This window comes from Pelmatolapia mariae, linkage group LG5 (genome assembly GCF_036321145.2).
Source record: "Pelmatolapia mariae isolate MD_Pm_ZW linkage group LG5, Pm_UMD_F_2, whole genome shotgun sequence".
Taxonomy (NCBI): domain Eukaryota; kingdom Metazoa; phylum Chordata; class Actinopteri; order Cichliformes; family Cichlidae; genus Pelmatolapia; species Pelmatolapia mariae.
The window spans coordinates 11,940,788-11,991,852 of NC_086231.1; the positions used below are offsets into that span (position 1 = coordinate 11,940,788).

At 41.0% G+C, this 51,065-nt stretch overlaps 2 protein-coding genes across 2 annotated transcripts; both read left to right on the top strand.

Moving 5' to 3' along the window:
- Positions 1-20,490: 20,490 nt before the first annotated feature.
- podxl2 (podocalyxin-like 2) lies at positions 20,491-44,904 on the top strand. Its single transcript, XM_063473688.1, has 13 exons — positions 20,491-20,782; positions 30,149-30,489; positions 31,059-31,401; positions 32,136-32,245; positions 32,404-32,596; positions 33,946-34,095; positions 34,250-34,506; positions 34,613-34,687; positions 37,692-37,848; positions 39,114-39,175; positions 40,335-40,514; positions 41,392-41,574; positions 41,743-44,904. Exons 1-13 carry the CDS (start codon positions 20,494-20,496, stop codon positions 41,800-41,802), a joined length of 2,400 nt encoding a protein of 799 aa, XP_063329758.1. The 5' UTR covers positions 20,491-20,493; the 3' UTR covers positions 41,803-44,904.
- Positions 44,905-45,955: 1,051 nt separating this feature from the next.
- Positions 45,956-49,963, top strand: blcap (bladder cancer associated protein). Its single transcript, XM_063473689.1, has 2 exons — positions 45,956-46,080; positions 47,767-49,963. Exon 2 carries the CDS (start codon positions 47,951-47,953, stop codon positions 48,212-48,214), a length of 264 nt encoding a protein of 87 aa, XP_063329759.1. The 5' UTR covers positions 45,956-46,080; positions 47,767-47,950; the 3' UTR covers positions 48,215-49,963.
- The last annotated feature ends 1,102 nt before the right edge of the window (positions 49,964-51,065 follow it).

Below are 51,065 nucleotides of genomic sequence, written 5' to 3' on the forward strand. Positions count from 1 at the left end.
GGTGTGAAGAAAGGTGTGCATGACCATCACTAGGAGTTGAGGGTGAAAACACTGAAATCTTGCCCCATCCCATCATGTAACCTACTGCGGTCACCTGAGGTAAGGTGAGAAACATCAAGACAAACAAACATAAAGAGGGAAATATGAAACACAGGAACTGCAGTGTTTTGCAAGAACAGAACAGAAGCTACCTCTAGAGGCCAAAGTTGTAAAAGACACTATGCAACCCCATAAAAGAACTTGAGCTCTTCACAAGTTTCAGCTTGGTTCAGAACTTGCACACCTTGGGTGTCAGGTGCATGACCAAACTGCACTGGTGAAGCTCCCCTGATGGCAGATAAAGACCTGATGAAGAAGGGCCATGCAGCCTGTTATCACAGGTCTGATGAAGGTCTGAATGGTTTGAAAAAAAAATGTGTCAACCTTCTAAACAGTGCCTGTGGGTTTATGTCTCTTTCATCAGTCAAACGGTGGAGCAAAGAGTCCAAAGACACTTGACACTAAATATTAAACACTAAACATCCTGGATGAAAGTTGTCTTAATTGAATCAAATTAATAATACCCCAAACCGATGATGGAGACTCAACTGCACTCAATGTTCATTTATTGTCCCTCATTTCTCTAGTACCTCAAACAAACAGCACGTCATATTATTTTAAAGACAGAAACAACATGTACAAAATAGTAACCATATGGAATCAAGTACAACGTCACGTGTCATAAGTATAAGTATAAAGCATTTATTTTTGTTAAGTACATTACAGTTAATGTCTTAGTGCTCTGTGTCCTCAGTTGAACACTGATGTAACAATGTAAAGACAGGAGAGGGTAAACAACTTTTAAACATATTTACAGTGTTACAGTCGGCCCGGGGCCAGCACGGGAGGCGAGGACCCAAAAGCAGACACAGTGAGCTCAGCTGAGCTTTTACACAAGTGATTTATTAAATGGTCACAGTGAGCAACAAAACACTCAAATCCCAAGTGACCTAAACTGGTGACACAATAACTATTTACTAGGGGTGCAACAATACTCGTATCGATATTGAACTGTTCGATACAGTGCTTTCGGTTCGGTATGCATATGTATCGAACAATACAAAATTTTTTATTTGTTTTATCAACTTTTCTTCTGACGATGCTGTCTGTGTTGAGCGCTCAGTGGATCTGCATTCGACTACTCCGCCTAGGCTGCACTGTCGAGTGCAGATCCACTGAGCGCAGCGCAAGCTAGCAAGACAGAAGCTAAGCTCGTTGCAACATGGCAACTGCCTCAAAGCTACCCGAAATTGAACCTCCCCCACCCTCATTCAGATCTGTCGTTTGGAACTATTTTGGTTTTCATGTGAAGCATGACCCTGATGGTAAGCGCGTCATGGACAAAAGTAAAACAGTATGTCGGATGTGCCACGCAATGCTCAATTGGTGGGAACTAGTGCGTTAGCGCAGTTAGCTTGTTAACGTGTTGACGCTGTCCAGCCCCACACACGGGGCGATCCGCGGTAACTCGTTAACGGAGATTTGCTGCGTTATGGCGTTAATGTAATTTTAACGAGATTAACGCTGACAGCACTAGTGGGAACACAACGAATATGACTGCACATTTACACCGACATCATCCTAGTGCGAAGACAAGTGGAAGCAGACAAAAACAACAAGCAGGCATGCTACAAACTTTACCCGAGTCATTTAGACAGCCGTTAGCACATGATTCTCCTTATGGGGACCTGATATGTTTAATATGCTGCTGAGAATATAGCCCAGAAGAAGCGTATAGTATAGCTTTTATTTTGCAAAGAGCCATTTCTCTGTAATAAACTCTCTTTTCCAAAGATGAGGGATTTCTCGATCAGATAATTTTTTTATTTTTTTTATTTTGTTGTTTCAGCAACATTAAATTTAAAAACTGTACTTTTGAGTTAAAATATATATTTATAATTGTAATAAATGACAAATTATGAACAATAAATGACAAAGGCATGAACATTTTTTTGTATCGAAAAAATATGGAACCGTGACACCAAAGTACCGAACCGAACCGTGAATTTTGTGTATCGTTGCACCCCTAGTAGTTAACTAGAAAAGTGTTTCTGAGATGGCTGCAGCTTACTTGAGTCAGGGGGCGAGCAGTTATGGGGAAGAGTTGTTGATCTGAGTGAGCAGAATAGTAGCTGGGAAAAGTCCGATCTGTTTGTCACGTACAGCGAAGCAGGCGGTGAGCATGGGGCCGGCACAAAGGGTGAGAGTTATTGGAATCCAGACAAGGCAGGTTTGCTGTGTGAATGAGGATTTCCAGCTGGAGTCTGCCATCGGAACGATGGAGGTAATAGTGGAACCGACTGCGAGCACAGGGAGAAAACAGGTAATGCAAACGTAGAAACACTAAGAGATATGCGGCTTGCTATCACCACGAGTAGCTGACGGACTGACGAAGGAGAGTTGACTACGCCAGGTTCAAATAAAGCCTCCACATCACAGCTGATTAGTCCCAGGTGCAGGAGATCTGCTTGGCTCTGCCTCAAGAAGGACCCCGGAAGACTGCTGCCAGTCCCGGCAACAGAAGATACAGAAATGCGACTTCTACGCATTTCTGCATCTTCATTGCCTCATTTACTTGCATCTCTGGTGTGATGAACTAAGCTGCAAGGAGGGCTACGGAAGAGGATTAGGGCCACTGGAAAAAAAATAAAAACTGGGCATGTCTTTTTTTTCTCCTTGTGCCCCTTTTTTTTTGGTGGCCCTAATCCTCTTCTGTAGAGGGGAGAGGAAGAGTAAGAGGAAAAAGATAACTGGAATTCCTTGCTTTGGTTGTTGCTACTTGCTTTGGTTAAGCAGAAGAAAATGAGTGAGTGATGACGTGCAGCTCATAAAAAACAAAAGGAAAAAAACAAATGCACACACAGGCAGGGCAAATTGTTGTCCTTCATTCACATCCTTTGGCCAGCTTGAATCTGAGGAAATACATTTGAGAACATAGATGTTAGATCATAAGTTGTGGCTGAATAATTTTAAATGGTGCATGAACCATTTATATTCAATTCTAGAGTAACAGTCTAGTTTTCTGAGTGAAAAAGAAGAGACACCTAAGTAGTGCTGTCCTCTTCATCTTCACTGGTGTCTAGGCTGGTAATGACAATCTGCAGAGGGACAGAGGCCTCAGGATCCAATGCAGTCTTCGATTGTTGGAGGACGACTTGTAACCTCTCTGACATGTCTGTAAGTCGTCTTCAGCAAAGTCCTTCATTTCCCTTGTCTACAGGTCAAAACACACATGCCATTGAATTTACTCTGAAGTAAGATTGCTTCATGATAAAAGAACTTTAGTGAGTAGAACGCAGTTGTTCAGTCAAAACCTGCATATGAAAATGAGTGGTCTTTTCTGTGTATGGTTAGCGCGGCACCAAGCAAGCTTAAGTATAAATCAATTTTGCTTTAACCACGCTGATCAGCACAGTCTTCAATATTGACTCAGTTAAAAAAAAAAAATCCAAATAAAAAATGCTAATGAAAACTGACCTACCACAGTCATTAACCTACCATGGCCATATAGAGAAGAAATTGCCCTCATTTGTCAGGGAACGTTCCACCACAGCACTGTTGTATTTTTCTTTATTTCCACAAGAAGAAGCTTCTCCTCCGCCAGCATTCTTTGAAGGCGGTTCTGAAGCTTGCTGCGGTCTAAAAAGGCAAGAAAACTGTGACTGAATGACTCAAGAAAAAAAAGACAGAAAGGGCTTCATCATGATGATGAGTGGAACCCACAGTAGCCCACTCATCATCCAGGTCCCAGTTAAATCCTATCTCTGTGCAAATTACCTCGCATCAACAAGCACCACGCAATGACTCTAAATGCACTGAAACTGCCCCCAAAGAGCCTAACAGCAATAAATTGACAAGCGACACATCTAATGGTTATATACCCTCACAACGGCAAACCAAGCTCATCAGTCTTATTAGTAAAAGATGCACAGTTCAGTACCACCTAGATAAGTTACCAGTAGAGGCCCTGTGGGACACTGGAGCTCAGGCAAGTCTTATTAACAATGAGTGGCGAAAACAACACCTACCACACAGCACTGTCAGGCTACTTGCTGAGCTTTTGGGAACAGAACCTCTAGTAGCTTTAGTGGCTAATGGTATTGAAATCCCATATGATGGGTGGATAGAGACAGAATTCTATTTGGACTGTAACCCTAAAAGTAACCCTTCTAGTTCCAATGCTTGTATCCACTGAGCCCAATGTTGCACAACTGCCTATTATTGGATTTAATGTAATAGAGGAAGTTGTGAGTAAATGTGGCAAACGACAAACAAGATCACGCAACATTCGAAAAATCAGCCAAATCCTCTCAGTATCAGTAAACACTGCTAAATCAGTGCAAAAACAATTGCAGTCACCAGACCAAAGGCAAAGTGTGGGCACAGTACTGGCAGGAAAGAGGGGACTATGTCTGGCTGCTGACCAGATTACCACCACATATGTCCGTGCACACATTGGAGCCCAGTTTTCAGGAGAGAGTCTGTTGTTTGTCCCAAATGAACCATCACAGTTGCCTGAAGGTCTTGTCATTCAAGAGGGACAGGTCACAATAACGGAGGGCAGCTCAGTGTACATTCCAGTCGCGATAGCTAATACCAACAAGCGGGATGTCAACTTAATCCTGTCTGCGTTTGGAAAAAGTCCTGTGAATTGAGATTGTGCTGTGATCACAGGGAACTCAACCGGAAGTCAGTACCAGACAGGCACCCAATTCCCAGAATTCAGGACATGCTAGATTCCCTTCATGGCAGCTCCTGGTTCTCTGTTCTTGATCAGGGGAAAGCATACCATCAGGGGTTCATAGACCCCAAAAGTCGTCGCCTGACAGCCTTCATCACACCTTAGGGCTTGTACCAGTGGAACCGCATACCCTTTGGCCTCAGCCCCAGCCCCAGCAGAGTTTCAGCGGAGCATGGAGGACTGTTTAAGGCGCCTGCGGGATGTAATCTGTCAGACATATTTGGACGACAACCTAGTCCACTCTCCCTCATTTAATACTCATCTTGAACACATCAGAGCCATCCTTCAAAGATACCAGAAACATGGTGTCAAACTCAGCCCACAGAAATGTGACATTTTCAAGAGAAAGGTACGTTTCTTTGGTCGGATGTCCGAAGAGGGATATACCATGGACCCAGCGGAAATAGCTCCTGTACAAGGTCTCAGAGATAAACCACCATCCACAGTGGAGGAACTGAGCCAGGTCCCAGGATTCCTGTCCTACTATAGGTCCTATATCCAAAACTTTTCAAAAGTGGCAAAACCCCTGTACAAGTTGCTGACACTGCCTCCAGGTAAAGCACCGCCACCAGTGCACAGGACAAAGGGGAAAGTGGTTAAGACAAAGCCAAAAGGTCGACCACTGCCTAACACACCCATTAGATGGACTGAGAGCCACAAAGGTGCCCTAAACGAGTTGACTGATTGTCTAACACAGCCACCTATTTTGGGTTACCCTGATTTCCAGTGCCCTTTGTACTCCATTGTGATGCCTCACAGCAGGGCCTGGGAGCTGTGTTATATCAAAAGCAAGCAGGCAAGATGAAGGTCATTGCATATGGCTCAAAGACATTAACACCCCCTGAGAAAAACTATCATATGCATCTGGGAAAGCTGGAATTCTTGGCCTTAAAATGGGCAGTCTGTGAAGTGCTCCTTCTCCCTAAAGAGCATCGTGATACTGTGTTCAGGGAACTGCACAAAGAGCCACAAAGGGACATTTGGGGGCAGAAAGGACTCTGTGTTTAATAAGGGACAGGTTCAGGGCCTCGAATGCAAAGCGATGTGGAGCATTTTGTAATGCGTGCCTGTGAATCCCTCAAGAGAAAGCAGCCAAGTAAGACAACCAGGGCCCCACTGACCACCATCAAAACGACATTCCCATTTGAGCTTGTGTCCATAGACATTTTATGCATCTTGAGACTTGTAAACAGGGATATGAGTACATACTAGTGGTGATGGACCACTTCACACGTTTTGCACAAGCTTATGCAACAAAAAACAAATCTGCAAAAACAGTGGTGGATAAGGTCTTCAATCACTTTGCTCTGAACTTTGGTTTCCCAGCAAGAATCCACCATGACATGGGTAGGGAATTTGAGAATCAGATGTTTTCCCAGCTGCGAAAAGTCTGTGGTCTACGTGGCTCTCACACTACCCCATATCATCCACAAGGAAATGGGCAAGTGGAGCGTTTCAACAGAACTTTATTGTCCATGTTGAGAACACTAACTGACCTTGAAAAAGCAGACTGAAAGGAGTCACTGGCAAAAGTAGTGCACGCCTACAACTGCACTCAGAATGAGGCTACAGGATTTTCCCCGTGCTATTTGTTGTTTGGCTGTACTCCGAGGCTTCCTATAGATATCTTGTTCAACTTGGCATCACAGGAACAGCAATTAAGCTACGAGGAGTATGTGACAAAATGGCAATCCCGGATGAAGGAGGCCTATGAGATTGCATCTATGGCAGCCCAAAAAGAAGCTTCAAGAGGTAAATAGTATTACAACCGTAAGATCTACAGAGCTCAACTTTATCCAGGGAGTCCTGCTCCGCAACCTCAAAGAGCGAGGAGGCCCAGGCAAGCTTTAGTAATGCTGGGAGGATACAGTGTATATGGTGGTGAGGCAAAAAAACCCCCTCACATTGCACTTTATAAGATCAAGTCAGAGAGGGGAGGAAAAAGCCGCACAGTACATAGGAACCTGTTGCTTCCATGTGACAGCCTACCTGTAGAAAAAACACACAGACAGGAGCAAAACAAGAGACGTAAAATCCTAAGACAAAAGGGGGGAGAAGCTCAACAATATCTACTACAGCAAGACACGGACATAGAGAGTGAAGATGAGGGTGAGCTTGTGTGGAGGTTTCCACAGCAAAACAGTACCACCAGCATTATCCGTCCAACCCTGGAATCTGAGGTGGGTAAACAACAACTGGGGGAGCCTCAAACAGCTGACTCAGACCCTTTCTTACAGGACAACAGAATGGTACACGAACCTGAGTTGCAGACAGCACAGCAACATTACAACCAACAGGAGTCACAAGATGAGCAAATATCAGATGAACAACAATATGAGCAAGGAAACAGCAACTCGAACAGTGAACAAGGGTTGTCACTTGCCCTCAGACATCCCAAGAGAGAGTGACGTTAGCCCAAACTGCTGACATATGACGTATTAGGACAACCCACAGTCAGACAAGCTGATATGGACAGTATTAAAATGTGAGCTATTTGCACCCAGGGACTGTGGAGGCCTTAGTGGCCTGAAGATATACCAGCAAGGTGTGAGAGACAGTAATACGAAACTGATCCAGAATGAAGACATGAACATTGTGACAAGCAGAATAGAGCAAACACAGCACCACATGCTGAACTTGTCACATGCTGAACATATGATGATGACGACCATCTGTAAAAGTGCCTTAATATGTAAGCAAAGTTAAGTGTGGTAACAGACTAGTGTATTGTTGGCTGAATACTCAGTCTGGTTACAGTCACAAATTCATAGTAATATGATGCACTCGTTTGCTGACCTTGAGGGAGAAAAATGGTTACTTGGCACAACATGATTCATGCTTCTACTATGAGTTTTAATTTGCTGAATGTAACATAGTATGGGAAATGTTTCACTGAACAGATGTCATAAGTATGTGTAACCATAATTGTTGCTCAGGGATAGGTATACTAGTAGTACAAAAGAAATGTTCTGAAAACAGCAAACATGTTAAAAGAGTTTTGGGAAAAATAGAATCTTTTTTTCTTTTTTAACTAGGGGAGGGTGTGGCACCCTGAGTATTTTGAGCATCAAGAACAAGTCTCAGATGTGTTGCTTATGTGTTCGTCCCCCCCTGTCCGACATCATCTTTTTTGCTTTTGTTGTGACAATAGTTTGCATCATAGCATAGAGCGAAAAGCTCATTTGCACCCACCTATGTGATGTTACTGGCGAAACTAAATATCGCCAGTAGGTGGCAGTGACGGCTCAGACAAACGGGTGACTGGCAAAAATAATCCCTCACAAAAGTAACGCAGGCCAGTTATTGTAATGGAAGCCGTCAGTAACACAGAACTGTTTTGCTGTGTTTAAGGTGAGAGCAATATATGAGCACTACATACATTTATGTAAAGTTGATACTTTTTGGAGTGGACATGTTTGGAGTGTAATTCTTGTTTATAAGGTGTTTAATGTGACGGAATAAGAGAACTGTTTCACGTTATCCGTGGGTAAACAAATCCGTTTGTGCACTAGCTAAGTGATGTTAGCCTCCTGCAGTAGACTGTGCAACCGTGTTGTTCCATTAGAAATATGAAAGAAAACTGTTAGCTGGTTTCAGTTAAAGTTATAGGAAATGTTTTGGTAGACCAGCCAGTACATCTTATGTTGTCTATTGTTTACTAGTTTATTGTCTGTCCTTTTCTGTGTACTAAGGGCTGATTACTGAAGGGCCATTACACGTAATCCTTTACAAAAGTAACGCAGGCCAGTTATTGTAATGGAGGCCATCAGTAACACAGAACTGTTTTGCTGTGTTTCAGTGCAATAAACCTCCATGTGCACCTGGATGAACCTTGTCTTCCTTCAGTGTGTAAAACTAGCTAAGGGTAAAAGTAAATCCAGTAAAATTATAATTCACGTTGGCAGTAATGACACCCGGTTACGTCAATCGGAGGTCACTAAAATCAATATTAAATCGGTGTGTAACTTTGCCAAAACAATGTTGGACTCTGTACTTTTCTCTGGGAATAATAATTGGGAAACTTTCTGGGGGAAACCTGGTGTTGTTAGGAGAGATGGCATCCATCCAACTTTGGATGGAGCAGCTCTCATTGCTAAAAATCTGGCCAAATTTATTAAACCCCCCAAAATTTGACTATCCAGAGTTGGGACCAGGAAGCAGAGTTGCAGTCTTACACACCTCTCTGCAGCTTCTCTCCTCCTGTTATCTCCCCAAAACCCCATCTCTGTAGAGACTGTGTCAGCTCCCAAACAGACAAAAAACAAACTAAAAACCAGCAAAAAATGACTTAAACATAAAAAAATCACAGAGAAAGAACAATACAGCATCCACATCTGAACCAAGGAGTAAAATAGTGAAATGTGGATTATTAAACATTAGGTCTCTCTCTTCCAAGTCTGTTAGTACATTATTTAATAACTGATCAACAAATCGATTTACTCTGCGTTACAGAAACCTGGTTACAACAGGATGATTATGTTAGTTTAAATAAATCAACACCCCTGAGTTATTCTAATGTTACAACCCATCTAGGGCCAGGCAATAACATGAGTGAGGCACTCACTCGCCCCCCCATGACCCAAGCAGCGACAGGAAACAAATCGGTTCTTTATAATGCGATTTATTTACAATGTGCTAAAAAGAGGGACCACAAAACGGGAGTGTCAACACTTCAGGGTGAGCCAAGGCCAAAATAATAAACAAAACAAATCTAAACTGATTCCCTCACCCCTGACCTTACTGAAACAAAGCCAGAAATAAAGACAGAGTCTGACCTCCTTAACTTATTCAAAACAGGAGAAAACTGGTGATCAAAAGAAACGGCAGCTCACTCCTACCCACTCCACTTCCACAACTGTCAAAACAGCACTGCAGCCAGTGGCTGCCACAGGTATACTGCTGGGTCGTGAGGAGAAACACGAGAACCTCTTCCACCGTGGCACTCCAGCCTTCTTTTAATGGGTGGGTCCTCCAGCTGGAACCAGTCACGTCGGAGCTGTATATCCACGCACCAATCACAGCAGGGCCCTGGCACAACTGAATTAACATAAACAGATGCACTGACTGCACAAAACAAACACATAAAATGCAAGTCCGTAACACCCCCTTCCATTAGAATTAAACAACCCTCCTATTGTTTTATTCCGTAACTACAAAATTGCTCTTGACAGGGCATCAACGATGACATTTTCTGTTTCTTTTCTTATGCTTGATTTGCAGGTTAAAATCCTAGAAAAGAAAGGACAAATGCTCTGATTTGAATTTTTAATCTGTGAAACGCCAATGGGTTATGGCCAGTGAGTACTTGAACGGGTACAGAGCTGGATCCAATATACACCTCAAAATGCCGCAGGGCTAACAACAACGCAAGGGCTTCCTTTTCAATAGTGCTTTAGTTCATCTGATGTTAGTTGAACTTTTTGGAAAAGTAGCAAATTGGGCGATCCACGCCGCGATGATCCTCCTGCTTAAGGACAGCTCCTGCACCAGACGCGCTACCATCAACCTCCAGTTTAAAAGGTAACGTAAAATTGTGTGCCGTAAGAACAGGGGAACTGCATAGCAATGCTTTTGCAGACTCAAAAGCAGTCTGACAAGCAGGCGTCCACACAAATGGCTTCACCGGGCTGATCAAATCGGAGAGAGGAACAACAACAGTGGCAAAGTTTTTACAAAAACCTCTGTAATAACCACACATTCCTAGAAATCAGCGCAGCGCCCTTCTTGTTTGTGGGACTGGAAACTCGACAATAGCCTGTATTTTCGCTGTCACCGGATGTACCTGTCCCTGTCCCTGTCCCTCCTGTTTTCCCAGGTATGTGATGGTGGCTTTGCCAAATTCACATTTGGCTAGGTTTAGAGTAAGTGAGGCCTCCTGAAAACGGCTGAAAACGAGAGAGAGTATTTGTAAATGGTCAGACCAGGTGGATGAGTAAATGACCACGTCATCCACAGTTATTCACACCGGCCAGTACTTTGGCCACAAGGCACTGGAACGTAGTGGATGCATTACGCAACCCAAACGGCATAACTGTGTACTAGAGAAAATGATCTGACGTGACAAAAGCAGATATTTCAGATGCTCTGGAAGTTACTTGCCAGTAACTTTTTAACAGATCAAGTTTGGTTACAAAAGTTGCCGATCCCACTCTATCAATACAATCCTACATTCTAGGAAGCAGAAAAGAGTCAGGTTTGGTAACAGCGTTAATTCTTCTGTAGTCATTACAAAACCGAGGGGTGTTATCAGATTTTGATACTAACACACACGGTGAACTGGCGCTCGGAATGGCTAAACCATGTTCTAAGAGATAGCTGACTTCCTTCTGCATTATCGCTCTTTTCACTGGGTTCACTTGGTAAGCATGTTGCTTAATGGGTTTATGTCCCTCCACGTCAGTGTCGTGGTACAGGACTGCAGTTTGGCGAGGATGATCAGAAAAAAGGGATAAATTGTTTTCTATCAGGTCAATGATGTCAGCTCGAGCGGGCTCAGATAGGTGGGATAAGAATGTCTCTAAATCATTTAAGATCTCAGAATTTTTCAACCGGCCGCTACCCAGCGCTTTACTTTTCTCAATCTCAAGCAGTCCGTCATCAGAGGGTTCATAAGGAGAAGCGACACTAACAGTGCACACTGGAGATAGCGCACCCAAGGGGCTCCTCGAGTGATACGATTTCAACATATTAATGTGGCAAACCCAAGACTTTCTCCGGTGGTCTGGGGTTCGGATCACATAATTGTTGTCACTGAGTTTCTGTTCCACCACATATGGGTCAGCGAACTGGGCTAGCAAGCTGGACCCTACCACAGGTAGCAACACTTTCTCGCCAGGCTGGAAACTTCTACAAACTGCCTTTTTATCATAATGAGCCTTCATCTTAGCCTGCGCATGCGTCTGATTTTCCCGAGCTAACTGACATGCAAGGTGGAGTTTTTCCCAAAGTCCGTTAACATACTCATAGACATTATGTTGAGTTTCAGACGTCTCTGACAACCACTTTTCCTTCAGAAGCCGGAGGGGACCACGGACCACATGTCCAAACACCAGATCCGCGGGACTGAATCCCAAGGACTCCTAAGTGGCCTCCCTGACGGCAAACAACAATAACGGCAGACTCTCATCCCACTCTCTACCAGACTCCACACAGAACTTGCGCAGCATAGCTTTGAGGGTTTGATGGAATCTCTCCAGGGCACCTTGACTCTCCGGGTGGTTTGGACTGGATTTTACATGTTTTATCTGCAACTCATCAACAACCTGTGTAAACACCTTTGAGGTGAAATTGGTTCCTTGGTCAGCTTGAATAATCTTTGGGAGCCCGAAGGCAGAGAAAAACTTAATTAGTGCTTTTTTTTGGCTTTTAGCGTGCGTAGTGGAATTGCCTCGGGGAATCTTGTTGCTGAACACATTATTGTAAGTATGTATTGGTGTCCGGATTTAGTTTTTGGCAGGGGACCCACGCAATCCAATATTACCTTTTCAAACGGCTCCCGCATTACTGGAATAGGATGTAGCGGAGCAGGTGGGATTGGTTTATTAGGTTTCCCCGCCATCTGACATGTGGTACAGGAACGGCAATAGGCCACCACATCAGCTTTCAGCCCCGGCCAAAAGAAGTTGTGCAACACCCGGTGGTAAGTTTTGTTCACCCCGAGATGTCCAGCCATGCTAGCATCATACGCAAAACTAAGCACCTGCCCTCGGTGTGGCTTCGGCACCACCACCTGCGTAACATCATGCAAACCACTCAGGTCCGGGGACCACCTCCTCATAAGAACTCCATCTAGTACGAAAAAAGAAGCGGGGAATTTACTTTCTGTATTCGTGGCTGCGGATAAAAAACAGGGAGTCATTGACGAGTCATTTTGCTGAGCAGTTATTAATGCATCCCTGCTTAACTTTTCACTCAGCTCTGGCATGAGTTTTATCATATCATTGCCGCTTTCTATTCTGCCACTTTCACAACTGGGAGACTTTGTCTCATCTAGCATCGCCATAAATGTGTCAGTGACATCCATAACATCATCAAATTTGCGCGATTGCACACGAGTAATAGCACAGACGGGAAACAGACTTGATATAGGGGTGGCATCATTAGTGACAGAGGCAACAGGCATTTCCACCACTTCAGGCGGTGGAAAAACGGTCCCACCAGCCAAGTCATTTCCCAGAAGAAACGAAACCCCTTTAATAGGTAACTGGGAACTCACTTTAACATGCCTGTTAATACATAAAATGCAAGTTCGTAACACTAATTATCAGAAACCTTGAAGCACAGGGTGATAGATAAAATAATTATTGTGGGTGATTTTATGACAGCCTCAACACAGCATTTAATCTGTTATTAGACTCAATTGGCTTCTCTCGAAATGTAAAAGAACCCACCCATCACTTTAATCACACTCTAGATCTTGTTTTAACATATGGCATAGAAACTGAACATTTAACTATGTTTCCTGAAAACCCTCCCTTGTCTGATGATTTCCTGATAACATTTAAATTTACAATAATTGATTACATGGCAGTGGAGGGTAGACTTGCTCGCAGACCTCGAGTCTATAGTAGCACAAAGTATATGGTGATCGTATTTGCCTGGAGTCACTGTAGACTCTGGCCCAATAGGAGCGCTGAATCCCACAGTAGAAGCAATCATCAGTCAATGGAAGTTGCGTCACCAAAACAACAACACGCAGCGGGACAGCGTAGGATGGTTTGTGAGGTAGGATGGATTCCCAGAACACCGGCAACTCCGCTGTTTTTTCTGGAAACTGGCATTTCTTTCATGTTTACAGTACGTTATAGACTCTAAGATGCTCCTGGATTTAGCTGAAATTATACGAGGCTGAATAGCTCATTTAACGGTTTTATTTTATGGTAAATGTTAGCTGCGTGCTAGCCAACATCTAATTTATTACGCCCATTTCTAGTCTTTTCAGTGGCTACAACTGATGATGGCGACACCAGCAATTCGTGTTAGAAATCCAGATACCCCTCCACATGCAGAGTACGAAGAAGCGGGTGACACACCAGACATGAAGCGCCACCATGCGGCTATACACTGCATTACAACAGCAACTGTTACACCATCATTGCCAGACCTAGCCCACATCTGGTTGACATACACCAGGCATGTCCAAAGTCCGGCCTGCGGGCCAAATGCGGCCCGTGTTCAAATTTCCACTGGCCCGCAGCCTCTGTCATAAAATCAATAATATGTGGCCCGTCAGCACTGTTGACCACAGTATAAAATACACACGTACAATAACGCTATTTTATATTTCACCTGAAGATGGCAGTAGACTTACGGCTGCACTATTGAGGCGTGACCCTTGTGCTTATCCTTTTTAATCCCATTTCTAAAATGGCAAGTGTAACTAAAAAAAATGAAAGTTGACAGCGAGGTCCGCCACTTCCAGGATAAGTGGAAATTGTTGTATTTTTTCACTGAAATATGAAACAACTGCGTCTGCTTAATCTGCCAAGAGACTGTGGCTGTTTTCAAGGAATTCAATATTAAGAGGCACTACCAGACGAAACATGCTAACTACGACAAGCTAACTGGGAAAGAACGTGATGAAAAATTGAAGCAACTCAAAGCTGTTTTAACGGCACAGCAGCGCTTTTTTGCAAGAGCCCGTGAGTCAAATGAAAATGCCACAAAGGCAAGCTACGAGGTGGCAACGCTGATTGCCAAGCACTGCAAACCTTTTTCTGAGGGTGAATTTGTTAAAGACTTCGCAATGAAAATGGTGGAGAACATTTGTCCTGAGAAGAAGCAAGAGTTTGCCAATGTTTGCCTGGCGCAAAACACTGTGGTGCGAAGAACTGAAGAAGTTTCATCTGATATTAAGAGACGGTTGGAGGCAAAAGAAGTGGAGTTTGACTTTTTTTCGTTAGCTTGCGACGAAAGCATGGATGCATCTGACACCGCTCAATTACTGATTTTTTTTTTTGAGAGGAGTAGACAATGAAATGAACGTGAGTGAAGAGCTACTTTACCTCCAGAGCCTTAAGGACCAAACAAGAGGAATAGCTTTATTTGCTACTGCTTGTTCCGCCGTAGATGACATGAAACTACCGTGGAATAAAGTCACTGGTATTAGAGATTTTTGACCAAACGAAGGCAAACTACTAACGATCTTTGAGGAGGATTGGTCTGATGGATTGTTGTCATTCTCCACAACAATAACATAAACCTTTATCTCTTCTCCTTTTTCTTCTTCATTTCTAATATCATTGTTTTTGCTGCATTTTCTTCAGTTTAACTGCCTGAGTTCCATGGCAGTCTGTAGCATAATTTTAGACTTATGTCTTATTTACAGTCTAATAAGCAGCTGTAACGAGTTTGCCTACAGATTTGAGAAGTTCTGAAGGTAGTTTCCCCACAGTCTTTTCGATAACACTTTCTGAAATGCGAAAAACGTCCACATGTTTTGTTTCTGTGTGCACCTTTAATGCGATCATTTTGATCAGCTTCATAAGAAACTGAATTATAAATTTTCTTTCATCAGTTTCTCATGTCGTTCCCTCTGTACCGGACATAAAGAAAGCATTTAACAGAAATGTCTGTTTTTCAGACATTTCTACAGGACTGGGCTCATGTAGAGCCATGTGAGATTTTTGAGCAAACGAAGGCAAACTACTAACGATTTTTGAGGAGGATTGGTCTGATGGATTATTCCTAACAACTGAACCCTTTCCTCTTCTCCTTTATGTTGTTCAGTTCTGATATTAAATCTTTTGCTTCATTCTCTTCAAATATTGACTGACAGAATATAATGTCAAAATGCAGCAACTCGTTGGACTTGTACACCTTCTTTAAGTCCTTTGAAAACAGTCTTAACAATCCAGTCTACAGACTTTGGAAGTTCTGCTGGTAATTTTCCTGCAGTCATTTCTGTAACAGTTTTTATAAGTCCAGAAATGTCCACATGTTTTATGACTAAGTTAGTTTTTTTCGTCAGTTTCATAACAAACTGAACGATAAAGATTTTCTCATCTATTGTTTGTCTCGCTGCCCTTGCACGAGTCGTAAAGACTGAGTTTAACAGAAATGTCTGCATCTGTTCTAGGGACATTTCCTTTCTTTCTTTCACTTTTTAAGTCCTTTGAAAACAATCTTAACGATTTTGTCTACAGACTTTGGAAGTTCTGCAGGTAATTTTCCTGCAGTCATTTCTGTAACACTTGGTAGAGGCCCAGAAACGTTCACAGCGAGACTGAGACGCACAGTCAGTCCCATTCGTCATACCACGGTGGCCCGTCATGAGGAGTTTGCTCCCACAAGACGATGGGGCCCACAGGAACACAGGTTTTTTAAACCCTGCCACCTTCGTGACCGGGTGCCAGGGTTGCATATGCTTGACTGGTCTCTTCACTAGTGCCTGTTACAATTTGCAGTGTAAAGTTTTCCAAAATTTTATTCACTTCGATACTCCTCGTCTATTTTGGAAATGAATTCTCTGAGGGTGGGGATATATATCAGCTTCTGGAACTAGATCAAAGACAAAAATGTTTTACGTGACACTGACGTAACAAGGTATGCAGTTCGAAACTGGCATGCGGAGACTTCGTGCACATTTGAGCATGCACAAGAATGAACAGCTCGTGCCTTACGACAGTACCTATTCGCCATCTACAATGCAGTCTACAGACTGCAGAGGTTCTGGAGATAATCTCATTTCTCATTCTGTTACACTTTCTAGAACTCCACAAATCTCCACATCTTTTTTTCTCTGTGCGAGTCTTTAAGGCGATTTCTTCTATCAGCTTCAGAAGAAACTGAGCACTATAGTTTGTCTCATGAGTTTTTTGTCTGTCTGCCATGTTACGGGAAAGAAAGATGCAGTTTTACAGACATTTCTGCAGATTTGGCTCATGTGGAGTGTCTGATTGAAAGGAATTAATTTCAGATTCTTCTGTACTAACTTCTGTACTGGTGTTTGTAGTGTTCACAGATTCCTGATTGTGATTAACAAATCGGTTTTGTTTACATTTCCTCAAAATGTAAATTACATTTTGAGCCATTCCCACTATGTCGCTAGGTGTTGGATTTTTCCCGTGTAAAGCCTTAACCAGTTTGACATAATGAAGATTTTGATAGAGATGGTGATAAGTCTGCTCAAAATTTTCATCGGTGCGGCTAGAAAACCTCAGATGTCTGCCCTTAATGAAGAGGACAGTGATTCAAAGTAAGTCTAAAGCCTGGGATATAATTCGTTTCCCCTTTGTTGGGAGCACACGCTGCGAGCTCTCCAAATCACGGACAAACAGTTGGAGGTTTGGAGGTTTTAGCTCTTTATACATTAAAGTTACAGGAGAATAAAAATAATTATCAGGCAAAATGTCCTTCGTTTGTTAAAATAATCCCGTCCAACACCACATGAGAACAATAAATATATAATTTTCTGTTGGAACCCTCAAACTGAATGATAAGGTAATGACATTCATTTTTCACAGAACTAAAACATCACTACCACCACGTCTAATTGTCTGTAATGGAGGCGAACTAAACTGGAGCCGTACTCCATGCCCACCGAATGCTTGGGACGCAGGGGGAACAAATTTTGTTGGTGATACTTACCTTGGCACAACACTGATCCTGCCACAATTTGCTCCCCCAGTTCAAATCACGGACAAACAGCGTCCCACAGTTGTTTATGTTTTTAAACCCATTTGGAAAAAAGACATTTTTTGAAAAATGTATTGATAGCAGTGTTGAATATTCTTACACAGTAAAAAATAAAAAAATATATACGTAAAATAATTACACCCTAAAGATGGTTTCTTTTTCTGTTATTTAAAAAGAGGTAGTGGTTTATTTTATTGCAAACTGTAATTTATTGCACTTAACTTTTATTTGTTTAATTGTTTACAAAAGGTTTGAGGTGTGAAGTAAACTGCAATGGAGTTTGAAAACAAGATATGGGTGTGTATGGTTTGGGGGTGGGGGGTGGGGGGGCTTTCTTGCAAAACAAAAGGGGGGCTCAAGAAAAAAAGTTTGGGAACCACTGCCACTCAAGACGGGAGATCACACTACTGGCTGCCAGTTAAATACGGAATTGATTTCAAGGTTTAAAGCTCTCTCGAATGGGTAGCCTGCACCTACCCACTCGAACTCTGCGCTCCTCCTGTCAGTTGCTTTTATTAGTTCCATGCTCCCAGTTCAAATCTAGATGTGACAGGGCTTTCTCCATTGCCGCCCCAAGACTCTGGAACAGTCTCTCCTCTTCTATTAAATCCTCTTCCTCCTTGGAAACCTTTAAATCAAATTTGAAGACCTATTTTCCAAGGCTTTTGGATCTCTTTGACACCTCTTTTATTCTGTTTTAGCTATTCTGGTCTTTTATCTCATTGGATGATGTGTGCATGTATATACGTATACACATATTTTATGTTCACGTATATGTGCTTGTGTGTATATGTATGTGCACATTTGTACATACATATACATATGTATATATGTATATATATATATATATATATATATATATATATATATATATATATATATATATATATATAGATGTCTTACAATGTTTTCATGTTTTTCACCTTATATATTTTATTATTTTTTTATTTGATTATATTATCCGTCTGTTCAGCACTTTGGCTGACACTCAATGTCCTTTAAATGTGCTATATAAATAAAGTTGACTTGACTTGACTAAATGTTTTGCCCAGAATACTGTATCCTATGCAAATGTTCAAAATCAAATCAAAATTTATTTATATACAACATATTAAAACCAACAAAGTTGACCATAGTGCTTCACAGTCAATAAAAGCATGAGACAATTAAAACAAAACAATAAGAAATGTTGCCTCTCAGGATCAACAGAAAAACATTCTCAGAGATTGAGGGATATCTTTCTAAATTTATATGGCATGGGAAGAACTGTAGTCTAAAGATACAGGTTTTACAACTGCCTATAGATTAGGGGGGTCAGGCACTTCCTAACCTTCTATACTATTACTGGGCTTGCCATGCACAAATAATTTCAGGGTGACTTCTTCAGTCCCCTGATTCAGTCCCCTGACTGAAGAAGTCGCATCCTGCCTGCGCCCTAAGACCGAAAAGATGTGAGACAGTTTCTGGGGCTGGCTGGCTACTATTGCCAGTTCGTGCCTGGGTTTGCAGACCTGACCGCCCTAACTGATCTCACCCAGAAGGGTGCCCCAGGTCTTGTCCAGTGGACGGGGCAATGCCAGGTGGCGCTTGTGTGGGTCAAACAGTCTCTCTGTGGGGAGCCGCTGTTATACACACCTAACTTTTCTCTCCCTTTTATGCTGCAGGCAGTAGGTTCGGCCGGATGTGGCCCCGGCCTCAGTCGGGCGATGGGGGTGTGTGGCAGGGGTGTCTCTGGCCTGCTGCAGGGGAGGGGTTGGGTTAGTGAGCTCTCGAGGTGGCAGAGGAGACAGGTGTGTTTGTGTGTTAGTGGTGACTGATGACTCTCTCCCACTATATATGGTGACAGCAGAGACTGATGGGAAAATGTGCTGTGGAAGGAGCTGCTCCCAGTCGAGTGTGCCTGAAACCAGGAATTGTGAAAAAGCCAAAATAAAGAGAGACATTTTAACACGTGAAACACTGTGTGTGTGTGTTTGGTCCTTGCCACAATCTGAAATATAAATAACTTAAAATCTTAACATCAGAATACCAACTAAAGGTAAGGACCAACCTCCAGGTACAAAAAGGAGGGGCTGCTTGTCTGACTTGATTGGTGTTAATATACCTGCTGTTATATGATGGACATGACTATTATATAACAATGCAGTTGTGGGCAATTCCTTCATTATGTCATTATCATTTAAGCAGATAAAAGGCCTGGAGTTGATTTGAGACATACTGTCTGCTGAAGTCCAGCTAAATGTAGATCATTTTTAATGCGCAGCTTTTCATAATAAACATGGACACTGACTCAAAACATACAGCCAGAGCAACCCAGGAGTTTATTGAAGTAAAGAAGTGGAATGACCCCAATTCCAAGAGTGGAGAACCTTGAATGGCTAAGTCAATCACCTGATCTTAACTCAATTGAGGATGAAGACTGAACTTTGGACAGAAAGGCCCACAAACAAACAGCAACTAAAAGCCTCTGCAGTAAAGGCTTGGCAAAGCATTAAAAATGGAGGAAACCCAGCATCTGGTGATGTCCACGAGTTCACGACTTCCAGCTGTCATATCCAGCAAAGGGTTTTCAATCAAGTATTAGAAATGAACATTTTATTTTCAGTTATTTAATTTGTCCAACTACTTCAGCGCTCCTAAAATGAAAGCATTGTGTTAAAAATGCTTCAGTGCATTACATTTTTATGCAGTCTTTTTGTTCAACATACTGAATTAAAGCTGAAAGTCTGCACTTCAACTGCATCTGAGTTGTTTCGATTCAAATCCATTGTGGTAATGTACAGAACAAATATTTATATGTTGAAATATTTATGGACCTAACTGTATATACAAACACGATTCATAAAGACACAGGCACAGAAACGGGTAACTGAATAAGAAAGCCTTTGTTGCACAAAACGCTGCTATTTTCACAACTTCGTTTTCTTTTAGTGTTTTAAAAACTGAACTTGACGAGCAATAAGCTGCAATAACTTTCTGAGCAGCACCTGAATGCAGCACTGAACCAGAACCCACTCCGTCTGCTGTAGCGGCATCTAGCGGTCAGAAGTTCGAACAGCAGTTAAACAGCCAGACGGATGTTCTCAGCGTCGTTGGTGCAGCGGATCAGATCTGACCGCAGCGCTCACACACAGACACACACAGTCCGCCTGTCTGTCTTTCTGTCTGCACGGATCCGCAGACGGTCAGCTGGTGAGCCGCACACAGACAGGACACGAGGCGGCCATGAACGCGGCGTGTTTCTGACAGCCTCCGTCCGCATCCAGAGCGCAGCCGCTGCTTGTATCAGAGCGATCTGTGCTTTCAAAGCGGAGGAGGGGAGCACTGCAGCAGACATGCCGGGCCTGCTCCACATCACTCTGACCGGTGAGTCTCATTCTTTAATCATGTCTGATCTGTTTATTTCATGCAGCTGTAATCACAGACCGCGACAGCATTTTGAGAACGATGGATATCCTACAACAAACACCCTCAATGAAAATATGAGGCTGACAGAATTCTTGGGAGACTTTGAAAACATCACAGACGAAGACGAAACTCATTACTGAGCGCCAAATGCGCGTTTTTATTTAGTGCTGCAGGAAATAATCATAATAATAATAATAATAATAATAATAATAATAAATGAAATAAGGGTGTAACCAGCAGCCTGGGCGCGATCTCCTTTAATGAATCGCTCAGGTTAAATCCTGCGAAGTGGATGCAGGCTGGCAGTGTGTAGGAGGCGCGCAGTGCACTTAAATCAGTGGACACACACTGCAGTGTCTGACACACACACACACACACACACACACACACACACACACACACACACACACACACACACACACACACACACACACAGAAGGCAGAACCAGCTGCACCAGACCAAAATCTCCTCGATATGTTTGATTCAGTTATTAGCATGATCATAACATTTGTCATTTGACAAAAAATTGACTTTGATCAAAGTCAATTTAGAAACAGAATAAATGTGAATTTCGAATCACGATAAAAACCCGAATTGTTATTTTGTTGTGGCAGCTGCAGGAGAAAACCTGCCCATGTTTGAATTTCCAATATTTTTGCTTTTGTTGGATTCATTTTTGTCAGAAGACACATTGCAGCTTTTTTTTGTGAAATGTGAAGGTTCATCTTTGTGTCTGTGCTTATAAAACTACAGGTATTATATGGCAGTTTGTTAAATAAGAAAGAATTCTTTATGGGGTTGGAAAGATTTGTGGGGTGGGCACAGGCCTTATAAGCTGATCTAAAGCTTAAAGCACGGAGGTTGATGGCTTAAGGCCAGTTCCCTGGGACATTATGTAGACTGTAGAGTAAAAATGTCCACTATTAGATTTTATCTGCCATGTCAACTAAAACTGATGGCATCCAGCAGTTTTAAAAAAGCGTAACAACAAAAGTAAATATGAAAAAGAAATTGCCTGTATCTGTCCAAACATCCATAAATATGGATTAATGGAGTGAAATACTAAACCTCTATTCAAATTTTGAATCAAATTATACTAATTAGTTAAAGATAGTATGCATCTTTGGAAACTGACTTATAGTAAGTTAATGTTTTCATAGTGACATATTCCCAGAGCTATAGTACTGCTTGGCCTGTTTGTATTGTTGGCAAACCAACATACTTAATCACACAAACAAAAGTTAGATATTATTAGATATGAATTATGGTCAGTCCTAGGTAGTTGCTAGGCATGTACAATTACATTTTTGTAGATTTAAATGAGATCTCATTAAAACCTGTTAAAATGAAAATGACAAGATGCTTTGATAGGGTGTTATAGGTGCTTAAATGCTATTAAACCAGTCATGTTAGATCCATGGTGAGAAGAAGGGAACATAGATAAAGATTTTGTGTATTATAGAATGATAACTCTAAGAATTAGCTTCCGAGATTGCAATGTAGATAAAGCTAAAAACAAAAACAACAACCCAGAAACCTGAAGGCCTAGTACCATAGTGTAAAACAATTAGTTCCTAACATTTGGCATGGAGCACAGCATTTTTATTTAGAAAAATGAATTTTAGTTATATATCTTACTAGCATGCTAAGTTTTGATGAATTGTATCATTAGCATTAATGTGGTACATTAGCATCTCAGTTCACTATATTCTCCAAAATGTAAAAAACTGGTCAAATTTACTCACATAAACAATCATGTAATTGAAAATAAATTTCAGTTTATTGCTAACTTTGATATTATAAAAACTAAATAGGCATGAACATAACGTTAGTTTGATCTGGTGTTCACTGCATCAAGATCCGGCTGTATAAAATAAATTAGGCCACCGCTGTAAATTCTTTAGTACAGTTTTTGCCAGCTCACAGCCATCCCATCACTCTGCAGCTACAGCATTTTAACTTGCACGATAACAAAGTCCTGCCCAGTTGTTGTCTTCAAATCACAGTGGGCATAGTTACAGGACATATATTTATTCACAGGATGAGTCATCAGAAACTTTTATTTTTGCTCTCACAGCTATGTCATCCTCACAATGCAGCTGTTAAGACAAATGCAGTTCTCGACATTTCTTATTACACTAGAGTGATTTAAACAAATAATTGCACATCCTATCTATTTGTTATATTGTACCATGCAAGCTACATGCTATCATGATATACATACTACACACAGCAATACCTGGATGGTTTCTTAGCTTTTGGTTTGCTACATTAATCAAGAATGATGGTTGGTAATTTCTCACATTCGTATTAAAAACTTAAAGTGTAAAATCAATATTACATGCATGAGATCACATGTCATATAATCTATATATATTTTTTCTTATTATTCTTTAATTAGACATATAACACTGCTCTATTTCTTTAATTGTGGTCTAAATATTTAATATGATCGTGTTGCATGTAATTTGGGATGAACTGATTGGAGTACTGCTCCACATTTTAAGGAGCCAACTGAAGTGGTGCAGGGATCTGAACAGGATGCTACCTGGTCAAATGCATGTTTTTCTGGCATGTCCTGCTGGTAGGAGCCTCTGAAGTAGACCCAGGGTACATTAGAAAGATTACATCTCTCAGCTTCCAGATGAGATGAGGAAGTGTCTGGAGACAGTGACGTCTAAACATCTCTCCTTAGTCTGCTACCCTTGTGACTTGGACTCAGATAAATAGATGGAGCAGTGACTGAACTCTTTGTATATACCTTTGGGTAGATGAACTACTAATGCAGTACCAGTGTGAAGTGAAAAACTTTTGCAAACAAAAGCTGAGGCCTAAGACCAAATACTGATCAAATATTGATCTCTTAGCTCATTATAATTCATGAGCAAGCAGCCCTTGATGTCAGAGCATTCTTTTAGAAAGAAAAGAGTTGATGCTTTAGAGCTTGCTCTTAGCTTTTCGACATGCAAACAGCTACTTTGAAAACAGGCCAGATCAAATGTTTGTGTTTCAGGGTCGGAAATGTGAAGGTGGTGCTGAAGGTCCTTAATTCTGAATCCTTTCTAAAATAGCAGTGAATCTACTTGGTGGTTTAGCATTTGATTGTAAAAACACATCAGATTGCATAGAAATCTATTGGAACACTGCTCTTGATCAAGTGTGTTCACTTATAAATAATGGTTCCTTACATCAAAAGTGGCCTTTGATAGCTTTGAGTGGTATAAATATGTAAAATTATGCTTTTTTTGAAAACCAAAGATACATTTAAACTTCAAATGCCAATTAATGTCCATTTTGTGAAGTCCCAATTAGACTATAAAAGGACAATAAAGCGTGGCGTGTGATCCCTCAGTCCTCTCAGTCACAACATGTAGTTACGAAATACCAAAGCATTCAGCTTGTGCCTAGTAGATGAAGTCAAGGTGGTTACGTCCATGTTTTTATATGATCTGTAGGTGTAGCCACCTGGGGATATACCATGGTACCCATACTTATACACAGTTTATGATTTCAGCATTAAGTCTCTGTTGTTGTTAGAGTAGAGTTTAGTAGAAAGAACGTACTCTGATACTGACAGTGTTTGAGGTTTCAGTCATTGTGGCCTGAGGTTTTCACTGCTGCTGCATTAGCTCACTTGTACGATGTATATTCCTCTTGGGTATGTGGCATAATAATGCAGCATCTGTTCAGTAAGACTGAAAAGAACGCTGCATCAGTACCAACATAGCAAAATTTAAACTCACGAAGCACTGTCTTTTTATATCTTTATGGCCAAATATTTATTGATCAGCGATGAATCAGGGAGTAGATGTTTTATATCTGTTGTTTTTCTGCTGATTGTCTTAGGTTTTCCTGGAGAGCGTTCATTTTAACTAAATAAACTGCAACTCTCATTATCTCAGGATAAAATAAGGACTGTGTTTCCTGTATGGATGCTTATGGATTCACCACAGTGTTGACTTGGGAATTTGGAAAGTACAAAGGAAAAATCCCAAAAGGTTGAATTTGTTCATCTGGACATAACGTTTTCAGTAGGAGAACGCTACGTTTCGTCACTCACCCAAGTGACTTCTTCAGTCACTTGGATTGCTTTAATAATAAGGAATTAAAGCGACAGAAACAGAGCTGTTCTCTAGGTGATGAATCCCTCATCTCTCCCTCCTTCTGTTCATCCTCCCATCCACCACCTCATCATCCTCTCTTGCATATTACCTCACTGTCCTTGGAGCTCTTCACTGGATCAGTAACTCACAGTGAGAAGGGCATTTCATGGTCCATTCTTTTGAAGCAAAGCACTTTTTAAAATTGAAAAAAAAATCTGCAGATAAAAAAAACAACTTCTTTTGTGACATTTTCTCATTTTTTTCTAATGATATATTCTGTACTTATTCACAGAAACACATCATCATTAGTGTTCCAGTGTTTTAAAAAAATCACCATGGTTGCTTAGCCGGGTTTCATTGGAAGTGCATGGGCTCCAGTGAGTTTTGACGTAGCTGCACTTTGTATGGTCCTTGGGCTTACCTAAATTAAGCCCCAGGCTTAATTTAGGTAAGCCCCAGGGTTTTTTCTATTGCTCCTCCATCCCTTCTCACTTAAACTAAGAAACATCTCAACATTGAATTCAATCTAAAGTTTGCACAGACATTTGGGGGCACCAGCAGGTCAGGTTTGTCGTATTCCTTCCAGTTTTACTTTGTGTTTAATATTAATTAGAAAAAAGTTACCTTACTTTTTCTGCTGCACGTGAAGAAGGTAAACGTTGTAAACTTTATACCAGACAGCAGCACCAGCAGTGTCTGAAGCATTCCCAGCTAAGAACAGATGCACAGCAGCTTCACATTCAGAGACACAGTCCTCTCCTAACAATGGTTGCTGAAGGAGTCTGCATAAAACTTCAGCAGATGTAGTCCATCCCCTTTGTCAGAGCTGGAATGGACAAATCCAAGAAATCATCACCATCACACATCTTGACTTCAACAATTAGTGGACCTCAGATAGCAGCTGAAGTTCCTAAGTCACATTGCAGCCACCACCCTGCAATCAGCTTGAAATGGGCTTTTGGGGTATGACTATGCACTGAAGTACACATTTGTCTGCTTATAGTTTAAGTAGTAAGTCTGTGGCTTAAGTCTATCTACTTTCCTGTCATTTCTGGCCATTTACTCAAAATATGTTTGAGTAGACCAAAGACACAACATCTTTGTAGGCATGAAGGCGACCATCTTTCTATGCAGAAATAGCCCTGCACATATAGTCATGGCCACAGTGTACAAAGGAACATGAAGATCTCTGGACATGGACTTGTAGCCTTGAGATTGTTGATATGTTTCCACAATTTTTGTTCTCAAGTCCTCAGACAATTTTCGGCTCTTCTTTCTGTTCTCCATGCTTAGTGTGGCACACTCAGACACACTACAGAAAGGTTGAATGAAATTTTCTCAATTTTAACTGGCTTCAGTTGTCATTGCTATATTGCCAGCACATGTTTCTTGCCAAAGGTAAGTTCAGATGAGCATCATATGCTTGACATAAAACAATTTACCCACAATTTTAAAAACGTGCCAATAATTTTGTCCAGCCCGTTTTTGTGTGAAACACTTTCAAATCTGGCTTTTTTTCTCTGTTTTTTGTGTTGATCCACTGCACATAAAGGAATTAAACATGTTTATACCGAAACATTTGTAATTTTAACAATTTTCTAGGAGAAATTGCGCATTTTCTGGAAAAATTCTGATAATTGCATACTGTACACACACACACACACTGAGTCCAGGCAGTAAGCATCCAATGTATCTGACTTTATACAGTATTTATAATTGGTCAGTTGAACTAAAATGCATCACTGGGGTTGGTTTTTCTCTTTGGTCTGCACGTTTAAAGTTGGCTCGAGCCAGCAGGAGGGAACTGGTGGATCACAGGGTGGGGACTGTGGGGTTGTGGTGTTGGGCTAGAGAGCTTAGCATGCTGCAGACATGTTTGAGATATGTTGTCTATGATATTGTAATCTGCTCACTTAGCCTTTGAGGTCAGACAGCCATCTGTGGTCTCAGACGGCTACATATGGGTGGTTACAGTGAGGGCTCCCCCTCCATTAGGGATTAGTGATGGATGCATAAGTGATGGATGCAGGAATTGGTCAATTTATATTAAAAAAAGACAGCTGGAGAAGTTAGCAATTAAACAACAAACGGATGAGCAGGTGATACTAGCAACCCTAAATGATGAAAAGGCACAATAGGGGTGTGTAACACATTTAGGAGACTGCTGTGCCTTCATTCAAAAATTAATTTATGAGCTCCTTATTAGCAGTTGCAGCTATAAGCTTGAGTTTATCTATAATTACTTACTAATAGCCAGCTACAGATGACTAACTGTGCACTAAAAAACAAGAAACCAAGACAGTATTGTAATAAAAAGACACACAAACTAAACAGCTAAAATGTGTTCTTATTAACTGGTTCAGTAATGTGAAATAGTTGCAACAATGGCTCTTGTTGCTGGACATCAATGTTCATCCGATTGGTCTCATGTACTGATCTGTGTTCATGTACACATTCTTTTTCCACTTTAGTTGTTTTTTAAAAAAAAATTTACCATCACTGAAAGCTACTTTGCACAGTTTAGGCATCAGAACTACTCGGTTACGGTTAGAAAACACAACTGTTGATGCTTTGTGTTCTCCTCTGAAGATTTTCTATAGTCATGCTGACTGTAAACAGGACAATCTGTCAAATTGCCTTTTTTCTGACTGCTTTACCAAAGCCATTCATGACAGCTTATATACCATTTATAATTAGTACAGTATTCTATTATGCAGGTAGTGATAAACTCTAATGAAGCTCTGCATTAATTAGTGAACACTCAAATGAATAGTGAATCAATTAGCAAATGAAGGAATTAGTGCAGTAAGATGTCATGGGAGTCCAATAAGAAACTGAGAGTAATTTAAATACAAAATGAAAGAGCTGTCACTGATGTTCCAAGCTCAGCAGTGAATATAAGACTTCTTTGATTTGAGAGTTCTGTATTTAACAGTAAATTAAATCTCTTTAATGTGCAATACAGTCTATAGAGTGCTCCTATCTCTGCTCTGCCCCTGGACTGCTGTTCTTCAAAGTGTGCTGAGTGACAAAACAAGGAGTGCTGCAATTCTGCATTGGGAATTAGTTAAACGGATTTCATTTGTCAGTTTATTTAATTATAATTGTTTTTTTTAATAGTTTTTACTTTATTTTTTCATTGTGAGCCACTGTAAGTTTTTTTTTCATTCAACGTATAAGAGCAGATGGTGTCCAGATGTTCAGAGCAGAGGATAGACAGCTGACAAGCTGTAATTGCAGCAAAACCTTCATAACAAGTTTTATTCCATCTGAGCCAGAAATGTGAACTTTAAACGTGTGAAAAATCACACTTTGTGTGTGTGTGTGTGTGTGTGTGTGTGTGTGTGTGTGTGTCTATCAGGAAAGCTTTAATTCACATATTTCCATTTTTCCACCCTTTGTTGAGATTATGTTTGATTTGTTTCCTTAAATTCTGTTTTCTTTACACATTTTCTCAGTATGCTATTACAGTTTTTTCTGAATGCTTAAACCCTAACTGTGATTCTTATAGCACAATTTCTAAAACTATTAATACTTATAGCAAAACCACTCACTGAGTTTGCAAAACTAAAAGCACAAACACTGCTTTGCACTCAGTTTGCCATTTTGTAACACACACTTTGCAAACCTGTAGCTACAATCCACTGCACAGCACTCTTTTTGCAGAACTGTAAACACAACTCACGGCTTTACACTCAATTTGCAAAGGATCAACACACTCCTAGCAAAACTATACACATTTATGGCCATTATTTACACTATTTTGCCAACTGTCTGGCACACTGTCACATGTGAAAACTTTTTTAGATAATTAGTTCACTTTGCAATCAGCCTAAGCACTGTAATACAGGTAAGCTGTGTGTGTGGAGTACAGTGGAGGGAGCAGGAAGAGTGAGAAGTAGAGGAGGCCGAGGAAGAGGACGTGGAGGTGAAGAAGTAGGACGAAGAGGACAACAAGGACAAGGAGGAGCAAGAGGAGGACGAGGAGGGGGGAGAGGAAGGGTAGGAAGAGTAAGAAATAGAATTGCTGATGACATCAGAGCTACAATAGTGGACCATGTAATCAACCATGGAGTGACCCCGAGGGAAGCTGGCCAACGGGTTCAGCCTAACTTGAGCCGCTACACTGTAGCAAGCATCATAAGGACATTTTGAAATGAGAGTCGGTTAGTACAGTCACTTTGCACTAAGATTTGTAGCACTGCCATGCTAATGAGAAACACAACAATACCATAGATGTAAAATTCCAGAAGATATTTTCCCCTGTGCCTTGGACTAGAGCAGCGCTCCCCAACTCCCGGGCCTCGGACCGGTACCGGCCCGTGAGTCGTTTGGTACCGGGCCGCGAGAGTTGAGGCTCAGGTGTGAAATGTATGGTTTTCAGGGTTTTTATCGGTTTTCAGCGTTATTTTGTTATCGTTTTTATCATTAACTCGCTTTTCCTGGGTCTTTTCACGTGTGTTATGAATAAATCTTCTTTTTTTTGGTTTTTTAGTTTTATTTTGTTGTGTTTATCCGCGACACCTTAAAGGCCGGTCCGTGAAAATATTGTCTGGCATAAACCGGTCCGTGGCACAAAAAAGGTTGGGGACCGCTGGACTAGAGGACATTTCATGTGATGTAGACGAAAGTTTGTGGCCAGATCCACAGAGATGACACAATGTAGACTGATTTCTTTTTTTTCCTCAGTAAAATTACTATTTCGTTTTGACTTGGAAATAAACACTTGTGTTTGTTTTGATGTGTGTGAATAAACACCAGTACTTGAAGTTTGGATCCCTCTATGCTTACAGATCTATGACAAAAGTATGAGCTCAAACTGACATAGCCTACCTTGTGCACAGAGAAAGCAAAAGCCAGATGTGTTTTTCATTTATACCATCAGTGTGTAGTTGGTGCATTGTGTGCTTATTAATTTGATGGCTTGTGTTTACTGTCTGATACAAAAATACCATTTTTACAAAGGTGTGGTGAGTTAAGCAAAGGTTATTCGCTTTTACAAGAAAACTACAATGTTTTGCTGATTGGGTGAAGAGTTTTCTTATTTGTGTGTAGAGTTTTGCAAAAATAGCCAATAGTTACAAAAAATGTGCTCAAGCCATCAGAAAAAACTGTAATCAGTGACAGTTAGTTTCAGACAAAGCTACCGCTCCAGTGTGATTAACTGCAGTGGTACATTCTAGTATCATCTCCACTGTTTGTTTGTTTTCTTCCCTGTAGCTCTTCTGGCCAGCTGTGATGCCTTCAGGCTGGGTTCTTCCCACCGTGTAATTCCCCTCAACGCTCCGGCAGCTCATCTCTTCAGGGATGAAAGTCCAGCCAAGTCAAGTTTCATCCTGGAGTTAGTGAGAACCAAACGTCATTTGGTCCAGGAGTTAGTGCGAGCCCAGCCTCATTTGGTTCATGACATGGGTTGGCCAGAGATACATGAAACGTCACGCTCACAGGCCAAGATGGAGTCAGCTAACTCATCTCAGTTGAGCGCACCACCATCTGCGAGTCAGGTGGCAAGAGCTCATGCAGCTGTGGATGACAACCTGGATGTGGAAGATGAGATGGAGGTGAGAGCGCACTGCTTTTGTGTTTTGTATCAGATTAACTGAAATCCTTTAGATGAATTACGGAGAGCTGAACTGGAAAATAACCACGCAATTTAGTTTGGCCATTTTTTCTTTGCTTATGTGAAAAAAATCTCATCTTTTCATGACTTGCAGTATGTTTTTAAGTCTTGCATAAATAGTTACAACGTGAAAAACATGGAGGCACCGCTGCTGCCCTTTAAATTACACTCTGTAGGAGCAGAAATCGTGTAAATAACAACATGAAATAATGATGAGTCATTCCTTTGATCATTCTGAGCCCAGCTTTTTTATTTATTTATTTTTTTTGTTTAATGCCAGTTAATCATCATTATTAAACCTGATTTTTTTGGAATCAAGGAAGAGAGGCTGAAAAGATAAATAGTTTGGAAAAGCTCTGAAACAATGTTGTATCCTTGCTTTCATTTAAGAAATATTTATGCCTTGTTCTTGTCTAATTTCATCTGCTCATGTGGTTATTCTGCAGCTGATCATTTATTAGTTTGTCTCAGTGTGTCTGTATATCTGACCAAATATTTGTCTGCTTTCAGCGTATGGTTCATCTGGCAGTTCCACAAGATGCAGAAAGCTACACGGTAAATCCAGACTTCACTGACCCAGAGGCGGAGCTTCTCAGCGGGCCAGGAGCTGGCGATTCTTCCCAGGAAGCTTCTGGGTTCTATGGAACAGATATGGAGGACAGAGACAGAGGAGAAGAGGGCCCAGAGGACCGAGAGAGAAGAGGAGGAGAAGACGAGTGGGAGAAAGAGGCAGGGGAGGAAAACGAGAGCAAGGGGGAAAAGGAAGACGAGAAGGGAGGAGCGAGAGACGATCAACATGTTTCGGATGCCTTTGAGGTCAACCACACAACACCAGATCTCGATGCTCTGATTGGTTAGTAAAAATCGTTTCCCTTATTAAAAAACACATCCTCATGCAGCTTCTTTGTGTTTGGGATTTAGTTCTCTACCAAAGCCCGCTGTCATTCAGCAGGAAGTTGCATCTTCAGAGACTTTATTGTTATTCCACAGATGTCTGGGACCAAATGTTTGCCTGGGAAAAAACAATTTTAAATCAACATTTTTACAGACTGTGCTGCTCCACTTTGGTGGGCAAACATTACGTCTGCATCTCAAGCTGTTGTGGGAAGTGAGTTATGATACTGGTTCTTAAATATTGATTTTGCCAAGGGTAAACATTCAGTCTGGGTATATAGAAATGTGGGAAAGCACCTGAAGATACAACCAACTGCTGGAGAAGAAGAGATAAAAGCATAGACTGTATGTAAAAGATGGGCATATTTTCTGGGTCTGAAAGAGATTTTTTTTTCAGGTTTACTTCAGGTATTTCACAAAGGATTTGAGGACTGATAATTTCTTCCTCATATTCAAAGTCAAATTTGCACAGTTCTTATATATATATATGTATATATATATATATATATATATATATATATATATGTGTATATATATATATAAACATTTAACAACCTACGGAATTAATTTTGTTCCTTTAACTGGTTCTGTATCTCCTGTGAGTCTTTGATAAGCTGTCAAATCCTCAGCACTACAGACAGCGGACTCAAAGAAACAACATATGTTTGTGACATGTCTCAATGTGTCACACAGGCTACAGTCCATCTTTCAACCCCTCCTCCTCCGAGCAGTCCAGCATCTCCATCCCAGCCGAGGGACCTGATTCTGGGCCAGAGGAGCATCGCGCATCCCCCGTTCTGAAGGTGAGGATAGAGAAATGAACCCATTTAACTGTATCTGTGTGAATGTAACTCAGACTGGTTATTAAGCTGGGTGGTTACCATAAACTTAATCATTTAACTAAACTTACAGATTCAGGAAAAGCAACAAAACAAGGACTAATGTGATATTTGCTATACAGGTGGGTCCTTTAGATAAAGAGCCGTGGGAAGCAGAGCGGGAAGAAGATGTCCTTTCTAGCGGATATGGAGGCCTTCGCTCCTCCATCACTACCACTACTAGCACATCAAGTGCTACTGGAGATGCTGTAGGAACAGCCTCCCCAGAGACCGACACTGGCACAGACTTTGGGCTGCTGGGAAGTTATACAAAAGGTACACTAAAGCAATTTCCTTGTTTTATGTTGTTCCCTGTTCCCCTGTGAGATATCAACGTTTGTTTCTGTAATGTTCTTTTATTTATGTACCCTTGTGCTTTGTATTTGCTGTTTACGTGGAATAAAATGTTTGTGCTACATCGGACATTTCGGGAAACCCAGTTATCGCCTGAAATTTTTGGATGGTGACGCTGTTTTTTATTCTTTTGTCTCTGTATGTGTATGTTTATTGAGGCGTAACATTAATTAATAACAGATACAGATTTTCTGTATCTGTTATGTATCATGGTCCTGAAGCAGCAAAGCAGCCCACAGATCATCACATTAGCAAAACCATATTTGCTGCTGATATGATGTTCACTGTTAGTTTTAAACCACACGTAACGGGACTCAAACCTTCCAATAACGTCAACTTTTTTCTTGTCAGTCCACAGAATATTTTCTCTTGGGTATTATCAGTATGTTTTGGGGTAAATGTGATGTGGTCAGCAGTGTTTTTTACCTTGGAACTGTCCCATGGATGCCATTTTTTGCCCAGTCTCCTTCTTATTGTTGAATCATGAACTTTGAGGCAGGTGAGGCCTGCGGTTCTTTAGATGTTGCTTTGGGTTCTTTTGTGACCTCCTGGATAAGTCGTTGATGCACTATTGGAGTAATATTTGTAGGACAGTCAATCCTGGGAAGCTTTCTCTGTTTTTCCAGTGGTTCAGTGGAGTCCCCAAGAATTACAAATACGTTTTAAACCCTTTCCTGAGATATACAGTCCCGATTAAAATTTTAAGACCATTTGGAAAATGGCAAAAAATCATACTTTGCATTGTTGGGTCTTAACAAGGTTTCAAGTAGAGCTTCAACATGCAACAAGAAGAAATGGGAGTGAGACAAAACATTTTTTGAGCATGCAATTTATTGAAAACAAGGCTTAAACTGAAATGGGTGGTTTTACAGCTGATTTAGGACCACACCTCCAAAAAACCCGGTTAGAAGGGGTATAGACACTGCATCAGTTACATTTTGTTTAAATGCATCAATGTTTGATAAGCTGTCAAATCCTCTGTTTTATAAAAATATAAAATGCATACAAACTATAATCTTCTCAGGTCAGATGTTTGTGTGGACTAAATAAGAAGTATTCTGATCAACAGATGTTATTGCTTTAAGATGGAGCCAGGACAGATGTTTAGCCTTGTTGAAGTGAGGTAACCATCTGCTGACTGGCATTAAAATGATATAAATTCTCTTAAGGCAAAGTAGATACACGTATTTCACAAAATCAAACTATTCCTTGTATCCAACCACAGAGAAGCTTGTGTTTTTATCTCTGCTGCCCTGGTTTTGTTTCTGCAGGTGAGACAGAGGATGAAGAGGCTGAGAGGGAGGAAGAGGAAGAGGAGGAGATAGGCCTCGTACACATAGGTGTATTTACCCACAATCCCACTGTACCTGAAGTTGGCTTGGCTCCCAGCAGAGAGCCTCTGCAGCCTAGTGTGGAGAAAGGTGAGTGTCCAGTAATAATCAGTATAAAGCTTCTCTAAGCCCCTCCCCTTAGAAGGATTTGTTCAGTGATAGCACAGCAGGTCTGTCAGTTCTTCAGTGTTATGATCATAGCAAGCCCGACTAAAGCAGACAAATTGCCTCCTCTGTACTCAAGAATTTAGACCAAAGGACAGAAGTGACGAGGTGAAGGAGGAAAAATGGAAAAAGATGGAGCGTGAAGAAACAAGAATCAGACACATCATCCCACTCACTACTGATCCTTCCCCCACTATTGGGTTCACCGACCCATCCTGGAATTGGCTGGAAAAAACCACGCCTCTGGAGTCTCACAGGTCAGAGGTCAGGGGTGGTGGGGTCACAGAGGTCCTACTACCAGACAGTGATCTCAAAGGAGTAGAGGTGACACACCAGGTAAACTTGCAGACAGTGGGAACAAACGACAAATATAAGTTATTTTTTCCGATCATAAAATTCTGGGATTTATAACGCTATTTCACTTTAAATCCAAATCTTTCAGGTAGTTTGTGTCGACTGGAGTGAGCTGACTGGACGAGGCTATGTCGTCCTCAACATGACACAAAACATCAACTGCGTGAGTACACCTCTACCTAACTTATGCATTAGTAGGACATCATTTGATATGAGGTTTATGGTTATGGTTTCAGGGAGAGAAGTTTGGATGATGCCATGATCGCCTTTTGGAATCAGAAGTAACCAAATTTGGATGAAAGAGGATTAGGCTAATAAAACCCTAGAATTTCGATTGCAAAATGTGGAGCACAGACTCTTTGGACCGTCTGGATCTCACAGAAGACTTTACTGTTTATTTCAAAATTCCATTTAAAATTCTTTACAAAACACCAACACCACAAAATGATTGACGGATGCAGTTTTGTGACTCAGTTCTCTTTTTTGGAGCCAGCCTCATGTGGCCATTAGAGGAACTGCACCTGAAGCGGTTCCTCTAATGCCCCTTTGTTCAGTCAGGAGTCATTTTTAGGGGTTAACTGCCACGTCAGTGATGTTTATCAATCTGTTACAGTTTCTGAAAAACTACAGACACAGAAAAATCCCTACAGTGTTTGGAACTGATCTGCAGTTATGCAACTGTATGAAGCTGAAATTAAAGTTTAGCTGGCTAAATTTACTTCATTACATGGCGACTTTGTACATCTGTAGTGGTTAGAGATGGATCTGAATTCTGTGCACATGATAAGTATAAACTTTATTTCATGACATTTTTTAAACATTCAGGAATACGTTTAACCCCATCTGCACTGCTGAGTGCACGGACTGCTACTTAGAAAATGTCTAGTGTCTATTTGTCTATTAGTCTAACGTCTGGTTAGAAAAAGTCACATATAAGTTCATATGTCTAATAGTAATATTTACAGTTTTTCTCGATTGCTAAAACACATTTCTTGAAACTACGCCTCATATCCGCACAACAGTAAACACAAATCCATAACATCTCACTCAATTCCCCAAACATCCTATTTCCAGGTCAAAATGAAGCTCTACACCCAAAACTATTCACTCCTGCTGAAAAACCGAACTTTGCCCTCAGACATCAAACACAAGCCCTCAAAAACACACACACTACAACAGAGTTTTGCACACTGGTACAATTAATTCAAAACAATAGTTCCAAAACAATTAGGTTGCTTATGGTTCTCCCCTTCAAAACCCTTGTCACATGATAAACACAAAAGACGCAACCAATGTATGTACAGTGGCACATTGTCATTCATGTACTATACAGTACAACACACACCAGAAACATTATCCCACCACAGCATCTTGTCTTTGGTCTGGGTCAGGCCAGAGAATCTCATCCACATCACAGGCTATATTGGCCCCAGCCAGGCAGCGGGGGTAAAATCCTCTTGCATGCCTGATCCACCCCTGGCATGCATCTACTGATATGTCTAGGCAGGCCTCTTCCATGGCCTGAAGGAGGTGAACACGGACATAAGGTTCTCGGTCATACACTTTCCACCGCCATGCCGAAAATAACTCCTCTATCGGGTTTAGAAAGGGGGAGTATGCAGGCAGAAAGATATTAGAAAACCTTGGGTTATTGGTAAACCAGTCACGAACCAGAGCAGCGCGATGGAAGCTGACGTTATCCCACACAACAACGTAGTGAGGCTGCTCTGGCTGTGCTGGTTCCCTGTAGTCCAGCTGGAACATATGTTGTCTTAAACCATCAAGAAAAGCAAGGAGAAGCATAGTGTTATAGGGTCCTAGTACGGCATGGCGGTGGAGACTGACTGTCTTCGTGCCCTTGCTCTTCCCCTTCCTTGTCGCCGTTGTTCTCCACCTCCACCTCCTTCACCACCTCCACCTCCTTCACCACCTCCTCCTCCTCTTCCACCACGTCCTCCTCCTTCACCACGTCCTCTTTCTCCACCTCCTCCTCCTCTTCCACCACGTCCTCCTCTTTCACCACGTCCTCTTTCTCCACCACGTCCTCCTCTTTCACCATGTCCTCTTTCTCCACCACGTCCTCCTCCTTCACCACGTCCTCTTTCTCCACCACGTTCTCTTCCTTTGCATCTCTTTGGATCCATTGTTTCAAACCTGAATGAGCTGACTTTGGCCCTTTTATCTATCCATCGCAGGTTCTGATTGGTGTGTGCTAAATTTTGACTCCTAGTGTTTCCACCTGGTTAATTGTATGCTAATTGGGCTCAAGCTATGCTGACTTACGTTAACATTATTGCATGCTAGTGCTTTCTACATGACTACATGGTGTAAGCACTGTAAAATGTAGGGATTTGTGTGTAGAGTTTTGCAGTACCAGTTCACCAAATTTGAGTCATGTGTCAAAGCAGGGAATAGTGTTTATAGTTCAGGGAAATGGGTGAGCTTTTTGACCAATAGCGTTTATGGTTTTGAAATTTTAGTTTAGAGGCCTGGTTATAGTGTTTAAGCAATCGAGAAAAACTGTAATATCAGAATGTACTTGTAATTCTTTCAGTTCTTGCTATTATAAGTTCATATAATACCAATTTTTTCAGCAGTCTGATTCCGTTTCAGCTAACTAGTTTAAGAAAATTCAGTGCAGTTGATCTTGGAGATAGCTGTGACCAGCTGTGGTTTGGGCGCACAGTTTTGCTTTTACACGACAATAAACCACTAAAATCTGTTTGCAAGCAGACTGAGACACTCCTTCTCAGGTGGTCTGTTTGGTCTGAACCAGTCCAAACAGGTCAGATATGAGAACACAATTTTGAAGCCAATTATTTATCCTAGAACCAGCACACGCAGCTGTGATGTGTCCTTCTTTGAAGAAGGAGCCAGACTTTTCTCTCCCACTGCAGTAGCAAACATCAGGTGAATGAGTGCTGTAGAGCTCTAAAACCCGGACTGCTGGGGGCTGCTTGTATTTGTGTGTGTCGGTGAACGAACATCTGTGTCCATGGCACCAACACAAACCCTCACCACCACTGCAGTAGTTGTTGACACAGAAACAGGGATGGAGTCAAAGCTAAGCTACTGTAGTTTAACTCCTTTTATTCTGTTTCCTCACCTTTGTGTGTGTATGTGTGTGTGTGTGTACGTGTGTGTGTCTGTGTGCGTGTGTGTTACAGGAGGATTTCCGTTTAGACCAGGGTGTGCGGTTGTTGACGACTATAGAGCGAGTGTTTGCTCGGAGAATGAGTAGCCCTGAGGGAACATGGGTAATCTACCTCAGCAAGCCTACACACCGGCAACACCAGCTGCTGATGAACGTGGCATCTGTGCATGGTACACACACACACACACACACACACACACACACACACACACACACACACACGCACACACACACACACACACACACACACAAGTAAACATGTACCTTAAAATGCAGAGAAAATAGTAAAACACAATAAGTACAAACAAAAATGTTTTAATCTGTTAAACTGGAACACATAGCACATAGCACACAGCATCAGCATCCCTATTTATAGCCAATGGGGGAAGAAAGACTTATTTCCTAGTCAACAAATACAACATTAAAATTACAAAAAGAAATTACAAAAAGTACAAAATCTAATGTAATTATAAAATAAAAGTACTCACTGTGCTGTAAAATTTCATGTGTGACAGATATTATGTTAGCTTTAACTGCTTTATACTGAATGAGGTGCATTAAAAAATTCTGGAGTCAAAAATCAAAAACGTCCCTGACTTCTATTTGGCCTGTTGTCCTTTAGGCTGTGTCTTTGTGCACAGCTTCAGCACTGCTGGATCAGGCCAAGTAAATCCTTTTTTTGACGATTTGACCATGGGTATCAACTTCATGCTAACGACAACATCAAAACCTCTGTCAAACTGACCTGAACTTCAGGTTGGGGATTATCTGTGATGAATAGAGTTGGATCTCTGGCTACAGCTCACAACAAGGGTCATAATTACAAATCTGAACAGGAGCATACTTGTCATTTTTTATATGCTCAAGCAAAAAAGTAGTGAGTCTGAGATATCAAACCCAACAGAGGATCCCTGTTACTGATTTGAGTGCACAAGCACATTAATATTCATCCACGTAGCTTGTCCAGACTGCAGTGGCTGCTGGCAACTGTGTGACAACAATGTGCAGACAAACATGAAACAATAAAAACAATTAGCACAAATAAAAATGTATCAACAGAAGTTATCCCAATCTTAATACTTTAACTCTGAACCAAGGGTGCACCCTGAAATATTCAGTTGTGATCAGCGGTCTCAAGCAGTTTCTTTGTTCTTTGGATAAAAATAGATGGTCTGCTGTCACATTAAGTTAATTTTCAGCCTCCTTCAGGGTGTGTTATCTGAAAGCCTTCACAAATATCAAACAGTTGCAAATGTCAGGCTTCAGTATCAGACAAAGAAACACGATATAAAGAGATCCTTTAAATGAGGCATTTGATTCAGTTCTGACCCAAAGAAGAGTTTAAGAGCTTCTCAGTAACACACATATTCAAGCACACACAGGCACTGTGTTGGCTCGAAGGACTGTGTCTGACAAGATATGTTTTTTTATGCAGGAGTGATCCCGACCAAAGACATGCTGGGCATGCTGGCAGAGATCAAGACATGTCTGACTGAGGTACAACATCTAGAAACTTTTTAATTTTGTTGCAGCAGTCTCCAGCAAATCAGATTCAAACATTTCTGCTAAGATACTGAAGAGAACACAGTGAACGTGTGTGAAATGAAATGGAAAAAATGCACCTCTTTCTGTGACAAATCGTCGGTATGTTACACTTTCGGCCACACGCCAACACGTCTCTTTGTTACGCGTTCGGAAACGTCAGGAAACATGAGAACCGTTTGGAATGAATCTACACATGTACGTGGGTTACCGTTACCGCCGGGAGCATCATTCTATTGGATTCCATCCACAATCCGGCACGTGTCATAGGGCCGCCTCGGGACGTGACAAATCATCGGTATGTTATGCGTCGGGAATGAGAACGGCCTGGTATTTCTTACAATATAAGCCCAAACATTCATGGTGAGAGATTTCTTTTATTTAATACTATAGCATCTCTTTTTCAAGTGTAAAAACTGAGACATGCACTTCTTTTTCCTATATTAACCCCCTAAAGCCTGAAATCTGAAATAATTCCGCTCCATATATATTTGCTACATCTGGAATTTTGTTTAACCTCCTAAGACCCGAACTCTTTCATGGTATGCATTTTTAATTTCTCTTTGCCATTTGGGCTGATTGGCAACTGATGAATGTAAAAACAAAGAATTATGCAAATATTTTTTTTGACTGATTTTTGTTTCTGAGAAAAATGAGAGCCACATATGAGGACATTCACATTAAATTTCGATCGAACAGTGGCAGTATAATGTCCTCGTAAGTGGATATCAGGCCCTTGTAGAGCAAAATTTAGTATTTTGGTCTAGACAACCCAAAATGTGATGTCCACATATGTGGACGCCAGGTCCTAGGAGGTTAAATTGCTTAAAAATGTATTGTGCTTTTATTTAAGTTTTTCAGGGGGAAAAAAATCACACTGATCATGTAGAAGTCTCAAAAACTCACAGAAAATTGTATGTGTCAAATATGACACACTAGGCATTAAGGAGTTAAGATATCTCAGGGAGTAAATGTGCAGTTACACTGCTGTTTACTAACAAAAAAGGGGACTTTCACTGGTCTACTTAAGAGCACGGTGAGCTGTCACAGTATGAAATGGGTTTGACATGAGTTTAAACTAATGGTTAATTGTTGTGCATGCGTACCTTTTCAGGTGGGCGTCCAGAACTACAGTGCTGTCAGCAACTGCCCGTCTCGGCCCATTCAGACACGCAGTGACTACGGCAAGCTGTTTGTGGTTCTGGTTATCATCGGCTCCATCTGCATGGTAATCATCACATCTGGATTCATATACATCTGCTGGCAGAGACGGCTCCCTGCAACTAAAACTGCGGTAAGCACAAACACAAACCATCGCCATGCGACAGTGGCCCGTGCTGATGTGCAGCTGTGCTGTCAAGTGTTTAAGACCACAGATGTTTGTCACTGTTTACAGTATATATATATATATATATATATATAATATCCTCTATACTTAAGTAACTTAACCTAATGTAATATGGTGTCTTGGAAGTTTAATTAACAAAGTCTGCAGACACGGTCAGCGGTAATCAACACCTTCCTTTTTTCTCTTGCACACGAGAGAGAGAAGGGCCTTCAGCAGGGTGCTGGTACGCAGTCTCTAAAGATGAATAGCACAGCACTTCTTTAAATACAGTTCAGACCAAATTAAAATAAAATAAATGCATTTTAAAGGACATTAATTGAAATGTGCTTTCAGAAAGCTGATTTAAGTTAATAATCTGATCCACCGGTGATTGGTTTTTATGTAGCGTGCAGGTTGTCCAAATCCAAATATAATATTACTAATAATATGAAAACATTATCATAATTGTATAGGTTTTAACAGTAAAATAACTATGTACTAATTTAAATGTATTAATTTGGTTAGCTATCATAAATTGTGACCAGAATGAAGGAGTTAGATCAAACATATGATGTTGGGAACATGGATCATGGTTAGGGATGATATTCATCTTAGTTTAGGTTTTGTTAAATCCCTCTAGTCTGTGTTTAGGGCTGAGGTGTATCAGCGTTTCTTTGAGGTGTTCTTACTTTGCCAGACTTTTCATTGATTTCCTCTCATTCATTGTATTTTTTTGCTGCTGAGTTCATGAGAGATGAAGGCATTCATGTCTCTGAGCTGCCGAACTGGATAAATGGACTCAGATCACTCTTTATAAATCTTTTGCCCCTTCTTTTCCACACAGTTTCGTGCTGAGGAGCTTCACTTTGTGGTGAACGGTTGCCATGATAACCCAACACTGGATGTGACTAATGATGGCCAGCCTGAGATGCAGGAAAAGAAGCCAAGTACCAATGGGCTCGCAGGAGGAGGAGGAGGAGGAGGAGGAAGAGGAGACAGAGTTGGGGAGGACAGCAGTCGCTGGCAGGTGATTGGAAGACTAATTGAGGGATAAAAAAAAGATGAAGAGATGGATGAGTAAATAATGAGTAAATGAGTTACTGCTAAACCTTCCTTTTTGAGAAAACTAAACTAAACAAAAATGCATTCTGCCTGGCAACAGCATGAAGACACTAATCTTTTTTTTTCTTTTTAGGTATTTGTCAATCAAGCAGCCACAGAGGAGGAGGAAGAAGAGCAGGACACACATCTCTGATTGATGAAAACGATTCTTTTATATACAGCTGATAAGAGGAAGCCCTGAGGAAGGAAGAAGATAATGAAAGAGGATGGGGAGATGGTGGCAGAAGAAAAATAATACAAAATGTTTTTGATGGAGAGAACAAAGAAAAAAAAGAGAGAAATAAGAGAGAGAAAAGGAAGACGTTGATGGGAATAAAGTGTTGCCCAGTCAGCTGAGCTAAGACTGAGGCTAGGAGGGAGTAGAGGAGGAGTCACTGCATCATGTTTGAGATTAGACACTGAATTCATGTAGAGTCATGAGTCTCTCTCTGAGATCTTCAGCTTTTAAAACAATTAGCAGAGTGTGATTGACAAAGCTGAAATTTCATTAAAAGATTAAACTCCTGTTGGATAGGTTAATAATGCCATCACGCCATAGAAAAGCCTGTGTTTAGTGTGCCTTACGCTGCTACCTTTTTGTACAGAGGCTGCATGGGACAAATTAAAAGCAAACTCTGCACAAATCATAACTTAAAGCATCATTTTACAACCCTAATGTTTGAATGTCAACACGCTGTGGCACCGTTTTGTGTCACAAATCATTAGACAGAGTGGCCCACTGTTTCCCTAACTGTGAAAGTAATCGAAATATTAAAGAAGAGGTGGTTCACTATGAATTGTGGTATAACTGAATATATTTAGGTAAGTTACAGATCAGTATTTTATATATAAGATGTAGTGAATTTATAAATATGATATATTAGTTCAGGGTAAAGTAACCAACAGTGTATGAAGTTGTCAAAATTACCACCAGTAGAAGAATGCCACTCCTCATATACTTTTTTTCCCTTATAGTTTGTCATATCTGTAGAGACTGTCCATATTAAACAGAACCGAAGTTTGAAATAATGAGCTCATAGTCTGAAGCTCAGGCTTTGACGGCCTCGAAACACAAGTTTTACAAAAGGATTTTTTCCACTCTCTTGACTTGCTGATGTCAGCACTGCACCGATGTCCTGGCACAACCAGAGCCACAGCTCGACCTCCTGTAGGAGGCGGGGCTTTGAAGTCTATTTGCAGAAACCAGCCGGGGACCAACCAATCAGAAAAATGAAAGCAATTAAAACAGGTTCACACAGAATTTTTCATAATGAAATTTTAGTAAAGTCCCAGAACAAAACTGTAGAGCAGGAAGTGAGCATGACAAGTACCCTTGTAGTATTAATAGTGTAACCATAAACACTCACCTCTTTGTGTTAAAATGACTTTCAATACTTATGTCATTCTACAAAAACTACAATCTTCTAAGAGATATTGTGAATTAATTTAGGACTTAGACTCACTATGGGTTACAGTTAGTGCTTGCTGTTAAACTCTATACTCGGACATCACTGACAGCAGAAAGAAAGTCCCAATACCAGTGCAGCCAATCAAATCATCAACAGTTAGATGATAAGGTGTGACTACAGTGACAGCAGCGACTCCTCTAAGCTACTCCTCTGGATTACTGATGAGAAAGTAAAGCCTGTAGCAACTTTGAAAGTGAGGTTTTGGCACTTTATTGAGTCCTCTTGGAAGTAGTGACTATCATCGTTGAAATGCTGCATCATGTTAAACGTCTTACATACAGTGATTCAAATATCTCTATTTTGCTTATAGGAATGGTTGTAACCGCTGAGGATGTTTACTCTGCACTCTCAAACATGTCATGTGATCGCTGTACTTGTGTGCTGCTAGCCTTATATGCTGTTTTTCTCCCCCAATAGTGCTCTAATGGCTGCTGTATGCTCCTGGCTAAATCTTGAGGCTATGACACATGGGCAACATTTAGACGTCAAAAGCATGAAATATATAGATAGTTACAGTGTTAAAGTCGAGTCACCAGACCCAAGTCGAGCCCCAGGTGTTCAGTATTATGGTGTTAAACATTAAAGTCAGAGTTACGTTTAAGTCACAAATGGAATGACTACAGTATACACAGGGCACACAGGAGTAACAGTTTGAGTTCCAACTCAGTAAAAACAGGTCTGCAGTGTTATCATCACTCCAAACTTGTCCCATTTACTTTATTCAGGGCTTATAAGATTGAGTTAGCATGGCCATAGTCTGACTTTAAGAGTCACCTCAATACACGTATGACTAACATTTAAGTTCAAATTCATTCATAAAGGATCAAAATTAGAATTAGCAGAGGTCAGAGGTCCACGGCCCGATTAATAAAACACTGACTCGCTACCAAACTGTGATGACGCACATCAGACGGACAGAAATATGCTGAGATATATTTCTGTCATTCTCACTAACACATGCTCACTGACTCATTGCTGTAGTTGCCCATCTTCATTTTCATCAAGATGTTGCCTGTTTTATCTCTTACTCTGACTTTTCTTGATGCATCAGTACTGTACATGGCTTCACTCAAACCAACACCGATTAATATGCACCATGTCAGCTAAACAGTATTTATGGAGCGCTGAGGACACATGCAGAGATGGAGAACGATCATGAATACGTTAAATGGCTGCCCGCAGTGTGGATTATGTGGTTGTCAAGCACAAGATAGCTAGGGTGGAGATTACTGAAAGTGTGCACTGCACAGAAGAAAATCCAAATGGAGCTTTATCATTCTGTTTAATATCAGGCAAAGCACAAAATACAGGCAGGCTCTTTGTTGTTATATAGATGAGCATGTAGCTTTCAGCCCTGCAGTAAGCATCAATATAACAAAACACAGCTGACGTTGCTTTCGGTTGACAAATGAGAAACTTTAATTTAGACAAATTTCGTTGCTTGAAGTGATCGTTTAACAAATTCTGCTTCTTCACATTTTTACTTTTTATACGTTTTTGTTTTTAGGTTCTGATGGCAAGCTTGTGGATAGTTAACAGTGCCAGCACAAGTTCAGTTGTAGCAAAAAACAAATGAGCCCTTAGTTTGTATAAAGAGTTTGTTGATATGATTTTAAATCAATATGTAAACTTTTTTTTTTTTTACTTTTCATTCATTATTTTGAAATATTTTATTTTTAATTTAAAAAAGTTTTTTTCTATGTCTGTTTGTTTGCATTTACACAAACATATGGTTTCACATTTTTGGTTGTCAGTGTAATAAGTGTGACAAATAAAGTTTGAAGAAGATGGGATACTGTGGTTTGTCACCTCCCAATTGTAAGTAACTGTATGACATCGCAGTTCATTGGATTTAATGCTTAGCTTAAACTAGATTCTTCCTCTTTTCGACAGATGCATTAAATTACATGAATAAAGCCAGACAACCACCCTAAACACTAACAAAAAAACATGATTTATAAGCTATTGTTGATTTCAGTAAAGACCCTGAAAAAGTTAACTTAGAGTCTGGGTGGTTGACTCGCAGGCCATAATTGCTACACATCTTCCTGTATACTATGCCAGCTACTTGGTGACGGCGTTCCATGTATGCCTTGCATGCTAGCATCTTGCACCCTGCTGTTATGTACTAGATTGTCTCAGGGACATTTTTTACACAGCTTGTATTTGGGGTCTTGCCTGGTATGGTATTTAGACTTCTCCAACTTTCCTCTAGCCGCTACTTAAGATCAGAGTCTAAAAATGAATCATGAATACATACTTTGGGTAAAACAGTGTCTCAACACCTGCATTTCTAACAAATTTCACTTAAATCAGAGTAAATATCATATTCTGGGGAGTTTATTTTCAGATGTGGATTTGGTAATCTAGTTATCCAGAAGCAGGGTGTGTGATCAAGCCACAGACTACCATATTTGTTAGAAAATGTCAGCCAGTGTGACAACGTGGCTTTGTAGCACAAGGAACAAGATATTTCAGGCCTGAGTGATTCTTAAATCACCGTCCACTGCACAGTGCTCATCGAATCTGTATAAACTGTTCTGAGTTTTTGTTTTTTCTCTTTATTGAACAATTTTCAAATAAATAAATGGGTATTATTTCAAACCATATTCATCAAATGATCCAAGAGCAAAGAATAACAGCACACAACACACAACAACAGATTTTATAAATACAGGAAAACTCTCCAGCAATCAAAATATTATTACAGAAGAATTCGAGAAGTTTATTCTATATTAATGCATCAAGCTTAACGATATCATATTTGGTCCAAGTAAAGTTATGAACAGTAAGTTATTAAATATAATCAGGCACGTCACAGACGCCTAAACTTCTTCGCTCAACCTCAACGCGGGTCCTTTAAGCTAACGCTAATGCTAGTTAGCTACGTACGCAGTCGGTTGATGAAACGGAGATGATACCGGTGGTTTATTTTTGCTGAGAATGAGCTCAAAACATGTCAGGTTTGTTTCATAATAATTTATAATTGGATTGTAATACAGGTGCCCACCTTTACAGACTCTGGTTTTTCTCGATAGCGGAAGCAAACGTTTGTTTTCTAAGCTAACTTAGCTGGTTAGCCTCAGGTGCATGCTGTTGTTAATGCAGTCCTCCGTTCATAGCTAGCGCAACACGGGGGCCTGTCCCATTACTTACAGGGTGTCTACACCAAGACTCAAATATTTTCTTTTTGTTACAAACAAATCCGACTTTTTCAGTTTTTTAATGGTTGTTTAAAAAGGAGCTTTTAGCTAACGAACGTTACCGCCGACTGCAATGTGTTTTCGCGGAACAGGTTAGCCGGATAAATACATTTAATTACACTCTAATAAAAACAACTCGCTGCACGTACAGTGTATCAAAAGCAAGAATATTTAGCCATGTTGTGGTCTACGCTTTTTCTCCCAGATTTGTCTAGCAACGTTAAATTGGTCCATTATTGTTTTTCAAATAGTCTGATTTGCCCTTTCCAGACTCTAGAGAAGTCTTACCCGGAGAGGATCACTGTATGAAAACTAAATGTCCTCTATTAACATGAAAGCTAACCAGGTAGCAAAGCGTAAGAGCTGCCCTTGAATTGAACTAATGTTAATCAAAGCAGCAGGCATTTAAGCAGAGGGTTAACAGCAGCGACATTCATAACGTCGTAGGTATATTTTAAAGTTAGGTGGTCATGTGGCAGTCAGAGAGCGAGCAGCTGTCCCTGACAGTCAGCTAGTGGCAGCTGGTTTAGTTATTGAAAGAAAGCAGCCACTGTCGTGTTAAACCCAGCTCACGTTGATTTTTTTCACATTAAATAAGGCGACGTAAGTTTTGTTAATGTGCTTGGAGGCCTAAAGATAACCACGCAGGTAGTTAACACTAGCCGAGCAGCTGATCTCGGTGTGTTAGGCCCTTTAAGGAAGTTGGCACACTAATAGTTGAGTAAATGTTTACTTTCGGGAGGCATTAACAAGGGCTGGGTCACTGATTAGGATTTTGTGTGAGGCAAGTCTTACTCCTCACATTAGTGCTACACTTATCTGCCTCCTGTTTTGCACCCCAATTTGCATGTCAGCTGTTTTGACTGTCATGTTTTTCTAATTTAACTTTAACTTGTGTCCTGGAGTGTCTGTGTACCCACGTTTAATATTTGCCAAACATGCAGGCATGTGAATGTTACTAAAGAAGTGGTTCTAATAATATTATCATTCAAGAGTTGGCTTGAAGAGGAGGTGAGAAGGAAACTCAACTGTTGTCATGTTTTACGTAGGGAAAACACTTTATTTTTCTTCATATCTCCTGAATTATTTATTGACACAAAACAACAAATAGTTCCAAAACAGCATGTATAAAAAGTGTGAATTAAATAAAACTTTTTTCTTTTTACATTTATTTGAAAATGAAAACAAAAAAGGTCCATCACAGTTATGCTGACATATAGAAAGATCAGTTTTTATGTGGGCTTTGACACACTGAAACCTAAAATATGTTTTTCTTTATCAAGAAGCTGAAAATAACAGGAAACGTAAGATAAACAGACTCTGACTGTATGAAGCTAGATTGTCTCGTCTCTCCCCAAAAGCCCGTTTTAAAATAGAGGAAGCTCAGATAGATATGTTTGCCCAGATTATGAGTCTTCTAACTTTTCTTTTCACCGTCCTGTGCAGGGATGAGCTGATGGTAGCATCTGGCTGCTTTGACATCTTTCTGCATCATCCCAGCTCTGTTGGATAGAGGAACGCTCCCACATCTGCGAAGAGCTGTTGTCGTCTCCACTCTGAACCTATCAGAGACCCTTCATTCATAGATCTGAAACAGAAAACATCTTCTGCCTCCTTCCAAAAAGAGACAATGTATTGCCTTCAGTGGCTGCTCCCCGTGCTGCTCATCCCCAAGCCGCTGAACCCAGCTCTGTGGTTCAACCACTCCATGTTCATGGGGTTCTACCTGCTCAGCTTCCTGCTGGAGAGAAAGCCCTGCACCATCTGTGCCTTGGTCTTCCTGGCTGCCCTCTTCCTCATCTGCTACAGTTGCTGGGGCAACTGCTTCCTTTACCACTGCCAGGATGCTGCACTCCCGGATGCTGCCCACGACCCAGCCATTGTTGGGACCTAGGAGAGGAGGAGCACCAGCAGCAGCAACAGCACCAGGAAGTGGAGGTGGAGGGAGCAGGAGTATAAGGCAATGCTGAGAAATTATTGTAGAAAGATACTGCCATGCTTAGAGTGGTGAAAATTGCTGGAGGGGAATACCAAGAGTGTTCAGCCAAAGACAAACTAAAGAAGAAGAGCTGGTCTTGGAGGGTTATGAACGCTGTCTTTTCTTTTTTCTTTCTTAATGCTGTAAAGAAGAATTTGAGGAATGGGAAAGGGTGCCAGAGGTCACATTATGTGTCCTATTATCTAACAGGCAGCAAAGGCGAGGGATCCAAACTTGAAATGAAAAGGGAAGGACATGCATGAACTTGACTTGATGCTGAGGGAAAAAGAATTTCACATTGACCAACTTTCATTCCAGCACATGAATGAAAGATAAAAAAAAGTATACAGTATAAACTACATGTGACATTAACTTAAAGTCACAGGGGTGGGTGCTTTGCATTATGCTAACTTGTCTGTTCCTTGTGTCTTAGCTACTGCCAAACGGAGGATGGGAGAGAAAGATGCTCAAAACCTCTGACTGAGGTTTTTATAGTGGGATGGAAAATCCTCCATGATGGCAGAGGAGGAAAGGTTTCTTGGTCAAGGGAAGTTAGAGGATGCAAGGAAACATAAATTAGCATAATGAAAATCACTCTCCAGTTCAGTGTTCCGATTTACGTCTACAAGAGATTTCACTTGCTCCCCAAACCCGATCGCTCATCTTTTTAGACTGAAAATACTTTGCTCCTTAAAACTGCCAAAATCACTTAACCCCTCTGAAAACTGCTACGGCAGGCACGATCACTTGCTCAACAAACTTTCTACGCCAGGTAGTGTTAAACTGTAGTCAAAAACAAGAGCGTCACACCTCTGACAGCCCTGGATGGCCAAACTCTGTCGCCACTTTGGCTCTGCACACGTAATGCTCCACAAGGCGAGTACACAGACACTGGACAATCAGTAACTACGCTGTGAATATGTCCCCCCTTTGCCGCACTTCTACTCAAACACACCTCAAACAGGTGAACTAGAGCTGAGGACCTACGATGTTATTACCCGCTGTGCTCTACAGCTGCTCCTCATCGTCCTGCCTCAGTGTGACCTTCCCTACTGCCATCTGATCTTTTTTGTTTCTGTTCTTTTTCTTTTGCAGTTTGCATGAGTTGCTCTAAGTTTATTTTGTTTTTTTTCCCCAAGCGTCAAGGTGACACCCAAATTTTTAATAAGTTAAAAACGCTGAAAGTTTCCAAAGTGTAGAAAAATCTGGATGTGTAGTTGAATGAAAGTTTTCTGTAATGTGCGATGGGTGTGCATTCTTTGTGGTCATGACATGCTGATCAGTGTAAAAATGTGGCAATACACAAGGAGACACAACGGCTATGGTCAGCATTTCCAGCAACAATGAGCAATACAGAGTGCAGGCTGAAGAACTGGTTTAAAATTTTCACAGGGGATTGGAGTTTCCTAGGTGTCACTGCTGTAAGTGTTAAGTTTAGCTGTCAGACACAGGCTAAGGTGTTTATACTCTGTACCTGTTGGAATGTGTGTGTGTGTGTGCGCGTGTGTGTGTGGCCTCCTGTGGCAGTGCTCATTGCGTTCACTGCAACATATTTGCTTTGGTTTTAATTTAAATAAAGTTTTCCCTCTTATGTGTTAAACTGTGAGGTTCTGTGTCAAACAAAAAAACGTATTTTGATTAAAAAATAAATGCAAGTAAGAGTTGTGCTTTGCATTTTGCTGTTTTTGTTTTGTTTTTGTAGGAAAATTGTGTTGCAAATTATTTTTGCATATTTGTCACATCATTAAATGTAAGTATTAGACAAAGATGACACATTAAATATAAAGTGCAGTTTTAAAATGATTCCATGTGTCAAGAGAAAAAAAGTGATCCAGACCTATCTGTAGTTGTAACGCCAAAACTGGGCTCCAGCAGATTCCAGGGACAAATCAGATATCTCTGTCCAGGAGAGTGCAGTCTTAGGACAGCTAAAATGCTGCGCAGGGTCCTCAGACTCCCGAGCTTGAGGAACACACATGCTCCAACTCACACCGACTGAGCGGGCTACCTGTTCAGTTGCTCAGTGCAATTATTGAATCAACCAATCACACGGCAGCAAGTCAGTGCATTTAGGCATGCAGACATGCTGAAGATGAACTCCTAAGAAACTCAGCACCAGAATGGTGAAGTAATTCAGAGTTGGTGACAGGATGAGCTACATGTTGGTGATATACTGGTGTTTCCCCACTCCACCATCTTTACAGTTTTCAGAGAATGGTGCAGAGATGCAAAAATATTTAGTCCAGTCCACATTGTTGATGTTGGAGAATGACCAGACCGCTTTGAGCTGAAAGGGAGGCAACAGTAACTCATGTAACCACTCTTTACAATCAAGGTATGCAGAAGAGCATCTCTACAGCAGCAGAAGACCACACCAAGTGTTAGCTATTAACAGGACCCTGAATTCACAGGGAGTCAGAATTAATAACACGGGTGTGGATCCATCCTACCTTGTATCAGTAGCTCAGATTGGTAGAAGCGGAGTGATGGAATCAGGTATAATTAGTACAATTTGGCCTCTTAGTATCAACTGATCATTGATTAAACATCACAGCTTACCTGGGCGTTGTTGCTCACCATCTTCTCATGGTTGCTTCCTGCAGGAAGACTGTATTAGGCTGTATTATGCTAATTGATTTTGGTCGTGGTGCACCCTGCAAATAGCCTGTTTACTAAAAACACGTGTGACCAGTGGAAGCATGGTTTCATGTTATATGGAGCACTGTTGTACACGGTTCAAACAGGTTGACTAATGATGGGAAACTAG

Coding starts and splice junctions, on each gene's coding strand:
- blcap (XM_063473689.1), top strand. CDS start 47,951: ATGTATTGCCTTCAGTGGCTGCTCCCCGTGCTGCTCATCCCCAAGCCG.
- podxl2 (XM_063473688.1), top strand. CDS start 20,494: ATGTTCTCAGCGTCGTTGGTGCAGCGGATCAGATCTGACCGCAGCGCT. Junction 30,490..31,058: donor ATGTGGAAGATGAGATGGAG/GTGAGAGCGCAC, acceptor GTCTGCTTTCAG/CGTATGGTTCATCTGGCAGT. Junction 34,688..37,691: donor TGACACAAAACATCAACTGC/GTGAGTACACCT, acceptor TGTGTGTTACAG/GAGGATTTCCGTTTAGACCA.